The sequence below is a fragment of the Juglans microcarpa x Juglans regia genome, chromosome 2D (genome assembly GCF_004785595.1).
Source record: "Juglans microcarpa x Juglans regia isolate MS1-56 chromosome 2D, Jm3101_v1.0, whole genome shotgun sequence".
NCBI classification, from domain to species: domain Eukaryota; kingdom Viridiplantae; phylum Streptophyta; class Magnoliopsida; order Fagales; family Juglandaceae; genus Juglans; species Juglans microcarpa x Juglans regia.
Genome location: NC_054596.1, coordinates 36,041,693 through 36,113,781, shown reverse-complemented (window position 1 = coordinate 36,113,781; position 72,089 = coordinate 36,041,693). Strand labels below are relative to the sequence as shown.

At 36.2% G+C, this 72,089-nt stretch overlaps 2 protein-coding genes across 2 annotated transcripts; one reads left to right on the top strand and one right to left on the bottom strand.

Annotated features, from left to right (window-relative positions):
- Window positions 1–22,547: 22,547 nt before the first annotated feature.
- LOC121251070 (hexokinase-1-like) lies at window positions 22,548–29,119 on the bottom strand. The gene is made up of 9 exons (XM_041150377.1): window positions 28,440–29,119; window positions 26,757–26,907; window positions 26,487–26,669; window positions 25,307–25,381; window positions 24,969–25,124; window positions 24,666–24,764; window positions 24,437–24,567; window positions 23,334–23,415; window positions 22,548–22,927 (listed from the first exon to the last, which is right to left on the bottom strand). The coding sequence occupies exons 1-9, from the start codon at window positions 28,709–28,711 to the stop codon at window positions 22,580–22,582; spliced, it is 1,497 nt and encodes a 498-aa protein (XP_041006311.1). The 5' UTR covers window positions 28,712–29,119; the 3' UTR covers window positions 22,548–22,579.
- A 27,238-nt stretch (window positions 29,120–56,357) lies between these two features.
- On the top strand, window positions 56,358–58,524 carry LOC121251064 (protein DETOXIFICATION 52). Its single transcript, XM_041150369.1, has one exon. It carries the CDS (start codon window positions 56,694–56,696, stop codon window positions 58,341–58,343), a length of 1,650 nt encoding a protein of 549 aa, XP_041006303.1. The 5' UTR covers window positions 56,358–56,693; the 3' UTR covers window positions 58,344–58,524.
- Window positions 58,525–72,089: the final 13,565 nt, after the last annotated feature.

The following is a 72,089-nucleotide window of genomic DNA, read 5'->3' as shown; positions in this document are numbered from 1 at the left end:
AAGACTACTAATGTAACAATCTGTACTTGAAGGGTCAAGGAGTTAGTTCATGTAACTTAAAGGAGCATCCCAATAATACAAATATAAACTCCAAAGGCTTTATAAGATATAAAACTCATTTGCTCAAACCAAGCATAAACGTTCTTCTATAAGAACATCAATGAACTACTCCAATATAATTACTCGAGAGCACCACAAAGTCTCAATAACAACATCAATATTTCAATTTTTTTTTTAATAAAGAGCCGGTAGCCACACACATAGTAGCCCCGTCCCAAGTTTATTAATAAGCCCTCACTTATGGCGGAGGAAAATCGTGATAACATCATTACACTTGGAGGCTTACAGGATAAAACGCTATAAACTAACCCAAAACCAAGTGTCAAAATAAGCCAAAACCCAAAACAAATTCTAACAAGCCTAAGCCAAACACAACTTTCAAAATAACACAAAAGAAAATGAGTAGTCTCTTGAGTAAGATCTCTAATAGCCTCTTGTACCCTTTGGCAAATATTCTAGTATGTAATCTACTTGTGCCTCTAAGGCAATTACTCCACTACGCTTAACCAATTCTGCCCATGCTTCTACTCTTAGTCCTCAGCTGAAACATTAAAATCATTTGAAAAGTAAGGTAGATAAGTTTTTGAGTTATCAATAACTCAGTAAGAAGCAAATATATACTAGTGTGTAAACATGAGCAAGTTACAGAATGTAGAACAAATAGAATAACAGAGTGATATTTTCATTTTACAAGAATAATAATATAGACAAAAGTCATTTGGCACAAGCATAACTGAACAACAACATATTAGAAAAAATTCCATGTTTAGCCCATGTGATAGGGTTGTGCAAATCTCAGCGACCAATCGAGCTGAAACATAATGTAAAATCTCTCACTTTTAAACTTAGCGCGCCGAATGTGCATAGAGGAAAGATCACGCAAAAACTTATTTTATTTCCAAAGTTGGTGCACCAGAAACAAAGATGTTGTTACCAATGCAATAACAGAGGCCACAGTTTTACACTCATTGTAAGGTTAGGACGAAAGCAAAAATAAAATGTCATGCTGGGGGGTTTTCAGATGTAACATATCAAATCAAAACAGAGTGTTGAACAGTTAAATAAGATGTAATCATATACAAATATTCATATTTCATGTTCGCTATTTTAAACAATTGAGAACAAAGAAAAATATTTTCTTTTCTTGTTCAAATACAAAGAAACAGTGCAGAAAACCAGCTGAGGTTGTTTTTATAACAAAACATGCAAGTTTTCATAAAGTCAACCTCTTGCAGTGTAATATCTAAGCCTTGTACCTGAACTATCTAAGCATTGGGAGAGAGAGAGGTTGCGGGAAGGAGAATCTGAGGGCTTAGAGATGGGGATTATGCAAGAAAGAGAGAATAAATCAGAGAGGGAGAGAAACACTGGGAGATACGGACACAAAGAAAGCAACCGAGAACTTATAGACGATAGCATGTTGGTGGTTAAATGCTTGGGTTATGGCAGCAACGGTTAGAGGTAGTGGGCGTCAATCACAACAAGGAAAGGGAACGATTGTCGGAGAGAGAACAAGTGAGGGGACACTGGTAGAGAGGGAAAGTAAACATAGAAAGTGATAGAAATGACGAGGAGCTTACTGTCATCATTGGTAAGACGTTGTGTTGGGCTGGTCTAGGTATAATGTTACAAGCTCGAGCTCGATGGGCTCTCCCTCCCTCAAGTTGCATTCATCTCACGTCTCCATTCCTTGTTTTATTACCTCTGGGGTGGTGGGAAGGTTTTCCCTTCCTCCACCTCGTCATAGTGTGGATGTCTAGACCCTATCTCTTGAGTTCTTGCATATAGTATTCCCGCGTCAAGGCTTGCTTGCCTTGCACTTCACCCATACCCCATATGTTTGAACTTCATCTTTAGGTGGTTGGTGGAGGTGATGGCTCTCATCTTGTTCAATGACGACTGCCTAGGATATAATTGTATGGGCGTTAACTATTAAGAAGCCTCCCATGATCGTCGCCATGTAGGGTACCGATCCAACGCTGATTGGTAGTGCAATGGTCCTTTCCAACTACACAGGCTGTCCTAAGAATCCCTTTAGCAGCGTCGAGGTTGGGCACTACCTTTCTTGACCTAGGCCCATTTTCTAGAACATGTCCCAGAACAGAATGTCGGCTGAGCTCCTATTATAAATCATTATTCGATGGGTGGTGTAGTTGGCGACGAGTAAGGTTACTACCAAGGCGTCATCTTGCGGGTACAATAACCTTACATGATCTTCCTCTATGAATACTACTTGACCTACTACCTCGATTTTCATTTGCTTCACCTGCCGATTAACTGTGAAAAAGTCTTTGTATCGAGCCCTTCTGGCATTAGCCTTTCTAGTCGATGTTGTCGTGCTCCTTTAGTGAATCCTCCCACTTTGGTCATGATTTCACCAAGTCATAGGTTTGGCCTGCTAGGACTATGGTGAGGTGAGCGTGCCCACCTTTTGGCCTTTCTCTTGTTTGGACTTTTGTTCATATTGTGTCTTGGCCCCTCTTGGGCAGCTTCCTGGTCAACCACCACATTGGGGGCTCACGCTGGGTAGCAAAGTGACCTGACCTCCCTTTCCTCCACGTCAATCAAGTTTGGCATTTTTCATGACGATAGAATTTGGTCTGGTGCCCTGTCATATTGTAATGGGTGCAATGGGATCCGAAGCTTTGACTACCTTATTTGCCATTGACGACCTGCTGTAACCGGGCCTTCGCGTCTTCTTCTACCTACATGCTCGAGTAAGCCACTTTAAATCCTCAATCCTACAGTCCTTTATCTTTCTTTCTTTTGACATGATCGCTCCCCCCTTGGCGAACTTCCCTTGCTGTTTCACGCTCTTGTCGATCTCCTTTGGTTTTTGGTCCACTTCTTCCAATTTGGACCTCTTTGGGTCAATTAGCACTCTTAAAGTGTCCTATGCATTAAAGAAGTCATCTGTCCTGTCCATGAATTCTCGTAGCATCACCGACATTTTCCTTGCTAACTCAACCATGAATGGACTCCTATGCCATACCCCTCCCAAGAGCGCGACCAACATTATTTTATCATTCTGATGGCTACAATTAAGCATTCTTTGTTGAACTGTGTGAGGTATGCCTTCAAACTCTCATTTCCTTGCTACTTTACCATAAGTAGGAATGGGGTTGGTCGCCTTCGTCTCTGGCTAGCCATGAATTGAGTTCAGAATTGCCTACCCAACTCCTCGAAGCTAGTAATGGATCCTAACTTCAAGTTCCTGAACAAGTCCTATGCCATTTCATTTAGGGTTAATGGGAATGCATGTCACACGTTTTCTCTGGGATTGTGGAGGGCAATGTGGGTTTTAAAGGTTTCCAAATGCTCGATAGGATCCTTCGATTCATCATATGGTTCGACATGTGGGACTTTGAAATTCAATGGAGCTGCACTATACGGTAGGTTAGTGCTATTGAGTAAGTACTTGACAGACAACGACGTCCCTACATGTATCGCCATTTCCTCATATTTGTCCATGAGGTTGCACAAGTTGTTGTGCATTTTCTTCCTTTCCTCCTCATGGCTTAGAGTAGCCTCTACCTCGCCTTGCGACTCCTTATTAGTCAGCTTAATGCAGCCTTGGTCTGTCTTGTTTTCGAGTCCAACGTCCCTTCACCATAGAGTTTCGTCTTCTTTCTGTAAGGCTTCCATCTTTGACATGATCCTCTCTAACATTTCGTCCATTTCCTTGAACCTCCTCTCCACCTTGATGTTGGACGGCTCTCTGGCCGTAGTTGTTTCTTAATCACAAGCTATCTAGGAGCATGTGGCAGTAGGCATAACGTGACAATCTCAAGATCCCACAAACGGCACCAATTGTTGATGCCAATGTCGATATGTCTGCTACCTCCATGCTACTTACAAACAAAGTGAGCTTTGGTGGCCCCAAGGGGGAGCCTCCGATGCCTAAGTCAGTTGATATTCTTCGGGGTGTATATATGTGTGAGTGTGTCTAAAGGGAGAGAAGAAGGATCATACCCACATGCATACTTTTCCTTCCCTATATATCACCCATGGTGTTGTCGTGGCCTTCCTTCCTTTTGGTGGCCTAACATCAGTGCATATACTAAAGGGGCTCATTACTGCATTTAATTCAGTGATCTTCTCTCGGCCTCTGGCCCTTATAACTTGACACATGCATGTCTCTTGAGAGGTCATTTCAGTGCATTTAATGTTGTCACCCTTCCTGGGCACGAGACATGTGGTGGCAGATTCGACCTGTCTTACCAATCAAGTTAGCGGGGAAGCACTAGTCCATTGCATTGGTACAGTTTCCCCTGGACCATACTCTGCAAGGGCAAGGCCGGGTGGCCACGTTGGCCCTTAGGGTTCTTTGATGGGCCACTCATAGTCTATGGATGGGCATGTTAGATGTTAGAAGATATACCACTAGTTGTTGGAAACATTTGAGAATATGGAGATGATTTCTTCAATTAAATTTTCATTAGAAAATTTTCTAGTTATGTTTCTAATTTGGAGCTCAATTTCCAATATAAGGGTGGTCGCGTGCCTTATAAATCTATTATATATTTCAAAAATTCTGTGTAGTCACACTTTTGCTTATTTTTTGCGCATTCTACTAATGTGATTAGTTGCGTCACTTTTTTTAATATAAAACAACTGCTTTAGCTAATCACATCAATGGACTGCGCAAGGAGTACACAAAATTGACTGTATGTAGTAGAATTCCTCTCATGTCCTCTCTCTCTCTCTCTCTCTCTCATAGTGATAATAGAAAAGGAAAGGAAGTGAGAAAGAAGTTGTTTCTGGGTATTCTTCAAGTCAAGTCTCCTATTTCTATCTTATTGGTTTTCTTTTCAGTCTCTTCTCTATCTTTTTTTTTTTCTTGGTTAGCTTTAAGTCAATTCTTGCATCTAAAGTCTCGTCTTGTCCTATCAAGTGATCACAGAAGAAATAATGAAGAACTTCACTATTTAGAGGACAATAAATGAGTTTTCATTAAAAATTGGTCTATAAAATCTCATATGCTACCATAATATTGTCTTAGATTAATCCCTTTGAGATAAAGTCATACATGATATGTTTCCACTTCTCCCAGGGATAAAATCATAAAGACCATAATAAAAAAAACATACATGAAATGGCCACAGGGTTTTGGTCTTCTTGAATATGTGTAAACCCAAGTATCCGGTTGTAATCACGATTTTATTCCGTCATAAGTGAGTACTATCAATAAAATTAGGGTACTGTCCTCTTATTAAAAAAAAAAATTAGTGGCAACAAAGAGCCAACTCCACTTTATTTATATATATATATATTATATAATAATATCTTTTGTACTAAAACATATGTATGTATGTATGTGTATATATATATATATATATCCTGAATCAATGGTTCCAGCCCATTGCACTTTCATTAAATTGATGGCTAACCAAATCAGATTATAATGAGCACCTATTCAATGCATGTTTGTAGGCCTACAACTCGGCCTGAAATAATTGGTTTTGTGCCCGACCTAACCCACATCAATTAAGGCGTCAACCCGATCCGACCCAGATAAAATGGAATTGGGTTGAACCCGTATGACCCGACATTTAGCAAATAAAGCTCACATTTCCCAGCCTAGCCTTCAATAGACCCTGCAACAAAGCCCACGAACTCAGCCCAGTTGCCTTCTTCACTTCATCTTCAAGTTTGAGTCTTGTGTTTCCAGATCTAGGGTTCCAACATTCGATCTCCATAGTTTCAACTTGAGTCTTCTGTTCCAACATTGGTCAGATTTATTTTGCTTTGCCATTGAGTAGGCTGAAGCAACCACGCTAGCCTGAGGAAATGGTTGCATTGGCGGTGAGAAATTTGATGTATTGATGGTTGTAGTGAAAATAAATTTTTCCAAGCTAAATGGCCCTGAAGTGCAACATTTAACCCTGTAAATCCTTTCCAAACTCTAAAGACTGGACAAAATCCCTTAATTGCAAAACTCCTAGGTTATATATATATATATATATATATATATATATATATATTCCAACGCCTCCACCTTACTTTACTTACTTGTCACCCCTTCTCTGTCTCTTTTTCTTCTCCTCAAGGGCGATGATGCTTCAGTTTCGACAGCACCTCTCAACCACTCCACTCCACTTCGGTTTCTCCGATAATTTTTCCCAAGATGCAGCTAGTAACTAAACAAATGGAGATGCGACATGAGCATATTTGCAGAGTATCACAAACTGAGAAGGGAATATTTGGGTGGTTAGGTTTCTAAAAAGATAAGTTTGTATTTATACGAACGGGTTGACACCCGAAGAAGAAACCGCTCCTAGTCGGGTTGGAGACCCGATTAGATAAGAATCCGAAAAAGTATGGTCGGGTCGGGCCATTTTAATCGGACCCTTCGGTTTATTGAGTCTTTTGCACAGCCCTACATGTTTGACTCCTTGACCACCCTAGCTCGTGCCTCATGAGTGGAAAATAAAAAAATAAAAAATAAAGACAGGGGAAAGAACTTATCTAGAAGACAAATGGATGGAAAAGTTGTGCCGTAATTTACATGAAAAAAAAAAAAACAAGCTTCTTGCGTCAAGTTTGCATATGTGAGAAGATGGCGTGAGATCCCCTCATAATTATTAGAGTGGGAAGTTTGGTAGAAAATGTGGTATCAGTGCTATGAAAAGAATGGCTCTTGATCTTCCAAAGTGAGTCAAGGTCTTTCGTTTTGTTTGTTTATTGCTTCGATTTCCACTTCCACGAAGGCCTACCTATTAAATTGGCCTCTCAATTTATATATCTTTCCCATTGTTGACGTCAAATGTCCCATACAAAGTATGTGGCATCCCATACGTTATAATAATACATTTGATTTAAATGTGGTACGTTAATTGATATGATTTATCTCTTAAATATATATGCATTGTTCATACGAAGCCTGTATTATTTGTGGTTAGGACAGCAAATAAACCGAATGAAACTGAATCCGAAGGACAGAAATGAAAAACAGTGTGTTTCCGTTGAAAAGAGGATTTAAGCGTACAATATCCACTTCATATTGAAATTACTCAACTATCATTGTATAGTAACACAACGTTCTATCAATTCACTCAACAAATTAGTTAGTCGTTAACCATGCAATTATTTAATAATAAAGTAATAACATAAAGTAAATAAATTGTATAACACTAAGATTGGTAACGAAATGAAATCCTTTAAATAACTCTTTAAAGGTAAAATCTTACGGGGCAGCCAAACTCAAAAAAATCAATTTTATTATTTGAAAATCAATTACAAGCAAGTTTCAATTACAAAACTTTTATCAATTAACACTCTTACTTGACCAGACAAACAATCTATTTGTCTCTACCGCAGTGGTAGCCAGAACCTTTGAAAATCTTCAAATATTGGCTTTTCTCCTGGAACTTCAATGGCTGAATCACGATCACGCTATCTCAATCTTGGATCAATAATCACACTTTTTGAGAGAAACAATATGAAAATTCTCCAATGAATTTTCTCACCAAAATATGCATTGGAAAGTGCTCTAAAAATATCCAGAACTGAATCTCTACAGATTCTAACCAATAGCATCCCTTAAATAAAAAATCTAAAAGTAGTTTGAATTGTAGTAAGATTCTACTGACGGAGCGACTCTGTCGTGAGGGACTCTTCTGATGGGATGCTGACACATAGCATTTAATCTTCTCAGCAGTAGCGTTTTCTATTCAAACTCTTCTATGATAATTACAGAATCCTTGGAACTTAATTTTCACACTCTTAACTTATCTAAAACACTTCCTAATAACTTCTATATAAACTCAAAATAGTTATAGATAAAGTTAAAATGTTTTACATTCATCCAAATTACAAAACCAAAAATAAGATGAAGTCTATCATCTTAGTCACCTAGTCGTATTCAAACTTATCATCTTAGTTATCAAGTCTTAGCCAAACTCTTGCATCTACAATCTCCCCCTTTGACGAATTGGTGGCAAAATCAACTTTGATGAATGTAATATAGACCAATCAAAACACAACCAGCAGACCAAGAAATCAAGTAGAAATTCTAAACAAATAATTCTGAATAAAAAGTATTGACATAGAACAGTGACTAAGATTAGTTTCATCAGCATCACAAGTTTAAAAATAATCTAAGTCTAACAATGTTCTAGTCACCATTAAAACATGTTCAACAAACCCAAAATAAATCAAACCAAATTAAAATTCAAGACACTAAATCAAACAAAATGATTAAAAAGTCTATTGCTGCTCTGCTGCTCCCCCTCAATATTAAATTATCTTAAACATAACAACAACCAAAAGATATTCAGCTCCCTCTCAGCAACACACTTACTCCAACTGCCCTTATATTTCACAATACCAAAAAAATCAATATGCTCCTCCTCGTCATTAGAATTAGACCAATGATGACTACCGTGTGGAAATAGGAGAATAAAACTCTTGAGAAGACTCTCCCATAACCATGAAGAACCTCAACTCTACAATGCAATGGGAGTAAAATAATGAATGAACATTGATGCATGTAAAGAAATTGACAAATGCATGAATTGTCTCGTCCTTTCCCATGCCGGCCTAGGCCTTTTCCTGGCCATATGCGGAGCCTTTTAATACTGGACTCTTAGTTCTGATAGTCGGACCGGACACAACCTGCCGACGGTTGAATGTGTCTTTACGATTGCCCCGCAAATTCTCATCACGTGGGTGTGGCAGGGATTTCTGATGCACATGACCATGCTGTCCTTATCCTAATTAATTATCTCAGCGCTGCATGTACCCACGCTTCTGGACTGAGCGTCATGGTATTGTAGCCACGTCTCTTCATTTAGCATGAATTGTGGGAATTGTCAAAGACATTTATGTTACCTGTACACTTGTCACCCTTTTATTGGGGTTACTTGATCGTCGTCTCCCTTATTTAAACCCTCCTCTCTATCCTCTAAACGTCTTCCATCGTTCCTAGATTTCGCTTTCTACTCTTCCTTGTCCCTTCTCTAGGAGCTTTACTGTTTCTTTTCCTCCCTCTTTGCTTTCTTTGTTTGTCCTTGATGGCTCCTAAAAATACGTCTAAGCTCTCTTTGCGGGATTTACACTCCCCTCGTTGTGGTGGGTCCCCAATGAGACCTAACCTCTCTACTTGGCAGGGCCTCCCTTACTACGATGGGCATTGCTGGTCCTCCACCACCAGCTTGATTGACTGCAAGGCGTTGAGGGACACATACGAAGTTTCAGACTCAGTTATCCTAGAGGTTCTAAGTCCCAGCCTCGGGGCCGCCAACTCATAGGTGCTAGTCGCTCTGCACACTAGCGCCTTTTTGGCACTGACTGAGACTCCCATTTTGTTAACAAGTTCACAATGTTTTGGATCTTCTAGGGATGGACCATGCTAGTTGCACCTTAATGCATGGAGGATCCTGATGTCATGCTGCGTCGTATGGCACATGGTCCTAGAGCCTGCCGGTGAGGAATATCCAGATTTGATAGCATGGGCATTTATGTCTACGCACGAGATCCTATCCTTGGGGGGCAATATCTATAGTTTTCATTCCCGGTCCAAATATGTGTCACCTAGTTTGAGGGTCATTACTCTAATACCAAAAATTGGAAATGCAAGTTTTTCTTCGTGTACGGTGGGGGGTGGGAAATCCGCGACAGTGAAGCTGACAAGAAAGAGGTCCCTCATGTCCAGGCCACATGAGGGATTGTTCCTAATGACAAGGTGATCTCTGTGACTCTCTTGGAACGAGAGCAATATTGCATTCAACCAGTTTATTCTTAGGTCGACCAACACCAAGAGGATGTATGGACTGATACTCTTTTCACTAGAGTGAGCATCCACGATTCTTAATGATACTGAACCGATCTCTCGTAGTCGATCGCTGCTTTTTAAGGGCCCTCACTGTTTCTCGGGGCAGGTAGAGGTCTTTTGACGCCTTGTTTGGAGGGGGAAAAGACCTCATCATCAAGGCGATGAGGCTCGAAGATAGAGGGAAACGCGCAACTACTCAGAGCCTGGGCAAGAGGCTTCTCGCCCATCCTTCGAACAGTCGCGACAAGCTCCTCCCCCACCAGTCGTCCCAACCCTAGTCCGAGGGAACTCTCTTGACTCGGACGACTTTGACGCTATCATGATACAAGCTGGCACCAATCTGGCTTGCGACATTGGACTTGAAGTTTTTATTGCCAAATGCTCAGCTCGTTTCTCCATCCCTGGATGTCCCTTCTAACCCACCTGGCGACCAAGGGCCAATGATGGCTCTCGACCAGAACCAGGAGGACTTGGGAGATGGCATTCTTCAAAGCCCTGCTCAATTGGTTGAGACAAAAATTCAAATACTTGGTGGGCATATCATGAAAATGAAAGTGTATAAAGCATTAACCACCAAAAATCCTTCCTCAATACATGAACAAAAACAGACCCACTTCACACAATCCACTTATGCACACCTGAACCATCAAAAGCAATCCAAGTCTCAAGTCTCAAATCAAGACAAATAAAAAAAATCACCAAATTGGTGTTTGCCAATTCCTAGAACCTAGAAAAAAGAAGAGATTGTACTTATCGTGTTGCACACCCGTGTAGAGACAAGATAAACTTGATTGCAAAGACCAAACAAACCATAGGGCTCGTGATTCTCAAAGAGTAGTAGTTGGCTGGGGCACAAAAAGTGAAGAGCAGTGAAGTGTAGAGTCGTGACTGAGATAGGAGGAAGTATCGAGGGGTGGGGGAATGACTATTTGGCAACAAAGCCTTAGATTTAGTCATTGCACATGACACGCACCTGGCATAGCCACTAGGTCTCAGAGTCCCACTAGGACTTAGAAACTCTATTCTAAAAATACTCCCAAACTTCATGTGCGTAAGGACCAAGAATAACTGCATTCTCATGCTAAAAAGGTCCAAATGCATAAAATGCAAAAAAGAAAATTCAAAAATATATCAAACAACCTAATAAACCAACAACAATAAAATCTAAAAATAAAAGAATAAAACTGATTGCCCAAAAAATTTTTCAAAAATTTAAAATCAATTGAATCAAGGCACATGCCAAAGTGCACCACATGTCCAAGCATATTGTCACTCACACAACTAAAAAATATGCACTCACTCATTTGCAACAAACCACAATGGTTGTACACACCTAATAAGTTCATAATTATCAAAGTACATGTGTGTGTGAGGCTACTTACTTCAACGGGAAAAAAAAAAAATTTCCACATTTATGTATGCATATTTTGTTCTCTCTCTTTTTTTTTTTTCCATTTTTTTGTTTTAATTTTTCATTGATACTCTCAAAGGTTTATCTCTCACCTTAAAAGTCAAATTTTATACTAGGGCCTAGATACTTTGATAGACTATCTCCTCTGAATATAAAGTTGCTCAACCCTTGGTATGTCCATTTCATTGCTCATCTTTTTCCACAATAAATAGAGCAATGATTGTTACTATAAGGACTTAAGGAATAGATCCGTGTAAGGTATCTGTCTTTTTTTTTGCAATGAAAAAACACCGATTTCTTCTATATAGATCAAATTTTTATGTCCAGAAGGGAGAGACCTCTTACTTTTTAGTACTAGGTTCAACTAGTATTAGTCAATTTAAGGTATAGACTCTCCATTTTGACAGTATCTATAAAAATATATGGAGCATACGTTATAATAAAAGAAATATGAAAATAAGTTCTTCATAGTGCACTAGGATTTGACTTTGGCAAAATGAACCATATGGTCTACACCCACATGTGGACTGTACAAAAATAGAGAGGTGCTTTAGCTCCAAGTATAGGAAGTGTGAGGACCCGAGTACTCAAGACTTGGCACACAAAGCATGAAGTTTGCTCAATTGAACAAAAATAAAACTGAGATACAAACCAGAAAAATAGAAAACAGCTCAATCAAACCAAACAAAAAGAGATGCAAACCAATGAAAGAATGTGAAATGCATGTCCTAAACTAATGATATGCATGTAATGCAAGAACATGCAAGCGGTTCTATCAATTAATTATGTTAGGGCAACCCCTAAATTAATTTAGGATTTATGTAAATCTTATCATTATGTGTATTTGCTTTGTTGTTTGGTGTGGAATTATGTGTCTTGAACTTTGGCAATGAGAAGTTGAAGAGTAAAACGATTCTGGTTATATGGGTGGAACTATGTAAATATAATCAACAAATAATCAAAATCAAGTTGTAGTGCCTACCTTAGTAAGTAAATATAATGGTGGTTGTGAACAAATTATTATTTACTTTGATGTAGCAAATAATGAAATCGTAGAAATGGATAATGTTGCTTAACAGGAACAAAATTTCTGCTTTGAAGATTTTATATTTTAAAAAATAAAATTAAAATACACTTTTGATTTTTTTCTGAAATAAAGGAGAAAAAGTGATTTAAAAATAATTACAAAATCTTCATTTCATATCAAGTATACATATAAGGTCAGCGTCTACATACAATTATTATTAATGGACAGAGACCAGATTGCTATATTTTCTCAAAAGTAGTTTGGTGTCACAAGCAAACTGGCACCTCCTTAACAACGACAATCTACTACTCTTAGTTAGTCAATTTTAGTTTTTAATTTCTTTCATTTCTAATATATGTTTGTAATTTTAATTTTTGTTTCTTGTTTATAATTCTAATTTATTTTCCTATTAAATTGTTAATGTTTCAGATTTGATGATCTCATAGCAGGCAGCTCTAATTATTAGTTTAGTTGTATTCAATGATTCAATACTTATTTGTAATGTTGATACAATATTTTATGTTTATAATTTTGTAATTATTTTCTTTTAATTTGTATTTTTGTAATAGCTTAGTTATTATTATTAATTTATTAGGTAGTAGTACTTCATTTTCTCTTAATTTGTATATTATTTTTATTATTGTATATTCATTTTTTTCTTTTTTGTTATTTGGGCCATTAACATGTTATGGGCCAATGGCCCTTTTGGGGGGCATGGGAGTAGACAGATGGGGTGTCCCCCCCTTCCCCCCTTGGGCACATCGGGGCCGAGTTTTAGGGTGCAAAACCCCACCCCTGCATGGGCGGGGGGTGGGGAGTGAGGAGAGGGCTACCTCGCCCCATAGGGTGAGGGTAGCACCCCTATTGTGTGGTGCTGCCGTGGATGAGATTGGGAGGGAGAAGGAGAAATCTAGAGAGAAAGGGGGGTTCTACTAAGGGGAAAAGTACCAGTGGTTTGCGGTGTAGCAGTGGTGGTTTGGGGTTGCTTTTGGTGGCGCTAACAGCGGTGGTTGGTGACAACTGAGAAATGAGAGAGAGAGAGACACAGAGGAATCGAGAAGGATGAGAAGAGGTAGTCCACTAGCGAGGTGTGGTGGCGGAGGTGCTTGGTGGACTGCTGCGGCAATGGGCGGTAAGGAGATCAAGACGAACAAAAACAAGAGAACAGGAGAGAGATGCAGAGAAAGAGAGAGAGAGAGAGAGAGAGAGGTTTGAGGGCGAGGTCAAGAGAAAAAGAAAAGGAAACAAAAAGGTTAAAAAAAAAAAGGAAGAGATAAAGATAAAACCAAAATAAAAAAGAAAATTTTTCAGATTTTAATTCAGGTCTTATGGAAAAAAAAATTTAATCATTATTAGAAAAATAAAAACGTAAAAAATATTTTAGAAAACATAAAATAAAAATAAAACTTTCTAAAAAATAAAAAACAAAACTAAGATAAGAATGTTAGAAAAGCCTAAAAATAAGAAAAATATAATACTTAAATCTACAACTGAAGAAAATTAAAATAACTAAAAAAAAGAGGATGGGGTTGCCTCTTTGTTTTTAGTGTTTTGATTATTTATTCTCATTTTTTAATTTCAAATATACATGCTTCAATTTTTTAATTTCTTAGGCTGCGTTTGAATGTTGAGCTGAGCTAACTTGATCTGAGTTTTTTATGAATAGTAGTGAGTTGAGATGGTTGAGTGAGTTTTGTGGGACCTACTTAAGATGAGTTTAAAGTGTATTTGAATGGTAAGATGAGTTTAGATATTGGGACCCACTATTGTTCACATTACATTTTTGTCCCCCACTTGCCAAACCTGCAGATGAGACTTCTCATTAAAAAAAAAAAAAAAAAAGTTTTGTCCCCCACTATTGGGCACAAACCGATTTTGTCGAGAGAGAGAGAGTTGATGGAAAAAAAAATGCAGAGGAGATTAGCTTTTGTTAGCCAGCCTAGTCACGTCCATCTACAGGAAATGAACCCACCGAATTCATGTATAATGCAACTCACTTGAGGTGTTTAGATGGTTGAAGGAGTTTAAAAGTGGACTGCACTCAGTGTAGTTAAGGAACCAAACGGGGCCTTTGCCTTTTTTTTAATTTTAAGATTTTTATCTGTTATTTGTTAAATTTTTTTAAAAAAAATAATTTTATAATTTTATTACTACTTATGCGTTTTAAAATCTTTCCAATGATTTTATAAGTTTTTCTGTTTATTAATAATTATTAAGTATTTTTATCATTTTTCTAAAAGTTTTTATTTTCTATTTTTTTATATTTTTTTAATCTTCATTCTGACGTGGCATGTTGACTTTTCAACCTTTAATTTTTTTTTTTTTTTATTGGCAACTATCATCTTTTGACTGGTTATGATATAGCAATCATGAAGTGAATAAGTCAACTTTTTTCATTAGTAACCAATGAGATTCTGGAAGAAATGACTAATTTGAAAAGAGAAACACTTCAGACTGGTGTCTCCTACAAGGGGTTATTATCGGAGACCAATGTGGACATGCCACGTAAGGAGTTGACGAAGACATTGGCCTCTCAGCACTGCAAGGGATGCTTTGTGCATACCCCACCCCTCTCTCTCTCTCTCCTGAACCTTCATTTGTAGAAATCTCTCTCTCTCTCTCTCTCTCCCCTTCCGTCTCTCTCTTTCCCTCTCATTTGAGAATTTTTGGAATTACACAAACTCATTTGAAAATCCAATTAACACCCAACAAACTGAAAAATGAAACAAACGCAAATATATTGTGCTCATACAAAGCTCAATGACCCTAGAATTTCCTAGAATGAAAATACACCCAGAAAAGAAATTTGAGATATTAATCAAAGACTGTCCTTCCGACTTTCATCTTCTAACGTTTTCTAATCCTGCCTAAGGCCATTTAGACACCAGTGAAATAGAAGAAAAACACTCACCAATTCTTAGTGGGTCATTGAGGTTCTTTAAGAGAAAAATGAGCAGCCAGATGCGTTTCACATGCGTTCCTGGTGGGAAACCCCATTGCTCATATGACTCACCGTACCCATAAGGAGCATAAGACTGAGTTTTGAATATTCTATTAAAGTAACCCATTGATACGAACAATTACTCCCAAAAAGCCTGTTTTTGGTTGTAGAAAAAGGATGTCAAGGGAGAGCTAGAAACTTGGTGAAGAAAAAGAAACACCTTAACTTAGTCTTTTATTTTTCTTCTTCTTTTGTTTTGTTTTGTCATTTTTTTTTTTGAGTTTATTTTTCTCTCTTTTTATTTTATTTTATTTTTATGGGATTTGTATCTAGCCTTTCCCGTAGTTCACCGGAAATCCCAGTTTGTATGTAGCCTTTCCAGTATTAGCTTGGATCCTCTGAGTTATCACTCCCCCTTGATGTGGGGTATGCAAAAAGGATCCCCTGTAGCTCTAAAAGGCCAATGTTTTCATCAACCCCTTACGTGGCATGTCCTATTGGTCTCCGATAATAAACCCTTGTAGGAGACACTAGTTATAAGTTATTCTCATTTGAAATATCACCATTACCACAAAGCAATTTTTTTTTAATAATTTGTCCTTTGAAAAATGATACAATTACAATTCCTTTTTATAATCGTTATATATATATATATATATATATATATATATTTGAAGAAATCTCATGTATTCAGTTCAACTTAAATCAAAGTTTGAATACAAACAAGGATAGCATCTATAGACCAGATACCATCACTAATGTTTAGAGCATCTTGACTTAAGGTATGAGCTACAACATTTCCAGCTCTCACAGTATGCCTCACAGTCCATGATGTGAATGAATTCAAAGTAAATTTAGTGTCTCTAATCAATGCTCCAACATAGGAGTCAATGTCTTCATTAGCCTTGAAGGAGTTGACAACTTGTATAGAGTCACCTTCCAAGATGAGTTCCTACTAGCCAAGTGACTTGCAAGAGATAGATGCTTGCAAGAGAGCATAGGCTTCTGCCAACAGAGGATCAGGGAAGAGGTCATATGTCATTCTCAAAGTGGCCTTTACTTTACCTTCCTAGTCTCGGATAACAACCCCTAAACCCATCTTGCAGTTGGTTTTATCGAGGGTAGCATCCCATTTCAGCTTCAGCTTGCCACGAGGAGGAGCTTCCTATTGAGAGAGCACACCCAAGGCTGTGGCGGAAATCTTGGTAGCATGTTGAAGTTGGCTGAGGTCCTCAATGAGGAGCTTGACTTGTTGGATGAGGGAGTTAAGGTGCATGAAAGTTTTATTCAAAATGAGCTCATTCCTTCTTTTCCATAGCTTCCATGTTGTGATAGCAAATTCATTCATTTCCTCATCTTCTAAGGACTCAATAAAGCCTTCAACTAGGTTTCTAAAAGGCTGAGACTGTAGGCTTGATTTTTCGAGCTTCCTAATGCTTTGACCCCAGACATCCTGAGCAAATGAGCATTCTCATAAGGCATGTTCAATAATTTCTGGATTTAGATGGCAAATGGGACAAGAGGCATCATTAGTAACCTTCCTTTGATATAAGTTTGTTTTTTAGGGAAGAGCATTTAAGTAGGCCCTACACAGAAATTTTTTAGCTGCATTAGGAATCTGCAATTGCCATAGTTTGGTCCAGGGTTCATCCCCCCTCCTGTTCTCAGAGGCTTGTCCTACCTCGTGGTTATCCTTCTCAAATTTTAGGTAGTAAGCACTTTTAATTGTGAAGGTACCAGAGGGAGTGCATCTCCAGATCATCTTATGTGGTTTGGGGTAGGGACTGAGGGGTATCCTCTTGATAATTGCAGCTTCAGTCCTATTAAAGAGTGCTTCAACCAGTGAATGTTTCCAATGGTGAGTGGAATGATTTATAAGCATAGCAACTCTAGTATCCGCTGGCAGGAATCTAGTTGAGCTTTGTGTTCTGAAAGTGGATTGTTGAGGGATCCACTTGTCATTCCAAATTGCCACAGACTCCCCATCACTAATACGCCAAATTAAGCCCTCCTCAAGTAGTTGTCTTGCAGAGACAAAGCTTTGCCATAGGAAAGATGTATTATAGCCAACCTTGGCAGTTAGGAAGTGCCTTCCCTTAAAATATTTTTCTTTTAATACCCTGGCAGCAAGAGAATCTGGAGATGAAAGTACTCGCCAACATTGCATTGCTAGTAGAGCAACATTAAAGTTCTCAAAATCTGTTAGACCCAAGCCTCCTAACTTTTTGGACTTGCTCATCTGTTTCTATGCTACCCAATGTATCTTATGGTCTTGAGTCTGATGTCCACACCAGAAAGACCTGACTAGTTTGTTAAGGTCATGAAGTAGCTATTTTGGCAACTTCAAAATTCCCATGTAGTATGTAGGAATCGATTGGATCACAACTTTAAGTAAACTCTCCTTCCCTACTTGTGACAGTAGTTTGGTCTTCCAGCTGCTTAACTTGGCCTGCACTTTGTCTAGTACTCCTTTGAAAGAGTGGGTTCTGGATCTACCAATGAGGGCTGGTAAGCCCAAGTACTTGTCATAAGAATTGGTCCCTCTGATACCAGCAATGCTTGCGAAAATTCCTTTTGTTTCCTCTCTGGTATTCTTGTTGAAGAAAATCGAAGTTTTTCCCTTGTTTAGTCTCTGCCTTGATGCCTTCTCATAGGTGTCCAGCAGGTGACAGAGATGGCTCTATTCAATTGAGTTGGCCTTGCAGTAAAGTAAGGAATCATCTGCAAAAAAGAGGTGGTTAATGTGTTGGTGATTCTTTCAAATAGTTAAACCTGTGATGAGACCATTACATTTAGCCTTTTTAAAAATTCAGTTGAGAGCTTCACCACACAAGATGTAATGGTAAGGGGATAGGGGATCCCCTTACCTAAGACCTCGAGAAGGGCAGAAGAAAGGTTGAGGCACCCCATTGACCATGAGAGAATAAGTAACTGAGGTGGCACAATTCATGATTAACTCAATCCAAGTTGTTGAGAAACCCATCTTTTGCATAACAGAAGTCAAGAATTTCCACTCTATCCTGTCGTAAGCTTTGTTCATGTCGAGTTTTAGGGCCATATATCCATCCCTAACTTTAAGTCTAGCTTTCATGGTGTGTAAGGATTCAAAGGTCACAATGATATTTTCAGTTATAAGGCAATCTATGTAGGGGAGATGATCTCAGTCAAAATAGTTTTGAGTCTATTTGCTAAGGTTTTAGCAATGATTTTGTAGAATACATTGTATAGATTTATTGATCTAAAGTCTGTGACCCAAGATGGGTTGGCCTTCTTGAGGATAACTGCTATATAAGTTTCATTAAGCTTTTCATCCCACTTGCCTCCATTTAGTACCTCCAGAGCTGCCTCACATACTCGGGTTCCAACTGTATCCCAGTGTTCTTGGAAAAACTTAGTTGGGAAGCCATAAGACCCAGGAGAGCCTAGAGGATTCATATTGAAAATGGCTGCCTTGATCTCATCAGCTGTGAAGACTTTAGTTAGGTTAGAGTTCATGTCGTCTGTGACTACTTATTCCATTGCTGATAGACATCCCCCAATACCTACTGGTTGAGAAGTTGTAAACAGGTCAGTGAAAAAAAGTTGGAAGACATGGCATATTTCCTGAGGGTCACTTGTTTCATGGCCTAAGCTGGATTGGATCTTGCTAATGGTATTGACCTTTTTCCTCTGACTAGCACAGTTGTGGAAATACTTGGTGTTTCAGTCTCCATTCTTGAGCCAGGTATGTTTTGCTCTTTGTTGCCACTTCAGATTTTCAGCATCCATAATAGCATTCATCTCTTTCTGCACAAGCTTTATCTCATCATGTAAGTGGCCTTGGTTAATATCTTTCAGATGATTTGGCTACTCAGTTCTATCTTTAAGAAGCTTCCCTTGGTTCCTATATTTGTTCTTACTCCAAAGTTCTAGTTCTTCCTGACATAAGTTTAGGCCTTGTAGAGTTCTTTGAAGGGCTCCTGGTTTATTGGCTAAAGAATCCCATGCACTTTTGATAAGTCTCTCACAGTCCTCCTGTTTGCTCCAGGCTGCTACATACTTGAAAAATTCTGTCTCTTTTCTACATAGCAACCTGACCCTTGGTTTGAACTAGGATAGGTATGTGGCCTGATTGGGTACGAGCTAAGTGTGACACTGCATGGTTGTCAAACTTATATATCCAAAGGGTGTTGCCACAGGCCCTATCAAGTCTTTCTACGGTGAATTGCTCCCATTCCCTATTATTGGACCAAGTAAATTTGTCACCATGAAATCCTAGATCATATAGACCACAAGAAGACAGTGTTTCCTTAAATTTTACCATCTATTTGTGAGGTCTAAGGGAGGCCCCAAATTTTTCCTTTTGATGAGTAATCTCATTGAAATCACCAAAGCAAAGCCAAGGGGTGTTGTCATCTTGTTTTAGTGCCTTTAGCAGGTTCCAGCTCTCATATCTTTTTGTTGTCATGGGATGTCCATAAAAGCCAGTGATTTGCCACTTAGAGTTTTCTTAGGTGAGTTTTATCATAGCAGATATGTGCCAATTAGTAAAGGTGAGCAATTCAACTTCTATGGAAGAGTTCCACAACAATGACAACCCACCACTCCTTCCTCTACTATCCATACTAAACAGCTATCAAAGCCCAGTTTTATTCTTAATTTTTCCATTCTAACATGGCTGCACTTGGTTTCTAAAAGAAAAAAGTTGGGAAGCTTAGTTTTCACCAAGAGGTGAAGTTCCTAAACTGTTCGAGAGTTTCCAAGCCCTCAACAGTTCCAACTCAGGCAATTCATTGGGATTGGTGGGGTTGCATAGCAACCTCCACCAAACTGTTTTGAGTTTTGCTCCTTACAGACTTGAGTCTTAGTTTAGGTTTCTTATTTTCTTGCATAACACATACATTAACCACATCCTTTGCAGTCCTCTTAGCTTGTGTTACACGAGTAGGGGCAATAATCTTGTTTGTTACATCTGAGAGGACAACAGGTTGCCCTCTTGCCTTTCTTTTCCAGGAACTAGCTTTAGCAGGATTTCTAGGGGAGATTACCCTCATGTCATGGTCCAAGATGATAGGATAGCCAGGAAGATGTTGAGTTGAGGTGAGAAGGTCCTCAGCTAACATCATGTCCTCACCCTCATCAAAAGAAGCAACTGGGGTCAAAAGGTTTACTTGATTTGGAAAGTCTGTATGATCCTTGGGAGGTCTGTCTTGAGATTCAATAGGGACATCATTAGAAGGGAAAGGCACAAAGTTTCTGTCAGCAAAGGGTTGCAGTCATCAAAGTACAACTGTCCTACCAGTACTGAGATGTCATTGTCTTGGTTGCATGCGGCAACTTTGGTACTTGTTGTTTTGGCCAAGTCAGAAGCCTCTTTCCCTACCTGTGTTGTTGTATCCCCAAATCTGGAAGTGCTACCTCCTTCCTCATCGATGTTCCATCACCATAGGGGTCATGCTCCATGAAACCACCATACTTTTTTAAAGTTTTTCCTTGTGTAAAGGAAGAGTTTGCACGTAACCATTGCCCGTATTGCTCTGTGGCCTGAGGATCTTGAGACAGCTTAGAACAACTACATCTCCCATGCATCAATAGCCCACATTTGAAACAAAGCAATGGCAATCTCTCATACTTAAAGGAAAGCCAATATTGTTAGTCACCAAACTTAAGGAAACGACCTCTTGGTAGTGGCTTAGTAATATTAACTTCAAATTTGGTTCTTAATCAACTGTCCCAACCATACCCCTCAGTATCAACCTCGACTTCAAGGACTTTCCCCAGGCCCGAGCCAACTAAAGCACCAACTTCCTTGGTCATCCCAACAAAAGGAAGGTTATGAATCTATATCCAAAAGGGTTCAGAGAGAAACTACACTTTTGAGGGAGATAACACTCCATCAAACTCCTTCATGCATATGAAGTGACGGTCAAAAGACCATAGCCTCCCTCTCATTACTTTGCTTTTGTCTGAACATAGCTGAAACTCCAATAGAAACTTGTTGGTGCCAAATTCCTTGAACGTGATACAGCCCTTTGTATTCCATGCCTTTGCCATTGTTGACTTGAAGGCCTCCCTATTTGTAGTTCTGCCATTGAAAATCATTGCGAGAAGACAATGTTTTCCTTTGATATTGGATGATAATACTACCTCGTCTGGGAGAATGATCTCCTCTTGCTCTTCCTCCGTTAGTTTCAATGATTCCTAGCATTATGTTATGTCACCTGTCATCTTGCTGAAACCTCTACAGACTCAAAGCCTAAGCGATACTAGCTTTGTCAAGGACAAAGCAAAGAGCCTCACCCTTCAAGGAGGAGAGGAGTCAAAAGTTCAAAGCCGTCCAACTAGCCACTTTCTATTCCATCTTCTAATCGTTATATAAACCGTTATATAAACCGTTATAAAAGTAACATCACTTTACATAAATATCCTCAATTTAACATAGTTATATAAAAATTGTAAGAAAGAATTATAAGTGTATAATTACTCTTACCCTTTATTATCATCGCGCAACTGCCTATCCGGAGTAGCATAAAAGTCTAAACAAAACATATACTGCTCTCCCCTGAGTATATATGTTATATATTAGGTATATCAAGTTCGTCTTGATTCAATATTAATATTGCATTTTCATTTGAGTGGTGTAGAATTTACAGCCCTTGACTCCACTTTCAAAACAAAGGTATAATGAAAATCAGATTATTTTACAGCACTTAAAACGAAAAGAGTAAGCCATCTAGATCATATGTAGTACTCCTAAAATCTGGTAATTTAGTCATATATTATTTTCCTTTTTAATAATTTTAGCTTAATGACATATATTAATAAACTCTTATTTAATCATAACAAAAACAGAGAATAGATGACATGACTTGGTAGCATTAATTTTCTCATAATTAATATAATGTGGTAGTCATATATTATTTTCCTTTCTTCCTGCATTAAGTAGGCTTTTTTTTTTTTTTTGGTCGTACGTTGATACCCAGATTGAAATATTTAACATTGCAGACACATAAAAGCCTGTTTGATTTGCAATGGAAACAGAAGAGAATGCTCCAGCCAAGTGGCTCCACAAAGAACAGTTAAAATTCCCCCATTTTATTCCATAACTTACGACAAATGAAAAAAATATGCTGTTACCAACAAAAAAAGCAACATCAGAGAACCCTTCAAATACGATTCACTGTTCTATTATATGCTCTGCAAGACCATAAATTAAGGTTTTGCAGGCATTGCAGGAGCTGTGAGAAGCTCCAAATTATCAGGAAATTGGAAAAGGGAGAAACAAAAATATACAATATATATATATATATATATATATATATATATATATATGAAAATGCCATACTTCTTCTTCCATCCTTCCATCTACCTTGACTTCCACCTTTTTCATGATTCCTCTACCCCAAGGTATTGGGAATGAGAGGCAGCAAGGAGGGCAGCTCCAGCCCCAGATCCATCGTTAGAGTGCTCAAATACAATGTTCTCAGCGACTTCCTCTCCCACCAACTCCTTGAGTGTACTCTCCATAGAGGTTCTGAATTTAGTGTAGTGCTCATACAACCCTCCATCCAGAGCTATCACTGACTTCTGCTTCTCCCCATCCCTCACTGTGTCTCTTCCCAACTTCTTGAGGATGCCCAAGATCCCAGCAGCAGATAGGTGAGCCCCACGTGTGGCAACAATGTGGCAGAGCTCCACAATAACTTTTCTCATTTTCAGGGATGTATTAGATATCTAACAAAGAAAAAAAATCGTAGATAAAACTTGAAATTCAAATTAAGAAAACTTTAACATTTTGGATGAAGAGGCACCATCACATTGGTTGGTTTTAAATTGACTTGTAAAGTAGTGGTATGAATATCATGATTCTATAAACACAGAGAATTAGGTTTGATGCCTTGAGACTACAAAATACACGTGGAAAAGATCTCCATGTTTTGTTAAAATGCCCTCCAAAACACCAAACTCAACAGAAGAAACTCATCCCTGGAAAAGGCCTAACACAGGAGTTCGAATTACTTTGAATCATTTCAGCTTTTCTAACCCAAACAATTATCGAAAGGAGAAAAATGAAACCTATATTGCAAGGAAAGATAATGAAATTATAATTTCATCCAACAGTTTGGGCAGAGAATGATACCTCTAAGATATTCTTCAATTTGCTTCCAACCACTCTCAGATCTGAAGACGTGTCATCATGCATCGCAGACATGTCTGGAGTCCTACATATTTTACACCAACAATGCAAAAACTCTAAAAACTCCTTCCAAACAAAAGGATGTATGGACAATGCATCTATGTAATGAAAATGAAAATGCATCCTAAACAGAAAAACGATTACACAATTTTAATTTGCAGGGCATAACAGTTAAACAAACAAAGATGCATCTCAGGACAAAACAACGTGAAACAGCAGAATGCTTGTGCATCATCGTAACTGCAATTAGTAACCAACTTTTTTCTGCTAATTGACTTCTTCCATGTTCGTAAATACTAAAACCCTCAAAACATCCTAAAGAACAGTTTATATTCAGATGACAAGGCCGGATAACACAAACAATGGTCTCCAAATATGAAGGGTAAAGATCATTGTAATATTGACAAAATATGAGAAACAAATTCTAGACAATGAACTACAGCTTTATAGTCGCATAACAAATTATTAGAACTTTTTTATCAAAATTAAACTGACCAAGTGATAAAGGCTACCTACCGCTTGATTCATACAGAGAAAATGAAATTATTAGACTTCCATGCCAAAAGCAAAGGTTTTTTTATCATTATATTCAGCATAATATGCATCAAAGAAAGCACCCAGTTGTTTTTATAAGTAATTATTGACAAGTGTTAACCCCCCCCCCACCATGTAAAGTTCCAGGCCATCCTACACATATTTCAATCAATGTATCCAAAACCAACTAGAAGATGATGGACAACAAATGGCTTGGGTTTCTAGACATTTGCATCAGGTTGGATCAAATGGTAGTTCCAATGCGTTTGTAACCCAGAGTTCAACCCACATCTGCAGCCAAAACCAATTTTTAGAAATCTGGTTTGCCCAGCCAGAAGTAATCCATTTGAAAGTGGGCTAGGCTTTTAGGTTTGAATATGAAATATGCAGTTTACTATGGTTAAACTGGGCAATATTCATTGGTGCAACTTATATAACTACAACTTTCAACCTGTACAGGTAAAAATGGATTCACCTCAGCAAGAGAGACAAGGTTAAACAGGTTGCCCTACCTTAGTATGAAAGGAATTCTGAGTTTGGGCGGAACGGTATCACCAAAAAAGGCAGCTTCTTCAGCCATTCTGCACAAAACCCTGCGTACAATGTCCCCTAAATACATACCAGAAATTATCTTCTCGAAGATCTGCCCACAACAATCAGAAAGGTGTAGCAGATATACATTGAGCCACTCACATAAGCAGTGAAGTAATTAAGACGTGAGTAAAAGTTCATGGAGTTGACCTGTTCTCCAGGGTTTAAACTCTCAACATCCAGTTCTTCATCATATTCTGTTAGAGGAAGGTGTGATGACCGGAAGTTACCCCACTCCATATTGATAACCTAGAGTGTGACAAAAATAATTTAGTATTGGTTTAATAATATTTTCTTCACTTTGAGAGAACAAAAGTGTTGGTTAATTGTCTTTCTATGAACAACAAACACTGAAAACCTACTGTCAGACATTTATAGTCAAAATGGCGATGGAAAGTGTGTGCAGGTAACATTTTCACAACAATTGTTAACAGATATCCAAAGTATACCAACCATCTCTCCAGATTTAGGAAGAAGACCATGCCACTTCGGAATAGCATGTGCCTGTTCTACATATGCTGCATTTGTTCCGGTGCCCAAAATGACACTAGCAATGACATCCTGATTGCAGTATCTACCTCCTGCTAATGTTCCAATTGTGTCATTGACCTGAATCAATCTAGCAAGTTAGCTTTGCCCATGATAGAAACAAAGATAATAATCGACGAGCTGCTACACCATGGGACTTAACTACAAATATCACATCCTAGCAAATTGTTACCTTTCCTCCCAAAAGCTAAACATGAAAGTCTAAGCATAACCCCTTGAAACATAAAAGAAATTAGCCTTACCAGAGCTGCTACACGCATATCTAGGCCAATCTTTTCCATGGCTTTGGTCAATTCTCCGACCACATCTTGTCCAACCTATATATCAACACCGGCCAAGAAATAAATTACAAGAAAGGACTAAAAAAACTGAGAGGTCAGAATTATTATTCATGGATATATGAGTAGGCTGTGCCCTTTGTATGGAAATTGTCCAAAACATTCTACACCACCTATAACAGGGACCAAGCACCGCATAACCTAAAACTGGTAAATAACCACTAAATGCATCCCTTAGTACTCACTGATGATGCATTATGCATTGAAAATTTGTTTGTGTGGGTGGTGCTTGGGAGGGGGGGGGGCGGGGGGGGGAAGAGAGAGAGAGAGAGAGCATACTCATGTAAATGTGCATGGCAGAATTTCTTGGATGAATTCAGACAAACATCCCTTAGTACTTAGTACTCACTGATGCATTATGCATTGAAAATGTGTTTTTGTGTGTGTGTGTGTGTGTGTGTGTGAGGGGGAGGGACGGGCAGAGAGAGAGCATACTCATGTGTATGTGCATGGGATAATTTCTTGTATGAATTCAGACAAACAATTAATTCAATTCGCATATTACAATTAGAATTTTCTAGGAATCAAAGTCATTTCATGAAGGAAAGATTTTTTATGGCAGCAAGGATAACAACAATTATGCCAACTTCTTTCATATTGTAGCTAATTTGAATTGAAATTATCATCCTTCTACTCTCATATTAGGTTAGGTAGGTGAACCGAAAGAATCTCTTCTCCAGAAGCAGGTGCAACAATGTCAGTGGCAAAAGAATGCTCTGGAGTGCTTTTCCATTGCACATTAGATAATGATATTAGAGAGCAGATCTCTTCAAAACCAGATCAAGCACTAGGGCCTGCCTATCTGCTTCTGGGTGAATGATCATGCCCATGATATCATCAAATAGGCGAAATTAATACACTTTAATAAAGTGAAAATTAAGTATAAAAAGGCACCACAATAAAAACATTTTATAATCTAAGACAATCAAAACAGTTTCTGACACAGACATGATCAAAAAAGTATTGGCAATTTTTTATTCTGGAGAACAGACCACAGACCTAATCAACACTCAATAACTACAGTCAAGTTTATCAATATCAATATGGAAGATTGCAAACAATGAGCCAAAGTGACTAGGATTACCGCATCTTCAATGTTGAATCCTTTTGTCCATTTTATCAAAGTCCCTGATGAAATTGATAATTGCCTCACAGGAAATGAGAAGGTAAAACCTAGCTCCCTTTGTCTACCAGGTGCTGGATGAAACCCTTCACCTTCTGTAGCAACAAATTTTGCAAGAGCTGCAGCTATATAATCAAATAATTCCTGGAGTAACATCATCCAGAATATTTTAGTGTTTGAATTATTGAAAGCATTTCAACCTTTTACATATTTGTTTAAAGAAATACTAACTTCTGAATTCCCCGTCATCAAATGTGGAGGAATCGCAACTTCATCAAATTCTTGATTGATAATGCGTTTGCCTTTCCCACCTAACAGTACTCGTAGAACACGAAAATTTGTCCCTCCAAGGTCCAATGCATAAAAAAGACCTTTCTCATCCCTAGTAAAATTAGAATGAAAGTGAGCAATAGGCATCCTAAGCTGAAATTCAATTCAGTAGTACAAGAAAACTTATGTTGCATCCCAAAGAGTGGGATTATTTTTGCCAAGAATTATTTCTTTTCCTCAATTCAGAAATAATGATTTAGGGGAAATTTCTTGATGTATTTATTATAAGCGTGAGAGAAAAAGCCCATTAGTCAATTGGTACTTTAACCAACTCTAAACTCATTTAGCCAATACAAAACTTGACAGAACTAAAAGCAGAAAGAGATGCCTCAATATATGGCTGTCTATTCAGCTTAGTTAGTGGTCCAAGACAATCACAATGCAATCAATATGGTAATGAAAATCAATGTGGGCCATGATTCACTTCGTTAAATCATAAATTACAGATACATATTCAACTCTGCATACTAGCTGAGTAAACTGACTTTTTTTACTTCCATAAAATGAGAAAGTTGGGATGCACTTGGCAAGATTGTCCCTGCCACATTAGACCTGATCACTTGCTGACCGTATATTTCCCAAAGAACACACCGAACATGGAAACTATAAAGAGAAACTTTGGAGACTATCTAAATCTACGGGACAAGCAATTTGCTAATCTGTGAGCACGAAGGGATGGTCGACTTCAATATTCTCCTAAGAACCCGACTTTATCACAGTAAATCATCAGTCAAAGAAAGACATCAAATACAGGAGGAATAACTGATAGGAGCTAGACAAACATGAAAAGCACCCAAAGAGTCCTCGCAATCAATGAGAGAGATGAACCAGGAAAGTAAACGCAATAAATAAATAAATATTATAGCTTGAGCAATAAACAAGAGAAAAATGTTAGGCCAGTCAAAAAGAAAACGCTACGTTCACCACAAGATTTCCATGCATCCCTGAGTGATTTCAGCTAAGTAATATTCAGCTAACTATATACTTTTATGAAGAGAACGTTTCATTTGAACCATCCAAGCGGGCCCGTCTTCATCAGATTTTACAGGATCACTATATAAACTAACAAGTCTTTAACACTCTTATATTATTTTGACCTTTCAATCTAAAATACAATTCTAATAAATTATATTATAATTTAAGTCAAAAAAGATTTAAAATCCCAAAATAATTTATAGATCAACAAGACATTGAGTTGAGCGAGGGCGGGGCGGGGTGCTGACCCTCCCCGCATGGTGCGGGGGTAGCAGTAGCACCCCTAGACAAAATAGCTCTCTGAACCATTGCCCCGAAAATTTATCGTCAAAATAACCACAAAAATTCCAGTAAAACAAATCTTTGAAATCTGGCCAAAAAGACAACTTCATTCAAGCAAGAGCAACGCAAACCAATAATAAATAATGGATCATGTTTGACAGCCTTTTTGACAACCATCAACAATATTATTTTCTTTCAAAAGAAAAAGTAAAAATCTTAAATAATAATAATAATAACAATAAAATCTGTGTTCATTATTGTGGAAAAGGTTAAACGGGATAAATGAATCAAATTAATAATGAAATGGATAAAAGAGTCTTTTCCTACCCAGTGGGTAGGTTATCAACGTAGCTGATTAGCATCTTCAGTTTGCTACCACCCTCCGACGCGAGACCAGCGTGCATCTCGACGGTCATGGCATCAGCCACTTGTCTCAGATTCCCGATGGGGGTCCCACATTTCGCCTTAAAGTTCTCGAGGATCGCCATGGCACGGGTCCAGTTACGCAAGCTCCTGATCCTGTGTCGCACCACCAGAGCGGCCGCCGCACACATAGCCGCCGCGCACACCACCGTCGCCCCGACCGCCACCTTCCTCATGATCTCACCCTCTTCCTCTGAAAATCTATTCCTGATTGTAATTCGCTTAATGAACGAAAACTCGCGATCACAGATTCGTATTCGCTTGCACTAGACTCACATGTGAGAAGTGAGCAAAAAAACAACAGAGGTGGAGACTGAAAGAGATGAAACCCTCAGATCGGAGAAAGAGACAGAGAAGTAGACGAGCATTCACGGAAAACAAAGGCTATTCTTGTGATTATTTTCAAAGCAAAGACATTCGAAAGTCTTGCTCAATGCTTGGAATGGAAGGAACGTCTTTTCTGCAGTTTCGTGTTCGATTTTATAGGTGGAAAAAGATGAACGATGGTCTACAATTACATCGTTCTACGGAGTTGTGTTCGATTTTCTCGAAAAAGATACGTTACGATTACGGAAAAAGATAAGGATTTGGATGAAAATAACGGAAATGACATATCAAGTTATCAACTGCCAATCTGCTTTGATCCTTGATCTGTCTCACTTTTAAGATAGAAAAAGTATATAAATTTTAATATCATCTAATAAAAATTTAGAAATATTTTAATCACAACAATAATTTATAAAAATATATTTATATATTGATATAACTTGATATATTAAATTATTAGATTATTTTTATAATAATATATATTTAATATATTATATGAAAACATATTAATTTATGAATTTAATTTTATAAAAAATAATTTTAAAATTTAAAGTTTTGAAAAATTTAAATTAAAAAAAGGTATTTTATCAAAATTTGCGTAATACTCGTGAAATAGTTATTTCTCTCTATATTTGTCTTGCGGATATGATTGTAATTGCATAGATGTCACGTGCTATGAGAATTTCAAGTAAATGGTGTATGACATAGAGGTTTTAGAATAGTATTACTCTTATTTTTATATTATATTCCATAACAATAATATTAGATACACTTTTAAAATAATATTTTATCAAAATTTGTGTAAAACTCGTGAAAAAGTTTTTCTCTCTATATTTTTTTTTAGAGATATGATTGTAGTTGCATAGATGTCACTTGGTATGAAAATTTCTTATGAATTGTGTGTGAAGTAGAGTCATTAGAATAACATTACTCTTATTTATATATATATATATATATATATATCATAAGAGTAATATTAGATACAGTTGTAAAACGTTCAAATTCCACTCACACTATTTAAATAATAATAATTTTTTATATACGAATCTCTAATTTATCTTTCTTTTCTCAAAAAATAAAAAAATTTGTACAAATCATCTTACATCCCACAAACCCATGGATATTAGTAAGTCCAAATAAGATGTATTACTTTTAAATCAATTACTAAAAGTTTATCATTAATTTAGTGCGAAGTTTGTCTCGTGAAGTTTATCATTAATTTGACCTTACCCAAAGAAGTAAAAGGATAAAGTTTTTGTGATTTTTTATTAAATCTTTTATTCCATTATTGTGAGAATGATGAAAGTGATAATGACGTCTAGATTTTTTAATAAAAAGGTTTAGGAATGTGCATTGGTAGACATGTTTGTTTACAAATACAAACTTGCGTTGGTAGACATGTTTCTTTCTAAGGGCATCTGATTAGTGTATGAAAGTATACTCTAAATATTTTATTATTAGACTAAAATATTAAAATGTTAATAAAAATCATTGGAATTAATGTATATTCTTGAATTGAGTTTCTATTTACTTTGGGATACTCCTAAGCAGATTTTTATATTTAATTTCAAAGTCTATAAAAGAGCAAGTCCAAACCCATTCAAATTCAAAGCACTTTCAAGTGGGTAAGACGTTTGAACAACTTAAGAACTTTAACTGAGTGTAGGACTCTTCAAATAAGGATAATAGTGGGGTTTGAGAGTAATTCGGGTCAGAGTCTAAAATGCGCTAAGAGACAGAATGGACACACTTAAGTACTTTAATCATAACTTTCCGCTCAAATATCGGATTGATACGATTCTTAATGCGTTAGAAAGCTATCTTAAAGGGATACAAAGTTATCTCTAATAAAGATTTCCAAATTCAAACTCTTCAAACACATACGTGACTGCTAAGTTGAGTCTTAAAATTTAGGCGATTTTGTGTGCGGAAATATGAAGACATTATGGTTTCTTTCTTACCCTATTTAAGCATATTATTAGCACAAAATTGGGGAGTTTAGAAGAGGGGAGACGGCTCAGTTTGAAGGAGGAAGATCTGAAATTAGTTTTCATGGCCGCCGTTTGCTCTATTTTTCTCTTGAGATTTTTATTGTCTATTATGTTTATGGGTAACTAAATTTTCAAGTAGGGTTAGGGATGAACTTGCATATTAGATGGTATTTTTAATTTATGTATTTGATTTTCAATTACTAAAACTCTTTTGTTTTATCATTCTCAATTCATTGTTGATGTTTTCTTCTCTGAATAATTATAGAATTTATTCTATTTCTATTGAATGGATTAGCTCTTTGATTATGTTTGGATCAATTATTTATCTATATTGATTTAATTCTTTGTTGCTATATCGCTTCCTGAGTATATTATCGTCGTTGGATTTTTTCAATAGTAATAATAATTTACGTATTTAAAAAGTGGTAAATGATTTTTCAATGGGTTATTTTGGTTTAATCTTAGTTTATAAATCTACACATTTCAATTGGGAATATTAGGAATTGAGTTTCCAATTGAGTTATTCAATAAATTAAGAATAATTAAAATATCATATTTGTGCAAGGGATTCTCGACACTTTACTGTTTGTCAAACTTGAGTACTTTTTCCGTTAGTCACTTTGCTTCTCTTTAATTTGAATTTAAAATTAATCTTTATTTTCTATTAATCATTTAATCTCTTTCATTAGTTTCTTTATTCCTTCTACAATTCTTTTAATTTTTTCTCTCTGTGGAATCGACACCTCAAAGTTGTGCTACAACTACCGCATTATTCTTTGAGCGTAATCAAATTTTGGCGCCGTTGCCAGAGAGACGGTAGAAGAAGTGCTAGATTGTTTTTCTTTTCAGCGGTTTGTAAAGGCGGTAATTTCGTTACTTCTTTTAGCTTGCTGCATTATTATTGTTATTTTTGTTCTTCTTTCTTTTTATTGTATTTTTATTCTTTTAGTATTTTGTTATCTTGCATGCACAGATATAGAGACACCTTGGGTAGATTTGCTTGTAGGCATGTGGAAGAGTCATAATCAAATTTTTTAAATCCTTTATTTGATAATCCATCAAATCCCGAAGAAATGAGTGAACATGAAGATCAACACATTAGAACTCTTCATGATTACGGTGATACAGTTACTCCCTACTTTTCATGGCTTGGAAAATGAAAATCCATATGTGCACATTAGAGAGTTTGAGGAAGTAGTTGCGACTTTTCATAGTTAAAATGTAACTGATGACATTATGAGACTTAAGTTATTTCCTTTCTCTTTGAAGGATAGAGCTAAGAGTTGGCTATACTCACTGAGACCCCGATCTATTGGGTCATGGAGTGAGATGACTCAGGTCTTCTTTAACAAATATTTTCCTCAACATAAGACTAATGTTTTAAAAAGGTAAATCTTCACCTTTGCACAAAAGGACAATTAGACTTTGTATCAGTCTTGGGAGAGATTTAAGGAGTTGTTGAGTATGTGTCCTCACCATGAGTATGAGAATTGGCGCTTAGTGAGCTATTTTTATGAGGGACTTACACCTAAAGAGCGCCAATTTGTGGAGATGATGTGTAATGGTGAGTTCTTATATAAAGATCCTGATGAGGCCATAGAATACCCCAATGAGCTTGCTGAAAAAACTCACACTCAGACTGGACCTAGTGCTACTAAAAGCATAAATAAGTCACGACTTGCAGAAAACGTAAATGGTGGTGGAATTTACCATCTCAGAGAAGAGGATAGTCTAAAGGCTAAGGTTGAGATGCTCACTAGGGAGCTAGATGTGTTAAAGACTAAGGACTTAAGGCCAACACACGGGGCTAATCATGCAGAGTTTTTTGGACCATGTTTGGTGTGTGGTGGGGTAGATCACCTTGCCCAAGAGTGTCTCACATTTGCTGAGATGATAAGGATGTATGAGGAACAATGTAATGCCTTAGGAATGTATAAGAAGCCTTTTACACCTTACTGTGATACTTATAATCCGGGGTGGCGCAATCACCCAAATTTTAGCTGGAAGTCTGAAAACCAACCATCTGCACAACCCCCCAGATCATATACTGCACCATATCATGCACCTTCATCTTCTAGGAGTCCTTTAAAAGACACTTGCATGCTTTTATTGAGGCACAGGGTAAGACTAATCAAAAGTTTGAATATTTGATTACGCAGGTTGTTGAAGAAAATAAGAAGATAAAGAGAAAGTGTCCAAATTGATGAGCTCCTTGAGTGTGAATGAGCAAGGTAAGTTCCATTCTCAGGCGCAATCCGCATTTCATGGTCAACACATGGCACAAGAGAATTTGAAGGATGTGAATGTCATTGTGACGAGAAGTGGTAAGTCATTACACATCCCAACAACGAAAAAATCAGAGGATGTGGAAAATGATCAAGATAGTAGTGATGCCGAGCTGACCAAGGAACCTGAGGTGAGAAAAAGTCCTATTAAGGTACCATTTACTTAAGCTTTAAAATCAAGCAAGCGAACTTTGGATCCTAACAATGAAATCCTAGAGAATCTAAGGCAGGTAAAAATCAATCTTCCTCTTTTGCATGTGATTAAACAAGTTCCTACTTATGCAAAAGTTCTCAAGGATTTGTGTATAGTTAAGAGGAAGCACCATGTGAAGAAGACAGTGTTCCTTACAGAGCAAGTTAGTGCTCTAATTGAGCAGTGGATTCCTCCCAAGTATAAAGATCCTAGTTGTCCAACCATTGCATGCATCATTGGAAATCATGAGTTTGGGCAAACTTGCTAGATTTAGGAGATAGTGTGAATCTAATGCCATATTCTATTTATTTGCAGTTGGGGTTAGGAGAAATCAAACCAACCACTGTGGTATTGCAATTGGCTAACCGTTCAGTCAAAGTACCCCGGGGTGTGGTAGAGGATGTTCTAACTCAAATTGACAAATTTTATTATCCTGTTGATTTTCTAATACTTGACACTAGCTCTGTTGTTGATACTACTTCTAAAATTCTTTTGATTTTAAGTAGGCCTTTCCTTGCCACTGTTCATGCTCTTATTAATTGCAGGAATGAGCTCATGAAGCTGCCTTTTGGAAACATGACTCTTGAGGTGAATATCTTCCATATTGCAAAACAGCCAGAAGATGATGACGAGAGCCACCAGACATACATGATTGACTCACTCATGGATAGGGGAGTTTCTATAGCTCATGATTTTGATCCCCTTGAGTATTTTCTTGTTAATTCTGAGTTTGATTCTATCAGTGATCCATCTGATGTAGTTGATATTTGTGCTATTTTTTATAGAACTCAGGATTATGACACTCGGGCATAGCAACTGAAGTTTGAGGAGTTGCCTGAGAAAGGTGAAAAACAAATTCTTTCAAGTGTGAAACCACCCATAGTTGAATTGAAGCCTTTGCCTAAGGGTTTAAAGCATGCTTTCCTTGGTCCAGGAACTTGACATCACCATCAAAGACAAGAAAGGAATGGAGAACGTAGTGGCTGACCATCTCTCAAGACTCACATTTGAGGACACATCTGACCACCTGCCAATCAGGGATGATTTTCCCGATGAGCATTTACTTTCTATTACTTCTCTACCATGGTTTGCTCACATTGTGAATTATTTGGTTGCAGGTGAGATACCGGTGGATTGGAACGCTCAGGATAAGAGGAAGTTCATGACTGAGGTACGTAATTTCTATTGGGATGATCCTTTCCTTTTCAAATACTGCCCTGACCAAATTTGAAGGCATTGCATCCCTGATGAAGAGATTGCTAGCGTCTTGGACTTTTGTCACTCCCAAACTTGTGGGGACCACTTTTCAATGAAGAAAATTGCTGCAAAAATTCTGCAGTGTGGATTTTATTGGCCCACCTTGTTTAAGGATGCAAACATCTATTTTCGCTCAAGTGAAAACTGTCAAAAGTTAGGAGTTATGACCCGTCGTAATATGATGCCCTTAAACCCAATTTTAGTGATTGAAATTTTTGATTGTTGGGGTATTGATTTTATGGGACCATTTCCTCATTCTTTTGGATATCAATATATTATTGTGGCAGTAGACTATTTGTCAAAATGGGTAGAGGCAGCAGCTTGTAAGTGCAATGATAATAGGACGGTAATTAAATTTCTAAAAGAGAATGTGTTATTTCAATTTGGTACACCATGTGCTATCATTAGTGATCGGGGTACACATTTTTGCAACCATTCTTTTGAAGCTTTGATGAAAAAATATGGGGTGGTACATAAGATCTCTACTACCTACCACCCCCAAACAAGTGGACAGGTTGAACTTGCAGATAGGGAAATTATGTAAATTTTAGAAAAAACGGTCAACCTGGATCGTAAAGATTGGTCTTTGAGACTAGTTGATACATTTTGGGCCTATTGTACAACTTTCAAAACTCCCTTAGGCATGTCACCTTATAGGCTTGTTTTTGGAAAGCCTTGCCACTTACCTATGGAGCTCGAGCATCGAGCTTATTGGGCCATCAAGTATTTCAATTTTGACATGGGAGAAGTAGGTAAGCTTAGAAAATTCCAGTTGACCGAGTTAGAGGAGTTGAGAAATGATGCTTATGAGAACTCTAGAATCTATAAGGCTAAAATGAAAGTGTTTCCTAATAAAAATATTTTGAAAAAAACTTTTAAGCCTAATGATCGAGTGTTCTTATATGATTCTAGACTCCATAAGCACCCAGGAAAACTTTGGTCTAGGTGGACCGATACTTTTGTTGTGAAGAATGCTTTTGCAAATGGGGCGGTAGAAATAGAGGATCCTAAGGATGGTCGAATCTTTAAAGTAAATGGTTAACGCCTTAAAGTATTAATTGATAGATAAGTTCTGGAAGTGGAAGACATTTCATTTGTGGATCTGGTCTATCAACCTTGACCACACCACGCAGGTATGTTTTTCTTTATTTGTTTTGTTTGTTTTGTTTTATTTTTATTTTCTCTTATTTTCTTTCTTTTCCTTTTTGTTTGCTATTGTTTTTTTTTTTTTTTTTTTTTTTGTTTGCAGGTTAGTTTCATTTTTTCATTTCAGGTTACCATCTTTGGTGCTTAGCGAGCTACCCAAGTCACTCATCAAGTGTATTCTACCCTTTTTAGTTATTCCACATTCAAGTTCAATTCTTAAACATTGAGGATGATGATTCATTTAAGTTGGGGGGTGATGGTGCAAATTCAGTATTGAAAATGCTTGTTAGAATTCTGTGACATATTTTCATGTGTCAAATTTTTTTTAATTTTGCATCACACGTACATCATTTTCACATGTGTACTCATTCTCATTCATAGCTATCTTCGTGAATTCACCAAATCCACCATAATCATTTTTACTGATGCATTCACAAAACCTCTAATGCACTCATTTAAGGTTTGTGGTAAGATAGTGGTTTGACACATGTAGTTAGAGAACTATTTTGCTTAAGTATTCATGTGAGTTTTGGAAAGGATTGAGAGCCCACAAATGCAGTAAATTGTGATAAGCGTTTATTGATATATTGAATTGGGCATTTTTTTTTTGAGAATATCATTACATGGTTTGTGGTAAGATGGTGGATATACTTGGGATATGACGAACGTCAACTTAGGATCAACGTTTGAGTCTTTCAAGCTAATCCTTTCCATCATAGACCCATACTAGCCAACTTTGAGCCAATAAACACATGTAACTTTTTCTTTTCATATGCCCAGATTATCCTTACCTCTCCACATTGGAGTATAACCTACACATTTATTTTCTCTACCTTCCAAGTGTCTATTAGATGTGGAATTCTTATTTTTTTTGCACGGAATAAAAAATAAAAATAAAAGAGAGAGAGAGAAAATGGAAGAACATGAGTTACAAGGTGTTCAAGTGAGTGAGCTCCAAAGGCGAAAATACCAAGATTGGGTAGAAATAGCAAAATACCAGTATGACATAATTGTTCACCAAATTATTAAAAAAATGAAAAAAGAAAAGAAAATGAAAAATAGGCATTATTCGATAATCTGAAAAGTTGGAGAGTACATCAAGTGAGAAGTGTGGTCTACTGAGATATTTAATAAAATTTCCTTTGTATGTATTTGGAAGTTTTTGAATCATTTTTCATTTTTTTCATATAGCCCCGAACCTAAGCCACGTTACAACCTTTTGTGTTGACCATTCTGATCCTAAGTAGGCATGTGGAAAGAATGGTTGAATTCTCATTTGTTAGTGTTCCTATTATAAGATCAATGCTTGCTTGTTGCTTGTTCATAATTAGCTAAATCTCTATGTGATTGTGTGTACACCACTTGTCAACTCCATAGAGAGAGTTCTTACACAAAACACTATTATACCCGTGAGTTATGGAGTTGAACTTTTTGCTTGAGACGTTCTTGATGTTGCATGTGTCAAGGTTAGTGGTAAGATGGTTATAGCTTGGAGAACACACACACTCTGTGAATTACTATAAGTGGATTGATTTTGATGAGTTATTGGATTTCTTAGTTTGTTTTTTATATGTGAATCTAGAAAATGTGAATTGGTGGCCTATTTTAGTAATTCTCATCTCTTTTATCTCTTTAGCATAGAAATTACTAGGGACTAGCAATAAGCAAGTTAGGGGGTGTGATGAGTGTACGAAAGTACACTCTAAATACTCTATTATTGGAATAAAATACTAAATTGCTAATAGAAATAATTGGAATTAATGTGTATTATTGAATTTAGTTTCTATTTACTTTGGGATACTCTTGAGCAAATTTTTATGTTTAATTTCGGAGTCTATAAAAGAACAAGTCCAAACCCATTCAAATTCAAAAGACTTTCAAGTGGTCAAGACGTTGGAACAATCTAAGAACTTTTAATGAGTGTAAGACTCTTCAAATAAGGATAATGATGGGGTTTGAGAGTAATTCGAATCAGAGTCCAAAATGCGCTAGGAGACAAAATGGACACACTTAAGTATTTTAATCATAACTTTTCGTTCCAATATTGAATTGATGCGATTCTTGATGCGTTAGAAAGCTATCTTAAAGGGCTACAAAGTTATCTCTAATAAAGATTTTCAAATTCAAACTTCTGAAGCACGTATGTCACTGCTAAGTTGAGTCCTAAAATTTAAGCAATTTTGTGTGCAGGAATATGAAGATATTAGGGTTTCTTTCATACCCTATTTAAGCATATCATTAGCACAAAATTGGAGAGTTTAAAAGAGGGGAGACGGCTTAGTTTGAAGGAGGAAGATCTGAAATTAATTTTCAAGGCCGTCATTTGCTCTATTTTTCTCTTGAGATTTTTGTTGTCTATTATATTTATGGGTAACTAAATTCTCAAGTAGGGCTAGGGATGAACTTGCATATTAGATGGTATTTTTAATTTATTTTTTATTTATGTATTTGATTTTCAATTACTAAAACTATTTTGTTTTATCATTCTCAATTCATTGTTGATGTTTTCTGCTCTGAATAATCATAGAATTTATTCTGTTTATGGATTCAATCATGCTTTTTCTATTAAATGGATTAGCTCTTTGATTATATTTGGATCAATTATTTATCTATATTGATTTAATTCTTTGCTGCAATATCGCTTCCTGAATATATTGTCGTCGTTGGATTTTCTCAATAGTGATAATAATTTACGTATTTTAAAAGTGGTGAATGATTTTTCAAAGGGTTAGATTTGGTTTAATCTTGGTTTATAAATCTATACCTTCCAATTGGGAATATTAAGAATTGAGTTTCTAATTGAGTTATTCAATGAGTTAAGAATAATTAAAATACTATATTTGTGTAAGGGATTCTCGACATTTTACTGTTTGTCAAACTTGAGTACTTATTCTATTAGTCACTTTGCTCCACTTTAATTTACATTTAAAATTAATTGTTGTTTTCCATTAATTATTTAATCTCTTTCATTAGTTTTTTATTCCTTCTACAATTCTTTTAATTTGTCTCTCTGTGGAATCGACACCTCAAAGCTGTGCTACAACTACCGCATTATTCTTTGAGCGTAATCAGCATCTTTTAACGCTTTCGTTTTTTTTTTTCTTTACCTCACCAACTTTATTTCATAATAGTCTAATATAAATTATATATCATACTTTTATTCAGTATATAAGATCATTAAAAATTGATAATTATATAAATAATTTTATTGATATGACATCATGTAATAGGATAGGAGTACTGCCCAATATTTTGAATACCATACCGGATGTCGTACCGGTCAAAGCACTGAAGCGAAATATTTCGGTACTGTTATCGTTTCGGGATAGTTGATATATGAGTAAATTATATATACGTAAATTCTATTAAAAAATAATAGTCTATATATGAATAAATTACATATAAATACATATATATATATATAAATTATAAATAGCCTAGTCTAAATTAGGGGTCAAAAAATGAACTTGTAGTTTGAAAAAATGAAAAAAAAAATTAAAGTCCGAAATATTGGCTGATATAGGTTGAAATACAGGCCGAAATATAGGCCGATACGGCCGGTACGGGCTAGTATTTTGGCCGATACGAAACACATATGATACCTATACCGTACCGGCTGGTACGGTACGAAATTAAAAATACTGATACTGCCTCGTGTGAATTCTCTCACCTATATATAACTCGCGTATAAATATAAACTATCCGCAAGCACATCTGCAACCAATAAGTCTTGAGAGGATGAGATATGGTAAATCATTCTTAATACCCTCATGAGCTAGCTAGGTAACCTTTGGGGGCTTTTTCTAACAGATGAAATTTACCATTAATCCAAAGTTCCAAACATCCTTTGTGGCTCAACTGCATATAATTTCAATGCCATTTTTTTCTTTTTTATACCAGGGGTGGGGGGTTTCGAACTTAAAATTTTCATTTGAAGCACTGTGTCATACGCCATCAAGTCATTAGGTTTTTGGCCTAGTGCCACTTGAATGCATATGCATTATAAAAGGCACTTTTAGTTTTTCCAATTTTTTTTTCATCAAGGAACTTCTAAATTTATAAAAGACAGTAAATTGGATACTCAAGTTTTGCAGTTTTGAAAAAGAAATAATCAATATTTTTTTCAATAAGGATCTGAACGAGACTAAGACCGGTCGGTCTCGGTCCATGTTTTGGAGGACCGAAAAGTTACGGTCTGGTCCACAGTCTAGGGTTTTTCCAGACTGGACAATATGAAAAAAAAATATTTTATATATATTATTTATATAATAATTGTACAATTAACAATATAAAATTTTAAATATGTTATTAATACTTATTAATATTATATAAATTAACAATATTTTATATATATCTTCATCTAACCTATCACTATTAACAATATAAAATTTTAAATATGTTATCAACACTTGTTAATATTATATGGATTAACTAATATATAATATCAATTAGTTAAATTATATAAATTAATAATATAATTTTCATCTAATTTATTATCATTGATCACTATATAAAATTTTTTTTATTGAATTTGTTACATAATCCACATTAATAAGTCACTTAGTTTAATTTAGTATTTTAAATAATTTTTTTTATTAATTGACTTAAAAAAAAAAAAGGAAAAAAAAAGGCTGGACCGAATGGACCGACTGGACTGGACCGGATCGATAGCTACCAATCCGGTCCGGTCCCTATGGGTGTTTGATCCAGTCAGATCAGAAAAAATGATGGACCGAAAATGTTCAATCCATCACCGGCCAGACCGGACCGACTAATTTGCACCCCTATTTTATTAGGCCTACAATCCATTAAGAAATGAATTCTCCCAGTTTCCGATGGCCATAAGAACAAGTTTTGTCTCACATATTTTTCTGATAACTTTCTCTATTCCTTAGCCTCACTGCTTTACTATAAGTGAGACTTGATTCTAAGTAATTTTGGATCGGTCTATGATATTTCATGTAATTTTTTATTCATATTGAACCGAGTCAAGTTGGGTTTTGGGTTATAGGCACTGTTTATAAATGATTAGTTCAAGCTGTTATTTGAACTCTTACTCGAGCTCAAGTGGTCAAGGGAGAGTCTCAAATGTAAGATCAATCAAAATACAAGCTCTAGACTACGGGTGTGAAAATTAATCGGAAAGCCAACCCGGACTTGCCCAAACTGATCGAACCAGTCCGGGACCCGTTCCCTTAGTTCCAAATCCGGCCGATACGGGTCCGATTTTGGTTCTATATTTTTTAGGACCGGACTGGTTTACTATATTATATATTTTTAATTAATATTTTTAATATTATATATAATAATACAAATTATAATTATATATAAGATAATGTTATTATAATTTATAACATAAAATTTTAATTTTAAACATGAAAGTTTATTCGATCATATGCTTTAAACATAAAATATATATATTAATAACATTTTATGACCTAATAAGTTCTCAACATATTCATTTTGATAAATATATAATACATTAGTATATTAATTATATTTCACTTTAATTAATTAGTATACTAATGTATATTAGTATATTAATTAAATTTTATGCCCTAATACTAATGTAAAACCGGACCGAAACCGATAAAACCGGATGTACCGGTTTAGGAGGTAATTGGTGCGTAATCAATTTTCAAAAATGCAAAACCGATGCATACTGGTTCGGTCTTAAATTTTGTCTAAAATCGGATTGGACCGAACCTATTACACCCCTACTCTAGACGATTGAAGCCATACTCGATCAACTCAAACTCACTGTAAGAGTATAAATTAAATAATTGAATCCACTTACTCTTATTAACTTAAATTTTTGCAACAAATAATGATTTAATGTGATATTAGAACAAATATCTTGAGTTTAAATCCTAACGCCATCTTTTCCCCCATTTAGGTTAAATATTCAACTTTCACTTTTAGGACAAGTAATAATTTAACACTCACCACATTGATTCTAACTGAATTATTAATAAAACCCTGCTCGATCGTTACCTTCACAAAAACTATGACTAATATTAATATTTGACATAAACTATGAATCCAATATGAATTGTTAGAGTTAGGGTTCAGCTTAAATGGTCCAAATCAATTCGATCCATATGAACCATAATTGAACTTGCTAACTCGACTAACTTGCATAACCCATAGGTTGACTCAAATGACTCATTTATTTTCTTAGCTATTTACTTTCATTTCCATCTATTCTCACAATACTTATAGTAAACTTGACCTTCAAGAAATCTTAGTGACATAAGAATAATTTTCTAATGATTTAAGAATATGGATTATAGTTTATAACAATCTTGCATTACTATCTTACTATACAAATATAAATATATATAAAGTAATATACATTTACTTAATAAATAATATGCATGTATTTTCTTAGCGTATATTGAATATCATTTGTCATTAGTAATAATATACAATTACCCATACATGTAGAAATGCATAAACGAGTTAACAAGTTGACATGGTGCAATCTAAATTATCCAGTTTGATTGATCCGGTTATTTCAGATGTGGAAAATAATATGTTGTGTGCTGAACCGACAAAGATGGAAGTGAAAGAAGTTTTTCAATTCCTTAGCAAAGCAGTTCGGGGCCAGACGAGTTCAGGTCTGGTTTCTACATCAAGTGTTTAGAGATTATTAAAGATGCCCTTATTGAAGTTGCTGGGGAGTTCTTCAAGGGTGGCCCTTTAACCAGGTTCTTTACGTCATCCTTTATTGTTTTGATTCTGAAAGTGCCTGATCCATCCAGTTTTGATAAATTTTGACCTATTAGTTTGTGTTCAGTGGCCTATAAGGTTTTTTCAAAAATTATTGTAGCTTGTTTGACTCGGATTATTCAGAAGTTGGTTTCTCATGAACAAAGTGCTTTTATTTCGGGATGCGGCATTTTTGAAAATATCACGCTTGCCCAAGAGATGGTGCACTCCCTTCATAGGAAAATTTTGGGTGGTAATATCATGTTAAAGATAGATATGGCTAAGGCTTATGATCGGATGGATTAGAGCTTTCTCTTGGAGGTCCTTAAGTCCTTCGGCTTCGCCAATACTTTATGTAATCTGATTGGTGAATGTATAAGGTTTTCTTAGTTTTCTGTGATGATGAATGAGACCATTAAAGATTTTTTTTCAAACTGCTTGGGGGCTTCGACAAGGGGATCCATTATCCCCTTATCTATTTATTATCATGGAGGAGGTGTTAACAAGGTTGCTTAGAAAAAATTTTGAGAATAGGTCGGATTGGGAGATTTTCTCACCTAGTGGGGGCTCCTTTAGTTTCTCGCTTGTTGTATGCTGATGATTTTGTGGTTTTCTCTAATAGGGGGAAAAAAATCTATTAAGAGGCTTGTTGAGATTCTTACTATTTATGAAAGATGGTCTGTTCAAAAGATAAGTCGTGAGAAATCGGTGATTTTTCCCTCTAAATTTATAAATCCATATCGGAAGCATGATTTGTTGAGAGTGATAGGATTTAAGGAAGGTCATTTTCCTGTAACCTATTTGGGTGCGCCGCTTGTTACAGGTAGACTTACTTCTCGCATCATTGAGCCACTAGTTGAGAAAAAAAGGAAAAAAGTGACGGGCTGGAAATTCCAGTTGCTTTCACAAGGTGGTCGCTTAATTTTATTGAGACATATGTTTTCTAGTTTATCTATACATATCCTCTCAAGGATAAATGTTCCGAAGTGACATTTGATCGGATAAACTCTATATTAGCCAACTTCTTTTGGGGCGATGTGGAGGGAATGGGGAAATTGCATTGGAGATCATGGTCTAAAATTTGCAAACCTACTAACGAAGGCGGTTTGGGCTGAGGGATTTACACGAGGTTTAGAAGTCTCTACACATGAAGTTTGCCTATCGCCTATTGACGTCTGAAAGTTTGTGGGCTGATTTTTTTAATGCTAAATATTTAAGGGATGGTCATCCTTTGCCCTATGCTCCCAAAGCTACGGATTCAAGAATGTGGAGATCGATATTGAAGCATGTTCCGGAAGTTATAGACAACGTCCAGATTTTGTTGCGTAATGTAAATTCTTTTCTTTGGTTTGATAGATGGTTAGCTTCGAGCCCTTTATCAACCAGAATTCCAAATATTAATAATAAGCGACTTCGTATAAGAGATTGTTGGATGGATCAGCCATGGAATGTTGAACTCTTGAAGGAGCTAGTAGGAGAGGCAATCACGGAAGAAATTGTGCAGACCAAAATTTATGGACGTATTGGGTTGGATATTTGTGTGTGGAAACCAACTTTGGATAGAAAATTCACTACCACTACCGCTTGGGATGCAACTCGAGAAAAAGGGAACCAAATGTCGTGGCATGAGTGGCTTTGGAACAGATGTTTGCCGAAAAAAGTCTCCATCTACAACTGGAGAGCTTAGTTTCAAAGTCTGGCAACAAATGAGAGGGTTCAAAATAAGGGTATCTCTCCTGTGTTGGCGTGCAATTGTTGTATGCCGCAAGCTAGGGAGAGCATTGATCATGTTTTAGCCACAAGTCAGATAGCCTATTGGGTTTGGGAATTTGTTAGTAGGCTTTTAAAGGTGCCGTGTTTGATGTTCAATACCTGAAAACCAAGAATATCGGCTTGGATGATTTGTGTTAAAAATTCATCTTTGTGGGTAATCTTATTGGTATGCTACCTTCTATTATCACTTGGTGTTTATGGACTAGAAGATGTTAAGTACATATGGAGGGGCTGAAAATTAGTGCGATGCAAGTGTGGACTTCAGTTAAAATGTGGTTCAAAAAGATGGCGGCTGAATTGAAAGTGCATAGGTAACTCAACAAGCAGGATCTTGATTTGTTAAATGATTTAAATTTGGAAATGTTGAGATTTGTTACCCAGAAATGTCTGCTTGTTAAATGGTCAAAGCCTCCGTCGGGATGGATCTAGCTTAATTGTGATGGGGGTTGTCGTAATAATCCAGGGTCTTTGGGAGGTGGGGGTATCTTGTAGGATATGGATGGAAATTTTAAAGCAGCCTTCTCGGCTCATTTTGGTCTTGATACTAATAATAAAGTTGAATTGAAAGCTATGTTGGAAGGGATTTAGCTTTGTAAAAGTCTATATTTTTCCAAGGTAATTATTGAAAGTGATTCCAAGTTGATTGTGGACTGGTTATGGACAGATAAATGCACTCTTTGGTATTTATGGGACTATTGAAATAAGCTTAGTCATGAATTGCAAAGAATGGATACTCGTGTCACCCATCAATTCCGTGAAGGGAATCAAGCGGTTGATTTTTTGGCTAAACAAGGCGAGTTAGGAAGTAATGTAGTTTATGGAGATCTCCAGCACTTGCCGAGGTTCTTAAAGGGTGTTATTTGGATAGACAAGGCAGCGCTGCCTTCTATACGTACCTAAGTTTCGTTTTTTTCTTCTTTTTCTTTTCCTTTTTTTTTTATTTTTTATTTTAGGCTTGTTTAGATGTTCTTCTATAGGCTTGTTTAGTTTTTCCTCTATTAGGCCTGTTTAGTTTACTTTTGCTTTTTGGTTTCGGTTTTTTGTTTGATTTTGGTTGTTTTATGTTTGAGAGGATTTTTATTTTCCTATTTGTAAACTCCCAAATGCTTGATTTGTAACCACGGTATTCCTCCGCTATAAGTGAGGGCTGCTTAATAAACTTGGGACGCGGGTCGCTATGAGAGTGGCTACCGGCTCTTAAAAAAAAAAGTTGACTGGTGCTTTCATGAGTCAAGTCATGGAAAGTGCTATACTACACAATTATCTCATTTTTATCCTGCTACAAGTCTACGACTGGGTGTCCTTCTCCATCGACATATGATTTTTTTTTTTTTAAAAAAAAAAAAAGATATGATACAAGGGTGGTAGAAAGTCATGTCACACTTATAAAGTAAAACGAAAGTAAGATATAAATAATGCAATATATAACATTCATCACAATCTTAAAATTAGCTCATTTGCACGAATATTGTAGAGAAGATGGAAAGAAATGGGCACGTTCAATATGCCAGAGCCCCTAGGCTCTTTGTGGCCCTTTTCAGGGCAAAGGGCCTCCTTAGCTCATGTTAGGTACCAACTCAGAATTGATATGGGCCAGCCAGCCAACTAAATCTCTAAGGCTTAATCTTCCTTTTAGGGCTACATATCTCCGATTATCATACGTGAGGCCTAATAGTTGTGTAAGGATTAGGACCTTCACTGGCCTTGTTTAGATGATCCTTTATTAAATATTGATCATTTTATCTTTGCATGAAATAGACCTAGAATTCAGAAAAGTACTCCAAACTATGCTTTGAATGGCGGTAAGTAGTGAAGGAAAAGCAATCTCTATCAATTTGTTGAGAGGAAAATGAAATTACCAAAATGTCCCTGTATATATTGTAACACAAAGATCTACCAATTCACTTAACAAATTGGTTAGTCATCAATTATGCAATTATACAATAAGAAAACGTTAACATAAAATAAATAAATTGCATAACATCAAGATTGGTAAATAAGGGAAACCCTTTAAAGAACTCTTTAAAGGTAAAACCCTACAGGGCAGCCAAACCCAGAAAAATCAATTTTTTTATTTGAAAATCAAGTACAAATAAGTCTCAATTACAAAACTTTTGTCAATTGATTTTCTTACTTGACACAACAAACGACCCGTTTGCCAATACCGGCAATTAGAACTTCTGACGAACTTCAAATATTGGTTTTTCTCCTAAAAATCCAGTAGCTGAATCACGATCATGCTATCTCAATCTTGAATCAACGATCACACTCTTTGAGAGAAATAATATGAAAATTTTTCAATAAATTTTCTCACCAAAATATGTACTGAAAAGTGCTCTAAAAAATTCTCCAGAATTGAATTCCTACAGATCCTAACTAGTAAGACAATTTAAACGGATTTCTGGAAGCAGTTTCCAAATCATAGTGAAACTCTACTGACGAATTCTGCTAACGGCTTGCTGCACCTAAGACTTATTTTCTCAGTATTGACAGTTTTATATTCAAACTCTTCTCTTATGATCTCTTGGAACTCGACTTCTACACTTTTGACTTATCTAAAACACTTTCTAACAACCTCTAGATAAGATCAAGATTCAAAACAACTTTAGCTAAACTCAAATTATTTTACATTTATCCAAAATATAAATCCCATTAACATAAGATGAAATCTATCATCTTAGTCACCTAGTCATTTCCAAACTTATCATCTTAGATAGTCACCTAGTTCTAGCCAAACTCTTAGATCTATAGGAAAAAAATAAAAAATAAAAAAGAAATAAAAAAAAAACCAGTTTTTCCATATTTTCTTGGGTTGTAAAATACTTGCCTTTTAGTCTCTATATTTATCTTTACGCAACGTGATAATCCTCTCGTTAGCTAGCTTTAGAAAAACGTAGGTGCATGCATGGCTCATCTAACCGACAAACGCTAATCTATGTTTTGACAAACCCTAATGATCTATATTTTTCTTTCTTTTCGGCCATGACCAACCGACATGCACACTATAATAGTTAAGAGTTTGAAAAACGATACGTTTGGAGAAAATTAAAGCTCGGGTCCAATAAAATTCTATAGGGGATTGCCGCCATGCTGATCAAATTGTACATTATGTCCACTCAACAAACTTTCGGTAGTTAAGCATGCACGGAGAGAGAGAGAGAGAGAGAGAGATGTAAATCGGGTCGAAGGTGGTATAATTGTGCTTCTGAACACAAAACATGGGTTTAACATCATGAGATTCCCCATAAGTAAATATCCTTAAATGTCACATCCCCACATGCGATCGTGTTCTTTGACAACACACACACACACACACACACACACACACACACACAAGTCATTCCTAAACCACACGGTTAGGATATTTTACGTATATATGAGTATCACTTTGCGGATCTTCGCAATGATTTTCTCACACTACCACCATTAATTAATACTCTTTTTCCGCATTATAAATTAGTATCATGACTACCATATTTTGAGACAATGGGAAAAAAGAGCAATATTAGAGGACATCACTGTAATTCATGACACATGATGTTTATATATGCAGGTAGATAAAGACATATACTTCAAATGTTTGAAACTTAATATTTGTAGGTGAGTACTTCTACTTGCTAGTCGGTGTGGATGACTTACCCTCTATATATACTGATGATATGACAGATGACGACTTGTAAGAGAAGTCCTTAATTTTTTAAATTTAGATTTTAAATTTTGTAGTGCAAAGGGTGTGTCTTCGATCCGATACAACTTTTCTATATATACATCACTGATATATATAGCTATGACACAACCTTTAGTACCATTTTAATTGGTTTTCCTAGTCATTTTCTTCACAAACTTGCACGGATCTTTCTTTCTATAGGACATATGACAATCAAGTTTCGTGGTTGTTCCTAAAGTGGCAGTCCGTTTCAAAAACATTTATATACTGTTAACAAAGCGTGCGTACCTAATAATAACGTAAGAAGGACAAATACACAGCTCATTTACTTCCAATTATTAGTTCAAGATCATGGTCTCTTTTTTGTTTTTCAGAAACTCTTCCAAAATTTGTTTCATGTCAACCTTTCGTGCCTTGAGTTGGATATATAGTATATAGTTTTGGTTTTATTCATCACGTACACGAATGATCATCGATCGTGTGTTGGTAAGCTAGAAAACTTAAAATGCCAACTTTTTGTGGAAATAATTGACAGCACGCAACCGATCGAGTAGTGCCAGTAGATCGGGCCAGAATCATCGATCCATAAGAATAGAAAAACCAGAATCAACCACATGATGCCTTTGACTTTATTTCCATTGTTTTGTGGGAGGTGGTAGCTAGCTAGTTAGTGACCTTATATATGGTGAGATCTTTGAATTCAACCAAAATGATGTTATAAGGGACTCTTTTAGATTTGTATATGGTTTTATGGGCTATCTTTTCCATCCTCTAAATTAACATGATATATATATATATATATCCTTCCTTCCTGCAATAATTCTTTTTTCCAACATCGTTGGTGTAGTAACTTCACCCCCCATATCAAACCAAATCTAACTCTAATCATTCCCACGTTTGTTGGGTGATTATCTATGGGTACATGCTTTTGAAAATAATTTCAATCAGTTTCCAATTGTCAACAACTAGATCTCAATATCGATTGTTTTCTATATGGTGATTATGGTTGTTGTTGACTTCTTTCTTATAAATATTTGACCCATTTGAACAACGTACGAGTTAGTGGTTTAATATTGTTAATTTTTTATATGGACATGATAATGATCATGTCATGTGTAAAACTTCACCAAAATGCAATTGATCACTAAGTTAAAGTACCACTATTGGGTGTGTAGACCAGGTAGAGATCAGAGCAATTTAATATCTAGAGTATTTAACTTGGTAAAGCAATCGTCTCACATCGATGATCATCATTCAGTACTCCTCCTGCACTGTTGCACATCAATCAAGCAATCCACAATGAAATTCTAGATTACATTACTTTTGTAATGATTTTTTTTTTGGCAATAAAAGACCTTGATTTTCCACTAGGTTGTTCTTAACAATGTTTTGGACATTTTAGCAAGTTTCATCCAGCCCAAAAATACGTGGAAATTAAGGTGGAGGTAAGTAATTAACCTTTACTGTGGGCGAGCTCGCGGCTTAAGATGGAGGAGCTAGCTGCTCCTTTTGGAATGAGTACTGAGAGAATTATAAAACAGGTAATTAGAAATGGCGTGGATTTGGACAAGAATGTCTCACTACCATGTGCATGAATGCGTCCCACGTGGGATATGGCATGCGTGTTGGTCTCTTCCTAGTGGTTCTGATTTTTCTGCTTATATTCGATAGTTTTGGCAAGTACAGCACACTTAAAAGCTCATAAACCTTCCCAGCAAGGAATTAAAGTCATGTAGGAAGGATAGTGCAAAAAAAAAAAAAAAAAAAAAAAAATTCAGGTCTCGTGTACAAGAAATATTCAACTGATGATGGAGTAATTAGATTATGGGAATCCTATCTGCAGATCATAAAAACTGGTTTTTATTCTTTTTTTTTTTTTTTTTTAATTTTCTTCTCTTTCTTTTAACTTTTGTTCTGTTCTTTGATCTTTTGCTTTGTTGAGTAGGAAAACTTGGAGGTGGAGATAAGCTGACGTGTGAGGCAAGTAGCTGGCTTTGTAAAGACCTTTCTGCAACACCCTACCCATAGTATCACGTGAATACTTTAATGGTTTTTTGCTCCTTTCTTCGTTGCTTTCGACACTAACAGTATATTCACTGTTCCCCTTTTTGGACAGGCTGATAGAACTTCAAAAAAGTTGGCATACATCAAGCTGATCGATCACAACTGTTCAAAAAGTTTGGCCGCTACCTCAAAATATTAAGCATTGATACATTTTCAAGCAATCGCAACTTTAGAGAAAAGCTTCATGAATCAGTAGTACTACTTCACTTTAATTGGCCATGCATTTTATGTTGACCATTAATAAAACATTGGTACGATAATATTACCTCTAACCCTAGCTACTCGATCAGTAGTAGTACTACTACTACAGGTACCATTAATCCTTTTTGTTATTTTTTTCTTTTTCTTTTGCTTTTGCTTTTGCTGTGAATATAAGGGAAATACCTTTTTTTTTTTTGTGAACCATAGAAGGCACATTCAAAGTACTAAAGCCGCCTTTCATAATTAGGAGGAGATGCATGACTTTCAACGAAAAAGGTACGAGCTGGCACCTGATCAAAGAATATATATCATGCATACCTGAAAACAAAACAAGAATATGCGGTTTGTGCGTGTGTGCGTGTGTACCGGTCTTTCTACCTTTCTGCTGCTGCTTCTTGTGTGTGATTCTGCAGAGCTTTTTGGAAAAAGGGTCTGATATACGTAAAAGGAAGGATTTGAATAGCTTTTCGAAATTCGAATTCCTCCTGCAGCTTGCTTTTCATGATCTGGGGTGCTGCCACGCGTCTTCAAAGTTTGAAACTGCATTCATGGTATTTGAATAATTTCTTTCTGAGCACACAGTACTGCAGCAACAAAAAAGAAAGAATAGAAAGGAAAAAGAAAACAATCATTCAATGCAGCAATACATGAGATAGTTGTTAGGAGAAGGTTGAAATCTAAAACCTAACTAATACCGGAAATGTCAATTCATTCTCGAGCGGCACTACGTGAAGCCACCTTCTAGGAAAAACCGACACTTTCAATGACTTTTAATAATTAAATCATGTTATAAATAATGCAAAGTTGGACCCCATATATGCACAGCAGTTTCTGAAAAGAGTTTATTACAGGGAAGGATTGTATATCCACCTATGAAACGAATTGAATCATTTTTTAGAGGGAGAAAAGGGGACAAGTAAAGTGGACAACACCAAGCATGGGTTTGTCGGAAATCACTCCAAGTTAGTTGAATTCCAATTCATACTGGATTCCCAAACTAGCCTATGGCCGAGAGAGAGAGAGAGTAAAATATGGCCATAAGAATAACACTTATATATATACATACATATACAGTACTGAGAGTAATATTAGATACATTTATAGGTTGTGCAAGTGTCACGTATTTTTTTTAAAAAAAATGAAATTTATCATTAAAAAATTAATTTTTTCATATAAATCACATGTGTATTCTTTTTTTTTTTTTTAAACGAATGTGCAGTGTTTGCGACCTACAAATTTCATCTCCCCCATTGAAAAGTAAGTTTTTTCATGTCGCCTTCCAGCTTTGCCCATTTTTATTCAAATGCAGTACTGCACGGAACTTGTATAAGCTATTTTTTTTTATACGTTATTGAAATCTTGACAAGGTTTCCATGTAGCTATTTTTCACTAGCTCCAAGTAATTTCTTTGAGATTCATTAGTACTTAATGATCAAGAACTTTTAATTTATGACAACCTAATTCATGAATTTCACGTACCTACAAATTTTTCGTTTTAGTAAAAGGAAAAGTCTTCTTATAAGCGATTTTACGCACCAATGTTAAATGTAAGACATTCGTTTAATGAAACAATGAGAATTGAAGAAGACAATGATTTTCGTGAGACAGATGACCTCATTTTTTTCTTTTCTCAAATTTTTTTTAAAACTTTTTTTATAATAAAAAAATTATGTGAGTGTTGGTATGCGGTTTGGTGTGCCAAACTACTTATACCTAACAAAACTCTAAGTAAAAATTCCTGTTGAGTCTCTTGGATCATTATCTAAAATCTAATTTCACCTAACAAATATATAACTACCTGCAGCAAGTTCGAAAATTTACTGAAATGCAATTTGAAGCACTACTGTACGTTCTAATTGCTTTAATGAACATTAATATTATTGCTAATTAACATATATACTGATCATCAATGTTGAAGAGGTCTGAGTCTTGAAGGATATTGAATATTAATGCTTAGGGAAAAACCAAAAACAAGTTTAATAGTTTGATAATTTATTCTCCAACTTGGGGTGTCAAATTAATATATATATATATATATATATATATATATATATATATATATATAATATGCAAAGGCTCATGCAAGCTAGCCGATATTTAAACTGAACAGTGAACATCATGTGCTTCCATGATCCGATGGCTATAGTAACACACTCAGTTTCCATGACCCAAAAAAGATACCTTGTAGACAGGGGGACCCATTCTCCAATAACGCAGCAAAAATGAAGATATTCTGATTTCTGAGGCAACAAAACCTCTGCATGTTCCAGCACCCATGGCTTGTCCTGATCTCTACTATTCTAAACTTATTTTACCCGCCCACCAGTACCTTTCACTTTCTGATCATCAGCCTGCAACGAAACAAACATTTTGCCCCTTTAACTTTCAGGTTTCTTTAAAAGCATTGGCATTTAAATTTTGCTTTTCAGTTGTCTTGGGTCGGTTTATAAATACAATTTTTCTCATATTATTTTATTACTATTCATAAATAGTCTACTGCTATTTATAAACAATTCAATATTTTATATTCACTATTATTCACAAATTATTTGAGTTACTCTTAACATCAACCTAACAAAGCCTATTTAAAATCATCATTATTTTTTTAAGAGAAATTGTCATCATTTATTCATCAGAGAAACTTACAATATCCATGACCGGATAAATGTAGGGATATTCACATATCAGCCATTGCCTCATAAAACGATTAGTGCATTTGGAGGTCCACCAATATACTATTTTCTTTTGTGATTAGTCTGGTTTTCACTACTGTTGATACTCTCTACAAATAAACATCTAAGAGACAGCACTTTGCCTAAATAGAGACTCATTCTCACATTTTATAGAAAGAGATGACTCAATCTCTACAGACAAACGTCCAAGAGACTCTTTTTTTTTTTTTTTTTTTTACTAAACAATAAGGAAAGCTAAGATAGATGCGAAAAATGATGGATTACAGTTTGGACCAACTTCGATAGACTTCAGAAACTGTGACGGCGCGTGAAAGACAACACACTTGTATCTTTTTCAGCCACAAAAGTCAAATCTAAAAGATCTAATGGTGGCTATTCCAATGATCCGGCACTTGTGACGAGAAAAACTACAGAAAGGGGTGGCAGGGTGTGAGCGGCGCGTGAGGACCACACGTAATAATTTTCACAAAACCATCACTATCCTCCAAACGATTTACTAAACACACACTTGAAGTCACAAGGGAACACAAAACTTCAGACCTAATTAGTTCATGCATGTTGAAGGGAAAAAGGACGAGTAACTAATTAACTCAAGCGGAACAAAAGTAAAATGAGTTTTACCAAGTACAAGCTAGTATGCAAACACGCCACTAAATGTGAGGCCCATGATAGTTTTAGAAAAACTTGAAATGGTAATAATGATTTGTAATAGCTTGGTGTGCTGGATGTATCAAGGCTTGTAATTCTTTTATAATTAAATGAAATGCATCAGAGTTGTAGAAAGTCCATGAAAATAATTCACCTTATTTCCATAGTCTATAAGGAACACACCAACAGCATTTAGTAGAAGAGTAATATGAATTGGTTACAGAACTTCCTATGCTTGCGGCTTGTAATAGTATAGCCTTATGGTAGCATGAACTTGAACCACTGATTATCAGACAGGCATAATTCACTCATTTCCAACAAAAAATTATAAAAAAAAAAGCTCTACGATAGTACTGGTAGTAATGGATAGAAAGGCAGGAAACAGAATGGTGCCCAAATTTTATGCAAATATCATGCATGGATTTCTTAAGAAAAAATCTTGTCAATATAAAATAAATAAACATCCTAATTCATCGTAATATAACGTATTATGATAAAATAATAACGCATTTAAATTATAAAATAAAAATAACATATCAAACACAATCATAATCATAATCTTAATATCCTAACTCATCATAATCACATGAATCACAATCTTGCATCTATAAATCTGAGAGGGACCCGCAGAGGTGGGAAGCCATATATATATATATATATAGAGAGAGAGAGAGAGAGAGAGAGAGAGAGAGAGGCTACAAGCCAATTTCACACAAGTCAACAAGACAAATTATGAGTGTGTGTGTGTGTGTGTGAGAGAGAGATGAGAGAGAAAGATGCATGGCAGGTTAAATTGCGGTGAGAGGGTATATATGTTTCCTTCCTTCCATCTGTTCGTTGAAATGCCAGCCATCCTGACTTGTGCCCTCTTGATTTACTTTGTCCTCCGTTGTTCACGCACGTAAATTTCGAGCAGTCCAGGCTAGCCATCATGTGAAAATCAAATCCCAGATTCCCAATTCCATACATTTACTGTGGAAACATGGAATTCAAGTGATTAGAATAGAAGAAAACATGTTTTTTTCTTTTCTTTCTCCAGGTCGTTGTGACGAATAATGACGCGATCGAGAAAAGAGTTCATGATCATTTGGGAGAGCAAAACCCAACGACATGCAGGTATTTTAGTTTACAGACAGACATATGTAGAGCTAGAGCCTTGACAGCTTAGTGGGGTTCACCTCAGCAAAATTCAAGTCCTCCAATCAGATCACCGAAACCGCCCTACCTACAAATTACACGCCCCTCTTTAATTTTAACCTTCCAAGTAGAGTAAGATACTCTCATAATATCTCAAAATTATTTATTATTTTATTATTATTTTTACTTAGTACTTTTTATAATTATTTATTACTATTTAATATTTTTTCATTATTATTTATAGAATATCTCTCTCACTACCCAAACGTAGCTGAGAATTGTAGCATAAGGCTATGAACTTGAACCTCGACCCACACTCGATCTTCTAAGATGATCATGGATTTTAAACGAAATCTTGGCCCCAATTACACGTAGTTTTAAGGGTCTTCAAAACATTAATCAAATTATCTATATATCCATCTCTGGACTCATTTATCATCATCTTTCATATATCTTTCTTCAACAATGGAAAATTTTCGATTCATCTCAGTTTCATACTAATTTCTATGCCTCAAAACATAATCGACAAGATTTTTTTTATAAATTCACAATGTAAAATACTTATAAGCATGTTCCCACGATCTATTCATTCATTAATGCGTCGTTGATACGATATTATTTATCAACTCTTAATTTATTATTTAAAAAAAATCTAATTATTTATAGATAATGTCATCTCAATATGATAAAAAACAGGAATTGTATGTTTCTCAATCGACCTACCTTCATTTTTTCAACCCGTTTGGATACAGAGACTCATCTTATCTTATCTTATTTTAACTAATAATCTCACTACTATTTATAAATCATCTCAACTCATCTCACTATTCAAACATGCCTCAATTGTTGTCACATACATAATCTCTTTGGACTTGTTGGTTTCTACATTTTCTCAATCTGTCTTTAGATATTGTTCTTCTTATCTTCTTTTAACATCAGTCTTTATTTTCTTTTTAACTCCTTTTAAAGGATTAAGCTCTCTTAATTGCCTCAATATGGTAAAAAAAAAAAAAAAAAAAATCTCCCCATGCCTCTAAATTTCCCACCAAGTATAATAGTATCATGAAGTAAAGCAAAGCACTTGAAGTGGGAGGAATCGACTTAAATGTTGAAATAGTACACAACATTACCGAGATATTCCGAACATAATTCCCAGGATAAACTGTACGTAAATTAGTTCTTTGAAGTCTGAAGATACGAAACGATTTACAGTAGTAGGGACAGCATGGTTCTTTTGGTCTGGGCACCCCCCACCTTCCCCCAGTTTATTAATGAACAGAGAAGTGCCCGTATCACTGCCAACATAGCGCACCCGGCGCGGGGATCTGTCTCTCTGATAATAAATCTGAAAAAATCATGAGTTGAGAAGAGATCAAAGCTTTTACTGCAACAACTGAGAGAGCAAAAGCATCTCTCTCACACACACACGGAGATCGAATTAATACAGAAAGCTCTGCACCGGCCCTGCCTCCAGGAATGAGGAAAGGAAACCCACCTAACATCGAACATAGATCATCCATCTCTCTCTCTCTCTCTCTCTCATTAAAGCTTAAAAACCCCATTCTATAACTATTTTATTGGAAATTGGACCTCACACTCGCACAGCATATCTGACATTTCTGACGTCTCTTCGCTTGAACCACATAAAGTTACATAACACATTATAAATATATATATTTATATTTATGCATAGTCCCATTTTAATTCTTGAGGATATGACAGAAAGGAATTAAAAATAAAATAAAATAAAATATTTTAAAAATAAAATGAATTTCAAAAATAATACTGAAAACCTAACTTCCGAGTCCTTATTAATACATCCATGCCCTGCATTCTTATCTATCCTCTATTGGAAAGTTGTAGCATCCATTCATAGAGAGAGACAGAGTGAAGCAGAGACACAGAGAGTGTTTCGAAGAGAGAGAGAGAGATAAAAGAGTGCTCTCCAGGAGAGTATCTCCCCACATCTGCTAGCTCAGCTTATTTTTTGCAGAGTGACACAAATTAAGATTTGTTTGATCGTTATCATCATCACCATAGATCGTCGTCGTTTTCATCTTCAATCATGTATAATTCAGTCTTTAATACAGATTCCCCCATATCTGCTACTGAGAAGGAAGAGCACCAGCAGCCTCTAATCACCCACCTTTTTCTCGATCTCTTATCGCAACTGATTATCCCTACAAAAGACGACCCAGAGAACCCCAAGACAGAGTACCCTGAAAAGCTAACCCAGTTTTCTCTACCGACTGTGCCCGAGATCGTCTCTGAATCTAAGTCACTCGTAAAGCTGGCTTTCCCCATGGTTTTAACTGCCCTCATTCTCTACTCTCGGTCTATCCTCTCCATGCTCTTCCTCGGCCAACTCGGTGACCTTGAACTCGCCGCTGGCTCGCTGGCCATCGCTTTTGCCAATATAACAGGCTATTCTGTGCTCACAGGCCTTTCTCTGGGCATGGAGCCCCTTTGTTCGCAAGCCTTCGGAGCAAACCGTCCCAAACTTTTATCTGTAACCCTTCACCGTGCCGTGATTTTCCTCCTCGTCTCGTCCATACCCATTTCTTTTCTCTGGCTCAACATGTCCAGGATTCTTCTTCGTCTACACCAAGACCCCAACATCACTCGCATGGCTCACAGGTACCTAATGTTCTCTCTCCCAGACCTTTTGACCAACTCTTTCATTCACCCAATCCGCATTTACCTTCGCACTCAGGGCATCACGCACCCTCTCACGTTAGCATCCCTCGCTGGCACGGTTTTCCTCTTACCTATGAACTTTCTGCTCGTCTCCCATTTCCGCCTTGGTGTGGTAGGAGTTTCGGCAGCCTCAGCCGCATCCAACTTTTTCGTGCTCTTATCCGTTGTGCTATACGTGTGGGCCACCGGGTTACACGAACCAACCTGGACTAGTCCGAGCCGAGAGTGTCTCACCGGCTGGAAGCCTCTGCTCCGGCTCGCAGCTCCAAGTTGCGTCTCTGTTTGCCTGGAATGGTGGTGGTACGAGATCATGATCGTCTTGTGCGGGCTTTTGGTGAACCCCAGAGCAACCGTGGCGTCAATGGGCATCTTGATTCAAACAACAGCCTTGATTTACGTGTTCCCGTCCTCCTTCAGCAACGCCGTGTCGACTCGGGTCGGGAACGAACTGGGAGCGAACCGTCCTCACAAAGCGAAAACATCCGCGGTGGTGGCGGTGTGTGTGGCGGAGTTAATGGGACTATTAGCGATGACGTTCGCCTCGGGGATGAGGGATAAATGGGCCCGGATGTTCACTAACGATTCCCAGATACTAAAGTTGACGGCGGCCGCTCTACCAATCATAGGGCTGTGCGAGCTCGGGAACTGTCCGCAGACCGTGGGGTGTGGGGTGTTGAGGGGGAGCGCGCGCCCGACCTCGGCGGCTAACGTAAACCTTGGCGCATTTTATCTTGTAGGCATGCCCGTGGCCGTTGGTCTAGCATTCCAACTCAAAATTGGGTTCTGCGGGCTTTGGTTGGGCCTACTATCGGCCCAGATTTGCTGCGCTGGTTTAATGTTGTACGTGATCGGAACGACGAACTGGGAGTTCCAAGCTCGTAGGGCCCAGATGCTAACTTGCATTGGGGGTACTGGAGAATCAGAGCTCAGCTGTGACAGTGGTGGGAAGGGTGAAGAGCAAGAGACAACAGTATGTATTGTGGTCTCTTCCTCTTGTGAGCCCAAGGACCAATACTAAGGGACAAACCAAGAAGCAAACCAACTTCTTTTTCTTTCTTTTCTTTCCCTTTTTAGTTTGTAATTCTTGTCATTGATATCTTTGTTCAATTTTATTTCTTTTTTTTTTTTTTTTTTTTTTTTGTGGAGTTGAGAGAGAGATTGGACCTCATGAGTGAAGTGGATAAAGGATAGAACAGCTTGTTTCCATGCAATTAGTCTCATTTTTCCTCTTTTTTTTTTTAATTTTTTGGTGTGGGTATAAATATACTGATCTTCTTAATTTTTATAATCTAGGCTTAGAAACTAGTCATGTGTATATATATATATATATGTAAGTTGGTTGGTTGGTTGGTTGATTGATGCTTATATCATATGTGAAAAATGAAACAACTTAGAACTTGTTGACTCATAATTAATACTAAATAGAGAAGTAGATAGTGGTACAAGAAGACCCATGGCACAAAAGCAGCTTGAAAATCAAATAATTTGAATGTTGCAGCTGAATTTCTCTTGCAGGGAGGGCAGCTCCTATGATCACGTTAAGGGAGAGTAGCTATGTTGGGTCGTAGCCCCCACCTCCCTTTTTAGCTCAAAAAAAAAAAAAAAAAAAAAATCCTCTTGCAGGTTTGGGGCTGATGATATTCCAATGTTTTGGATAACAGCTGAATTATTGGGTTTTGCTATGGCTAAATGGTTATAGTGGTACGAAGGGGCAAAGAATTGACAGTTTAAGGCAAATGGGGCTGTGTCTCAAAAATTCAGACATGTTTGATCGCTTTCAAGTTTCTGGGGCTGGACAAAGGCTTTTAGAAGTATCCCGACTGGTTTGAATCACAAGCTGACACATGGCAGCTTTGAAGTCCTATCATGTCAGAGACATCAATCAAGTGTCATGAGTCCATGTTAGGAATCTGAGATAATTTTGGCTTGACATTGACCTGTGAATGACTCCAGTGGAGGTCGTTTTAAGAAGTTTCACTCACACCCTTATCTTCTTCTTTTCGGGACCTCTCTTTCTCTTTCCCAATCTCTCTCCCCGTTTGCTTTGCTTTGGTCCCTTTATGTAACAACAACTCTCGCATTGCATGGTCCGGCCAGCTGCTGCCTATATAGTACTTAGTGGCACGCACTGTGTGACTGAGAAACAGATTTATGAAGTTGTGGTCGATTCCTTTTGTGTTTTGCTCATCACACTGTTTCAAACGTGGATGTATTGATTGGCCCCATATTTTAATTTCATGAGGGGCAACTTGTTCTACTCAAAAAACATGCATCTTCTGTTTTCATGCTTCTTCATTTATTGCAGCTATCCAGCTTCAAACTATCCTAGTTCTGATCGTGAAGCCATGGTGAAGATTGAGCACAAGTTTCTGTATAGAATAATTCGAATAACCTTGGGATAAATTTATAAATGTCGTACGCCACATTTAAATTCGAAAGTAATGCGGCCTAGCTGTTACAAATATTGGAAGGGGTAAAATATAGAGAGTCTAAAGTACGCCTACTAGGCCAGCTTAAGGGGAGGTTTCACTAATAGAAAACAAAGGAAAATAGAGAAAAAGAAGACAAAAGGAAAAAGAGAAGGTGTGAGTAGGAATGGAAGGTGGACACGAAAAGGAAAATAAGATAACGGAAAGAAAAGCAATATGCCAGACATGCAAGGAAAGGCGGCAAATCCTTACCACTCCTTAGGGGCACGCAAAAAGAGGAGACGTATAAAAGGAAACGGTTAGACGATTTCAAGGGAATTTTCAACCACTTCTTTAGTTTCTTCAACCTCATGACAGGAGTTCTAGCAACAAGAGGTCCACCAGAAAATAGAGCTCTAAACTCCATTGTATAGAAAGTATGAGAGATCATGAGAGACTGTAAATAAACATATTATAGTAGACTATTCCCTTCCCAAAAACTCTCGTGGACGTAGGCAATATGCCGAACTACGTAATTCTGTGTGTCCATCTCAATTTTACATTCTTAGTGTTTATTTTTCATTCACTGTTATGGACGTACGTACAACCACACCAGATCATGTCGGGGGCTCCAGACGACACCCATCGAGGCCCAGATCGTCGTAGCAAACCGGAAATAACTTTTTCTCCCCTTCTAGACTGTTGTGCGGTTTTTGACATTAGAGAAATGCTACATGCAATCATGGCATGCGCAAATGCCGTGCAGTCACTTTTAAAATGAGTGGAGTCCATTATTAAAAATGATTATTTTTTCATATAGGTCACGTATTTATTCAATTTTTTCAAAGCAATTACATGATGCTTGCGCACTCACGACTGTAACTATCATTCCTCATAACATTAATAAGAATCATGTATATTATTCTATTCTAGTATGGTCATTCAACTTGCATGGATAGGCAGGCGCCTTGTGGGACAATCACAATAGTACTTGTCATCTTGTGCAAGGTAAATATTGTTAGAAGGGTAGTGATATGTCCACCGCTCCCTAGTTACCACTGGGAGCTATCTTTAGATATAATTGTTATTCTTCTTTTTGTTGTCTTTTTTTACATGATTTTTTTATACTTTTAAATATTTTTTTAAAAAATAAAAAAAATCACAATATTATTAAAAAAATATTTTCTTAAGCACTAAGTAAAAAAGAAGAATTAAAAAATAAAATAAAAATTTCAACAGTAACATCGAGCTGTAAGAATCAGTGGTGAGGGTATCATTTTCCTTGTTCCTACTAGTTATTTTCATGTGTTTTGTTTTTTTTTTTACATGTATTTTTTAACACTTTTAAATATATATATTTTTTAAAAAAATTTATAATATCATTAAAAAAGCACTTCCTTAATCACGAAATAAAAACAAAAATAAATAAAACAAAAACAATGCAAACGGTAGCCCCCAGCGGGAGCTAAGGGCGGGACACTTAGCATTTTCCTTGTTAGAACTAGTGATGACATTTGAAACGATGCAATCCGGTACGATTTTGATATATGTGAAATTAGCATATTAGGGTTCAAAGACTTGGAGTCGTTTGGATTGTATTAGAGTTAGGCGTTTGGTTTCACAGACCATTTTATTACATCTTATATCATCTCAATATCTAAACACCATTTAAATACAAATACTTTTCAATTTTCAATTTTTAACTTTTTAACTTCTTTATCTAATCATTATCTAATCATTACAACTTTCTCAAATTTTTAAACAAAACGCAAAAAACAATTCAAGTGTTTCAAATTTCAAAACAAAAATAATAGTAAAAAATTATATTATAAAAATATTATAATTATATAATATTTTTATTCAACTTTTTTTCTCTAATTTCTCAGAATCCCGTAAAACATCTTAACTCAGACCATTTCACTACTATTCACAAACTATCTCACTATTATTCACATATTTTTTTATTTCATCTCATCTCATCTGTGTAACCAAACGAGGCCTTAGTTCATATATAATTCAAAATCCACTTGACACAACCCGATTTGGCACACATGAAGTTCAAACTGATGATTTTAGCCACAACACGCAAACTCGACATAAAGGGTGGATAAGTTTAAACCAGTAGTGGAAAAATCAGATAGTGAGTTGACTTTTGAGTTGTAGATAGTCTCTCTTGAATTGTTGGGGGAAAAGATATCATTCTTTGGTTGAGTAGCTTGACAGGGACAGATTAGGTTCTTATGAAAGGGTAAGTTCTCTTACAGTTACATATACTAGTTTAATGTATGGATTTGAGATTTGCATAAGGCTGAAAACTGAACAAGTAATTCCATTTCACCAGTATGCTCCTCTTATAGGTTGGAGCAAGTATTTTGATCAGCCATATGGATCATGGAATGTAGAGCAGGAGTTGGTGGAGATGAAGAGCAGTTTCAGATAAACGTACAATTCATTGGGGCTGTATTTATTCAATCTTGTAAGAATTAATACTTGCAGGTGTTTTTTTTTTTTCAAGTCATGTATGCACAATTCCAGTTCAAACTATATATCACACACACCCCCAATTGGAACTCCATAAGCTTCAGGTTTTAAATTCCAATTCTAGCATTTTGGTTAGTTTATATGGTAAGATAACCTCCTAACTAAGTAGCACAAATAGGTTAAATTGGACCGAAATAGTTAGGATATGTGCAAATCAAAAAACTTCTATGGATCAAACTTTTTAGGGATATATAGAAGTGATATTCTGCAATAGCATGGATGAGGCTATTGCAAACTCTATTATGTGGAATATGCAACTGTTGTACTTAAGATAGCATAAAGTTAATGGTAGTAGGTATTTCATTCTAATTCCACGGGAATATCACTCCCATTGATATAATGTCATTTTCGAAATTCATCTTTAGAGTTAGGATTTTTACTCAAACAATCCTAATATGCTGTATGGGCAAGAGTTAATTAATTAAAATTAATGTACAAGGTATGGATGCACAATTACTATAGCAGCTTACTCTACCCCTACTGTCATGTCATGCTCCAATTAAGTATCTTAGTTTGACACAGTGTTTGTTGAAAATTTCAGGAAACATGTTAGCACCATACTTTTGTGGAGCAAGATTGGTAAATCTGAATGTCTGGAGAACAAGATGGGGCAACATCTATTGCCCTTAGTAATCTGTCTATATATCAAAAGCACTTATCATAGATACTATTGGAGCAAGAATTTATAATTCCCTCATGTACTGCCATACACAGTTGCAACTCATATGTTTGTAAATGGCCTTGAACTATTTGGTTTCAATGAATATTGGCATATTTGTCTATATGATGGTGTAACAACAATGTTGGCAGGTTTGTAAATAGCTATGATGGTGATTATATATGTATATTGACAGGTTATTATTCAATTGCTATTTCGTTTGTTTGCTGCATGTTGATGTGGTATCTTCCTCAAGTTGTTATTTCTGGATTGTTTGGTGGGATAACTTAGAGTTTAAAAGGTTGAATTTCTACTAGTTGTCATTGGTGGTAAGCAACTTTTATAAAGTGTCCAGATGGTTGAGGAAACAGGTTTGGACAGTAATTTATAAATTACTGTCTAGCTGTTTCGTGGGAAACTAGCAACTGCCAACTTAATCGATTAGTGGAAAAATGCAAAATTAGACTGAATGAGCTGCATGGACTCTAAAAAATTATAGACGACGGGAACTTGTAATGGGAAAAAGGTGTGTTCCCGCAAAAGGTTGTCATGGATATATACTTCTTCTTGGTGGGTGTTTTTTTTTTTTTTTTTTTTTTTTTTTTTTTTTTTTCTTTCCACCAACACCAAAGATGTTAAATGAAATGGTTGCAATGATCTAAGTTCAATGGGAATAATAGTTTCCCACCAATAAATATCATGGGAGTGACTATTTTCCACCACTAATGTGATTAGAATAAAGGCTATTGGCATAACTTCACAAATTAGGCAATTACTTTTGTCACGGACAACTGACATGGATAACATAATTTTGCTAGGAGCTCATGTCACAGGGAATATGTATTTTCCAAAATATGTTGTGGTGGGTAGTAAGTAGTCCTTTCCAAATGTGCGCGTTAGTATTGTATAATTGTGTCCCAAAATTGTCGTCCCAAAACCAATTGTAGTGACGAACTAGTGGATGGGAAGAAACTTTATGCCACTAAAGTTTCCACAAAAACCATCATGGATAAAGGGTTTTTCCGAGCATTGCTTTCATGGATAGATGGCTTATTTGTCACCACAATAGTCTAGTTGGCAACATAATTTCCCACGAGCAAAAGTTGGAATTGCCGCAATTTTTGGTCGTGGGAAAAAACTAGCTTTTGCCATGATTTCAATTTTTGGTGGGTAATATATTTTTCTCCATGAATTATATTCCACAAGCCAGCCACCGGAAGAATTGGTGGGAACATTTTTTTCCTGACTGGTCCATAACTTATCCCCACCACTGTCCTTCGTGGCAAAAACTGCTATTTGTTGTAGTGTTATGAAATTAATTGATTAGGATTAAGTAATTATCCATTTAATTAAATGAATTAGGTTAGGGTTGGCTCATATATGATCAAAACCCAAGATGACTATATGAATTAATTAAAGACCCTAATAACTAGTTGTATATTCAAGATATGTTGGACTACTCAAATCCTCATAGCATAATATTGAAGATAATGTTTAAAAAAAAATATTGAAGATAATAAATAAATTTAAAAAGACCTACATATTATATTTGATTCAAGTTTTCAAAAAGAATTAAAATCAGTATAAAATCATACCCAAGAAAAAAAAAAGCATAAACAAAAACACGTGTGTGTGTATCATGCATGTAATTATCGATTAGGAAAGCAACTAAGGGACCAAAAGAACGCCTAATTTTGGTTTACTCTATTCCAATTTAGTAGCATAATTATGTGAACATAGTATGATTTTATAACAAAATTCAAAAACAATTAACAATAAAAGTATTACATTAATTAATTACGTACATAATTAATTAGTTCATGGAGTATCTATCTATTTCTTTGATATTTAATTATATTCTCACCAAAAATAATAAACAACATATATACTATTTCTTAATAAGCACAAAATATAAATGACACACGTACATATGTTGTGCTTTAGTCTATTATGGTGCTTGACATTTAAATATGGATTTTAAGAACAGTTCCTCTTCGGAACATTCGGGCTGAAGTTATGAGTTTAACAACCCCAATCAAAATGAGACACATAGGAGATTTCATAAAATGTTAAGAACATTTGATCTCATCTGATTAAACCCATCTGAGAAGAACAGGAGCCCTTCACTCATGCCTAACCAAAGCAGACCACTGCCGCGCCATGAGAAACCAGACCACTGTCGCACCATGACAAACCAAGTCCATCGCAGTAGAAGATGACATACCCACCTCATACTTGAGTTGCGCTCCTGACTAAAGATTTTTTTCAAAGAACGTAAAAGGTTTGAACTTATAGTAGTGTGATTAGAATTTCTGTTAAAAAGACAGTTTCTTTAACAAGTTGAGCAACACCTATCAAGTTTCAATCTTGGGCTATAATTAATTTTATACCAATTTTAATTGTCTCTCTCGATACAAGAAATTGATAATCTCTCCAAAGAAAGAAAAATGACAAGAAGCCATTCCATATTAGGAAAATAAATTTATTTCATTCCCTTCTAGTCAAATAATTTAGGGAAAAAATACCTTAATTTATTAGTTCTTGTAGTGGAAAAAAAATTAGCGCTTACCGAATCTAAAAGTAGCTAACTAAAACCAATATGCAAATCATGAGTTATGAACTAAAAAAGCTTAAATGTGCATGTAGAAGATAAAGTCATATATGAACATTACAAGCCAGAAAACTAAAACTAAGAGAGCTTACAAGTGCATTTTACCACATTGATAAGAGAGAATACATCATATAACGTCTAAGTAAGATTCCTGCAAGCATATGCACTAAAGTAGTGTATCTGCATAATGAACAGAATGGGTCATTGGTGCTTAATTATTGCCTATGATGTGAAGTTCTCTGATAGGTCAATCAATCTTGATGATTTCAATTGGATTCTTGGGAAGATTAATTTTGAGATGTTTTTATGACGGAGTTCAGGTATATAAAATATTAATTTCCCATGCTACACAGGTATATTTTTTGTCTTCTACTTTTGAATGGTATTTGACACCACCTATTCAGATCAGATATATTTGAGACTGTTTTATGTGGGTCTCTATTCCAAACTGAGTCCTCCATCAAAGATAAAGTTCAACATTGTAAGAGTTTTCTCTGGATTTGATAAAGTAGAGGTGAAGGCCCTTGAGAAGATACTGGAGTTGAAACAAATATAACCTTTGTTTTAACATTGGTCTTTCAATGTGACTTTTTATAAAAACAATCTGGTTTCGGAAACTTGAAATTACCCAAGTACCCTTAATTGTGCACGTTAATGCTAAACAAAAGCTATTAGTACGATTAGTAACCAATATAAAATATTTAGAGCATTAACACAATAATTTGATTACGAAGGGAAACCCTTTGAAGAACTTCTCAAAGGTAAAACCATATAGGGCAACTAAATCCAGGAAAGTCAATTTGATCGATTGAGAGTATTACAAGTAAAACATTTTACAAAACCTTTGTAATTAGACACGTTTACCCAAGACAAGCGACCCGCTTGTCTTCTACCATAATAGGTAGTCAAAACATCTGATACTTTCTAATCTTTTTCTTTCCTATTAGAATCTTCAGTAGTTGAACTTGAACACAACAACTCCCCCTTGAAGTATGCTCTCACTCAATCCCACGGATTGAGTCTTTTTGGAAAATCATACTCTCAAGAATTTTCTCTTGCACGATCTCTTGAAGTTGTACCCAAATCTTCAAGCTCTCAAATACTCGTGAATGTGTGCAGTTCAAGTGTCCTCTAAAACTCTCAGCCGACTCCTCTATAAATAGGCAATGTTGTCATTGATTTGGAAAAGGATTCTACTGATAGGTTTATAGTCAGATACATTGCTAACTATTTGTGAACATCTCAGACTGGATCACTTCTTCTGGATTACATTGAGTTCAAGTCTGTTTCCGTTTCTTCAATAATGCTTACATCTTTATCTCTTCAACTGACTCTTAGACTCGACGCATACATAGGACTATTGTAGACTCTTATCTTATAATATAAACAAGATTTAATAAGAGTTACAATTCAAAACTTATCTTAATTGAATATCTTTCATTCACACACTTATCTTTATCGGATGGACTCCTAGAGTCTTATTTAAACTTACATTCATCCATATTCTATTTTATGTATAACCTCATCTAATCCTAACCAAACATAAATTATACTTACAATCTTCCCATTTGGTTGATTGATGACAAAAGCATATATTGGATGAATGTTATTTAATCCTACAAAACAACTAACCAAACCATCAGTAAAGATCTCATATAGGAAGTTTATACTTCAAAGAAATTCATCATAGGCAAAATGTTTGAAACATCATAATGAGTCTTAACTTAACCACATGCATATCAGTTTAATGTAGCAAGTGAAATCAAAATAGGAAAATCAAATCATTGTTTAATATGCAAACAAAAACAAACTTAAAAAATGGTGGTGGTGGTGGTGTTGTTTGCATTTTGTTAGTATTGCCCTGCTGCTCCCTCTGTTGACAAATTCATCCCATCTCCCTCTATGTGTTGTTAGCATCAGTCAGAGTCAGATTTTTCTTCTTCCTCAGGTTGATTTGTTGTCCTTAGAATCTGATCCACATCTAGAACAACTTGCTGCAGCCTATCATTTACATTGTCTAACTCATCCTGCAGGTCTACCAACACTTGTTCCATTTTTCCCATTTTTTCTTCCCACTTATCCACAAAAGAATCAAATTTTGATTGCAAAATCTGAAGTTGTTCAATCAATTCGTTGGATTGTCTTAGGGCAGGAGGGAGGATGTGGATGCCTCAGCATGACTTTTTTTCTTTCCACTAACTACAACTTCTGACTTTGTGACTGTTTTAGAGGAGATCTTCTCATACATTTTTACTATTGCCTTTGTGCTCCTTAAAGGAACTTTAGCAATCCTAGCCAACTTCTTGATGAGCCCTCCAAATGACAGGTTTTCCTTGTCTATCATGTCAACCCTTGCCTTGGAAATAACATCAATAATATGGGAAGGAAGATCTATGGGTACGCGCTTAACTAGAGCATACATAAATCGGACTTTTTCAATTGTTAGCTCAGTATGCCTATTGATGGGCCAAAGATTTGTAAAAACAACTTTGGCAAGGAACCTATATTCGGGTAGCATTGACTTCATAAAGAGTATATGGATCTTTGGGGTCCATGCTGGTGCTTTGGACCCAGCAAACAAATCTTTCATTTGGGCTTTTGATGAGGTCCCCATGCCCTTGTATGGATAACCTGGATTTTCCTCACTAGGGAGTTAGTGAATGTAATGAATAGTATACACTCAGTAAAGAGTTGGCATAACATTCTCTCACAATTTCAATATAGGGGCAGGAGCACCCTCAGTAATTTTTTCCCTTCCTCTGTCATCAAATATGTGGATAATAAATTCAAAAGCAGGGTCGTTTACATCACTTAGAGTTACCTCTCGTTTTCTAAGAACATTCCTCTTGGAGAACACATTCTTGTAGGCTGTTTCTGCTTCCTCACTCACAAACTTTGGTGATTTTGATTCTTTGGTAGAAGCCGAAGGCTTTAATATACTCCCCACTCCTTTAGAAGTATCAGTTCCTTTATCTGTTGCCTTGTATTTTTGTGGCGTGTTCTTTGGAGTTTTGACATGTGAATCAGATTCTCCTTCACTTGAGGAAGTTACTGGAGGTGCCTTGCTATCAAATTTTGCTTTCTTTGCAATTGATTTGTATTTCATCTGAAAAAAAAAAAATCATTCCTAAGTATGATGAATACACAAATAACCAGCATACGCAAATTCATTTCTCTCTCAATCTATTTGACTGAACAGGCTCAAAACAATGTAGATAATTTCAGAAAGAAAACTAAATCAATCTTACTCGTGTTTCTAGAAGATTATCCAGAGTTCACATACATGTTCAACAATTTTTACTAGGTCGAGGAAAATATCTAGACCTAAGTACTGGACCAACACAGCACAAGGTGGACGAGGACAACATTTAGAAAATAGCCAAACAGATGCACATGCAGCCTTTGTTCGTTACGTTCTACCATAACCCAATATGCATGCCCTTTTTAAGGTTTTATTTAACCCTTTCAAAAGGATCTTTAAGCCAACTAGGTTTCCGAACTTTCAAGGATTTAAGAGATTTTGTAGGAATCAGAGACTGAAAGAACCCTAAACAGAGTCCTAAAGCAACAAAATTTTTAAGAAATATATTCAGAAGAAAAGACTTACCTTGATTCTGTGCAGAAGATAACCACAGATTTCTTGAGATGCACAGACCGAAAATGGTGTGATTTATTTCGAATAGTGTATCGAGGAAGATGAATAGGATGAATGGAGGAGAGAATTGGGGCTTAATGGGGATTTAGGAGTGATTGACGTGTAGGGTGTTGTTAATGCTGCAGAGCAGCTTTTTGCATTTCCTGCCCAAGGCACGGAACGTGCCATGCATGCGAGTCCCTCTTTTTCCAACACATAAAGCATGCCTTTAGAGACAACCCCTCATTCCCATTCCAGTTATTCATGCCTCCTTATTTTTATATATATATATATTTTTTGAAAAAGAAAACAATTTTAAAGAGCCCGAAAGACAAAAACTATTATGTATTTTTCATTTACAAAGCTTGTGCCTTTTTGAGCAATTTCTTTGTCCAAGTTTTGCTACACTCAACATTTTTTCACTTATTTAGGAGAAGTATTTCTTATTGATCAGTCTTTACAATTGAGCATTTTTCTTAATTGATGACCAACCAGAATTCGTGTGTGTGGGTGAGAAAAAAAAAACTTTCCAAAAACTTTTTATTATTTTTCTTTCTTTTCTGTACTCCTCATTTCTTTTATAATTTGTTCAGGGTGAATTTTTCTTGAAAGTCAAACTTTATACTAGGGCTTAGACACCCGAAAAAGCAACTTCCTCCAAGTATAAAGTCATGTTCATTCTATATATCCAATTTGTATTGCTCTTTTTTTCCATAATGATTGAGACAACGATTTTTTCTATAAGGACATCCATGCATGAGTGCTCGTCTTTTTTCGTAATGACTTTTGGACACCTGACTTTTTCTATAAGGATCAACCTTAATGCATGGCAAGAGGAGACCTTTTTCAATTTGGTACTAGGTTCAACTTGTTTTAGTCAATTTAAGGCATAAACTCTCCCTTTCTTTGGGCATTGTATGAGTATTTGCCTGTTGTTACTAACTTGTTAGAAGGTCAAATTAAGTTCCTCATAATGCAGAGAATAGAATTCTTGTGTGATCTTCCTTAAGAGTTTTTGCATCAAAAGTAAAAGCTTATATCAATCAAGATCTACCTCAATCCCAGCAAAATGAATTGGTGGAGTCACACAGCTCAAAGATCCAATATCCTCATAAAGCTTGTACTTTGCAGAATGATAGCAACATGAAATTTTTGAAAAAAAATAGCAAAGCGCACACCTACCTTTTTTATATTATTATTAATTAAAAAATTAGGGCATGTCACACACACCAATAGCCTTCCTTAAAAATTCAAACCTTAAGCCATCTAAATGTTTAATGAACAAATCGACCAGTTGGTGTTCGGTATTAACGTGTTCAAGAGACACTACCTTTGTTTCAACCAAGTCTCTTATGAAGTGATGTCTTATGTCTATGTGCTTGGTTCTTGAGTGTTGCACAGGGTTCTTCGAGATACTAATTCCACTTGAGTTGTCACAGTAGACAGTCATAGTATCTTGAGAGAACCCATAGTCCTCAAGCATCTTTTTCATCCAAAGAAGCCGAGTGCAACAACTGTCAGCCGCAATGTATTTGGTTTCAACAGTGGACAAAGAAATAGAGTTTTGCTTCTTGCTCATCCATGCTACCAAATTGCTACGGACATAAAAACATCCACTTGTGGTGCTTTTTCTCTCGTCAGCATTACCAGCCCAGTCAGCATCAGAATAGCCAACAAGACTTATCTTTGAATATTTTGAATACCATATGCCATAGTCAATAGTAGCACGCATGCATTTCAAGATTCTTTTTACTGTTGTGAGGTGTGATTCTTTAGGATTAGCCTGAAATCGTATACAAATACCTACAATAAAAGCAATATATGGTCTGCTAGCAGTAATGTAAAGAAGATTCTTATCATGCTTCTATACATAATAGGATCAATGCTTTTACTTGTAGAATCTAAACATATTTTAACTGAGGTGCTCATTGGAGTGCAAGCATGTGTCTTCCCTTTCATGCTAAATTTCTAAACAAGATCTTTAGCATATTTAGATTGTGAGATAAAAATCCCTTCTTTAGTTTATTTAATTTGAATCCCAAGAAAGAAATTTAGTTCTCCAATCATACTTATTTCAAACTCTTTTTTCATTTCTTTGGAGAAAGTCATGTGAGAGTTTGTCAGGAGTGGAGCCAAACACAATGTCATCTACATAAATTTGAGCAAAAAGTATATGCTTACCTGATTTTATTAGAAAAAGTGTTTGGTCAGCTTGATCTCTTACGAAATTATTTTCAATCAAGTATTTCGTTAGTCTCTCATACCATGCTCGAGGTGCTTGCTTCAATCCATAAAGTGCTTTCTTCAACCTGAAAACATGGTCAGGAAACAAGTGATCAGAGAATCCCTTTGGTTGTTCTACATATACTTCTTCATTGAGTATGCCATTTAAAAATGCACTTTTAACATCCATTTGATAGAATTTAAAATTTAAATTGCTTGCAATTGCTAGCAGTATGCAAACAGATTCCAAACGAGCTACTGGTGCAAAGGTCTCATCGAAATCAATTCCTTCAACTTGGGTGTATCCTTGTGCTACCAGTCTAGCCTTGTTTCAAAAAATGGTTCCATGTTCGTCTGACTTATTTTTGAATATCTACTTTGTTCCAATTATGTTGTGATCTTTAGGTCTTGGAACTAGCTCCCATACTTAATTTTGGGTGAATTGGTGCAATTCCTCATGCATGGCTTTGACCCAGTTTTTATCTTGTAAAGCTTCTTCCACCTTTTTAGGTTCAACCTGAGATAAATAGAAAATATATGAGATTTGATTTAAAACACGTTTTCTTAATCTCATACCTTCGTCCAATTCTTTAAGGATGTTCTCATTTGGATGATTGTGGTTGATCCTTGTAGAGGGCTTTTTTTCATTGAGTAAAGCTGACCTTGGTGTAGCAGATTCTACTGGATCT

Excerpts from the sequence above, each read along its gene's own strand:
- LOC121251070 (XM_041150377.1), bottom strand. The coding sequence starts at position 28,711 with ATGAGGAAGGTGGCGGTCGGGGCGACGGTGGTGTGCGCGGCGGCTATG. Across the intron at positions 26,670-26,756 it reads TGATGACGGGGAATTCAGAA|GAATTATTTGATTATATAGC; the intron begins GTTAGTATTTCT and ends ATGTTACTCCAG. Across the intron at positions 25,125-25,306 it reads ATATGCGTGTAGCAGCTCTG|GTCAATGACACAATTGGAAC; the intron begins GTAAGGCTAATT and ends AGATTGATTCAG.
- LOC121251064 (XM_041150369.1), top strand. The coding sequence starts at position 56,694 with ATGTATAATTCAGTCTTTAATACAGATTCCCCCATATCTGCTACTGAG.